Below are 68,221 nucleotides of genomic sequence, written 5' to 3' on the forward strand. Positions count from 1 at the left end.
ACCTTGAGAAAGGCTGCTGTCCATGTTCCCTCCCATGGCATTGGAATCCAACCTCTATGAAGGAACCCAACCCTATGGTCAAGTCCATTCTTGGCCCCCTGTCCAGCAGGCCTTCCTCTGAAGGCTGCAGAGAGAACAGGGACCCATGTAATTTTGCTGCCTCTTCTGCCTCAACTAGGTGTGACTGGGTTTCTTGATCTTCGCCCGTTAATTGTAGCATTATTAATACTAGTAGTAGTATCTAATTACTTCTGAAGCTATGTGAACTAGAATTGCATCTCCTCATTTGGAATAGATATATGCCTTTAACAGTGACGTGTAAAGTGAATTTTGGAGTGTCTCATTTTATTTTTCCATTGATTTGCATCATTAAATAGAAATGTGTTTCTTTGGGAAAAAATGGATTTTAATAAAATTCCATGAAGAAATATAGGAACAACACATATTACAAAAGTATTTCTATAAAATCCTAACAATGATACTGAAAATCACTTACACAATACAAACAAAAGCCTCTGAGTGTATTTTCATGTTTAACACAATTGCCTAATATTCTACGAAAGGAAAAACAATGATCATTGTAAAGAACATTCTGGAATAGAAAGTCAATTTTATAAATTCTTTTCTCAAAGCACATAGCTGCATCAAGTGCTATTTTTTCTCTCTCTTGCTCAGATCTTAGAATTCTGAGAAGGCAATTTGTGACATAATTGCCTTTGATTTTCTTAAAACATTGGGCTTGATTAAATCTGAAAGGAGAAACAAAACTATAGATGTGACCAAGAGCATCCTATCAGTCAAGATAGACTAGGTTTTGTGGTGACAACAAACAGTTCCAACAAAAGTTTCTTTCTTTCATTATTTTTTTAAATATTTTATTTATTTGTCAGAGAGAGAGAAAGAAAACACAAGTAGGGGGAATAGCAGGCAGAGGGAGAAGCAGGCTCCCCACTGAGCAAGGAGCCCAGTGCAGAACTCAATCCCAGGACCCTGGAATCATGACCTGAGCCGAAGGCAGTGGCTTAACCGACTGAGCCACCCAAGTGTCCCCAAAAGTTTATTTCTTGGTCTTACTACATGTCCATTGCAAAATGACAGGGAATTCTGTTCATTAAAGCCACTGAGGAACACAGGCTGGAAAGCTTCACTTACCTTCCATGTTTCCTGTCACTAAAGAGGGAAAATGAGATCTCTAAAGGCTCGCACTAACAATTAAATGCTCAGCCATAAGAAACATAAAATTTCTACTCATCACTCATTGCTAGAACTAGTTCCATGGCCCGATCCATCCAAACAAAGTCAGATATACAGTCCATATCCTGTGTATAGATGGAGAGAAAGTATTTGGGGAATAGTGTTAATGTACATGGAAGGCATTTGCTGATGCATATTCATCAAGGAAAGAGGCTGTGTGGAAGCAAATTGCTAGAACCCATCCTGAAGAAGGTCAGCAAACCAAGTTAAGAAAGTCTCCAGGAGATATATGTTAAACCAGTTCTCTAATTTGTGAGGGGAGTGGAAATCTTTTTCCTAACAAACAGACACTGAGAAAAATCTTGTAAGATCTTCTTTTTTTTTTTTTTTTAAATGTGTTGTATGGGGCACTTGGGCGGCTCTGTTGATTAAGCACCAACTCTTGGTTTTGGCTCAGGTCATGATTGGGTGGTGAGATTAAGGCTTCTGTAGGGTTCCCTGCTTAGCATGGGGTCTGTTTAGGTGTCTTTTCCTCTCCCTCTGCCTCTGCCCCTCCTCCAACTCATGCACGTGCACATCCTCTCTCTCTTTTTCTAAAATTAATAAAAGAAAATCTTTTGAAAAATGTGGTTTTTTTCCATTTTTGAGATTTTAGATATTTGGATTTTCATGTAAAATTGGCAATTTTAAATGTTGGGAAGTAGTTAACATAAAGTATGTTGAAGGCAAAGAAAGGGGTCTATGCACTGAGACCCAGCACCTCATTGGTAAACTCTGGCCTGCACAGAGTGATGAAGAAGAGCAGAGTAACAAGTCTCATTACACACCAGCTAAGGTTGGATAACAAAAATGTTTAGTGCAGCCAGTCAGCTTGGTCCCAATTAGCAGTATGGGACTGGAGGAAAGGAAAGAGATCATCCTAACCAACCTGGAGGTTTTGTTATGTGGGTCTGGCAGGCAGTCAAGAGATGGAAAGAAATCTGTGTAGGAAAAGAAGGACATTCATGAACCTGCTGTTGGCAAGCTGACATAGCCTGGACATGCACTCTATTCTCTCCCAAGGATAAGTTTACAGAAAGAACAAATAATCGATAAACTAACAGAGATGCCAGAATGGGACAAGGGAGGCCACTAGGGTACAAAATTTAAGGAGCCACTCGCTTGCAGGGTTATGAAGGTTCATGGCTGAGGCTTGCACAAACCTAGGCGTGAGTGTCTCCTGACATCGTGTGCTCTGGGGGCATCAATTGCCTCACCTTCGTGCTGGTTCACGAGTTTACACTACATCAGAAAAAACTGTTTATTCTTTTCCCAGATGATATGGCTATGTTTTGGGAATAGCAAATCTTAGTGAAAAATAGTAATGAGAAAGCAGTAAAAAAAAATAATCTGGACACTAATGGTCCATTTTGTGATGACAAATTGGCAACCATTTGCTCCAATGAATCAATTTTTATTTGCATTTATACATTTTCGATTACACTTCCAAACTCTGTGATACAATTTCACTTTCTTGGTTTATATATTTATTCATTCAAAGGTATTTATTGAGTTCCTACCTCATGTGTCATTGTGCTAGGCAATTGATTATATATTGGTGAATAAAACAGAAAAGGTGACTGCCCTTTTGGAGTTGATAAGTGAGACAGAAAGAGACACTTAATATGTACATAAGAAAATTAATAAGTACTTTTCACTGTGGCAAGGACAATAACAGAAACAAACACGATGCAGGAATGTCGACTATTACTGGTTCATGTTCGAGAACACAGTCAAGGATCACCTCCAAGACCTTTGGCGATGCAGCGTGGTTGAGGAGGATTCCTGCCAGAAGTCCTAAGACATTTGAGAAAGTAAATTATATAACACCCTTTCTTTAAATATTAAAAATAAAATTGAAATAATTCATGCATGCTTTAAATAATAGGAAGACATTTTTTCAAGTATGTATTATAAAAACAAAGCACATTTGGTCATACCACAGAGATACTACTAATAAAGTTCTTTCTTTCTTTCTTTCTAGTTTTGTCTCATGCCACACTTTAGTAAAATTCATATTACTCCTTGACTACGCTCTCGCTGCTCTTGGCTTTCTTCTTTCTCTTCCTTCTACTCTTTTTTAAAATTCATGCATATTTAGGATTGATCTAATTTTAATTTCTTCTCACTTAAGGCTACTGTTGGAGGGGAGCCTTGGTGGCTCAGTTGTTGAGTTTCAGCTCAGGTCTTGATCTTTTGAGTCCGGGGATCCTGCCCTGAGTTGGACTCTGTGCTCAGCAGGGGGTCTGCTTGAAGATTCTCTGCCTCTGCCCAACCACACCCCCCCACACACTCTCTTTCTAATAAGAATTATTTAAAAGGAGATGAAAGTAAGAAAAACCTGAAAAAAATAAAAGGCTACAAAATAAAAATACAAAGAATGCTACCTAGTGATTTCCCTGAGCTCTGCAGCTTTGCAGCCCTCTCTGATCAGTGAACTCGAGAGGGGTGAGCTGTTCGTGATGGCCTTCTAGGGGAGGGGCTCTTGCCCTGATCCTCAGGGGGACTTCCCCTGGTGCAACTGCAGCTGGCCCAAGCAGCAGAGATGGGCCCTGGGTTCCAGCAAGTGCCGCTGTTTTACTCCCTGAAGGCTTGCAGCACCAATGGCTGAGGTGACTGTCACCGCACCCTGCTCCCTACCCCAGAGCTGAAAATTCACACCCAGCTCTTCAGTGAGCCCGCACAGAAAAAAACATTCCACCGGTCTTATCTCCTCGGATTCTGTCAGAACTCTGCGTTCACCCTGCCAGGGACGAGGCATTTTTATCGTAGGCGCGTGACTGAGTTCCAATTCCAATTGTTTTGTTTTGTTTTATTTTTAAAGATTTTATTTATTTGAGTGAGGGAGTGCATGAGAGCGGAGAAGGTCAGAGGGAGAAGCAGACTCCCCATGGAGCTGAAGCCCTAAGTGAGATTCGATCCCAGGAATCCGGGATCATGACCTGAGCTGAAGGCAGTTGCTTAACCAGCAGAGCCACCCAGGAGGTGGGAACCACCCACTCCAGGTTCTATGGATTCCAGTGACACAGACCAACACCAGACCTGCAAGGTGTCAGAGGTCTCACCAAGCTCCTGCTTCTTCTGGACCTCTCCCAGGAAAGTGATCACCCAACTATGCTGTGATTCGGACTACAGGGCTTTACAGTGTAGAAAGCCGGGACGTAGCTTCATGGTTTTCAGCCATTTTCCCTAACTGATGTCTGGAAACTCTGAAGCATTCGGGCCCCACCTGGTCTTCTGGGGACCACCAGGATCCTGAGATCATGCTGTCACACCTGGGATATCACCCCACTTCACCCCTTGAACACTTTTAAGTCAGGAATGTCCCAGACAGGGGTAAACACCTAAATGTTTCAATCAAGCACCTGTCTGTCGATAGAAACTTTGCAGTAGGCTTCTTCAGGTAGGTGCCTCCCCTCGGATGTATCCATAGCCCTATCATCCGCATAACTTGTTCCCACCCAAGGGCCAAGGGCCAAGGGCCAAGGTCAGTCCCTTACTAAGGGATTTCATTGAAAATTCGAAGCCTACGTTCTTGAGAAGCTACTACCCAGCCCTTTGTAGGTGGGGCTGTTGTCTTCTGGGACTCCAGAATATGAGCACTGATGAACACATGTGTGTACACAGGAGCAAGTGTGCTTGTGCACACAAACACACACACCGCAGGAGGGACTGTGGGGTGGGATCCCATTAGTAGCAGATTCCAAGAAGTTGATAGGAGGGAGGAAATTGGGTGGGAGGTATTTCCTACCTGTGACAGCACTCCTCTAACATCATAGCTATTATCCAACCTATGCCTGTGGACATCTGATAGAAAGACATGCTGGAATCATCCGTATTTTGCAGAGAAGGGACCATCCCTGTCAGGCACAACGGCTTATCTAAGGTCCAAACCAGGTAAGTATAGAGACTTGTGTCTGAAACCAGGTGTGTTTGCAAGCTGGGGACCTAGCTTCTCCCAGACCTTCCCTGGGGGCCTGTTCCGAGGGGTGTGTTGGGGTCACTGTGTACAGATAAGATGTCTTGCATGCAGAAGGGAGATGAGGAGATGGCAGACCGGAGCACTGTTCATGTAGGGGTCCAACCAGGAGTGGGCCCCGGTAGGGGATCACAGGCAGTGATGTCACTGCCTGGGTCACAAAGGCCCACAACTTGTAACCCCTGCAACCAGGACCCACACTCTAGTCCGGTATCAGGGCTATTTGGACAGAAACGTCTGACACAGAAAGATGTTTTTGTCCTGTCTACGTACATCCCGGGGCTCTGGGTACCAGAACCCCCAGGAAAATGGCTTGTTTTCATGTTGCAGAAGTTGGCTGAAACCACCCCCGCGATGCCTCAGGATATTTCGAGGGAGACGCCATAAGGTACTTACTACTGAGGAGACTAGGCGATGCCCACCCCTCTGAACCGTGCTAGGGAAGCCCCATCCCTTCCTCTGGAGTTTGAGGGGAGGAGGGATATGTGGGGGTTCCCGCCCATGGGCTGGAGGAGGGTGAGTACAGTGGATACCCTGGTGATCCCTTCTTGTTCACACCAATGTCATGGTGGGCTGGGTGCACCGGGGATTCCTGAGGTGACTCTGAGCTGTGCCAGAGCACATCCAAGGTCCTGAAGCTGGACCACTTTTCTCTCCTTGGGGGAGGGCTCTGCATCCTGGGCTATGGTGTGTCTGGAATGGAGCACCCTGGGTCTGAAGACCAGCAAAGGCCTCCAAACAGGGCTCTAAGGCCTCCTGCGTGGCTGCTGGGCACTGTCTTTACAGAACGCTCCAGAGGACATGGTGGAGGAGGTGAACGAGGAGATTGCCTGCTATCCTTCCACGAAGGACAAGAAGCCACACAGGGCCAACAGAGTCTGGCGCTGGCTCAGGGTGAGAGCAGGTGCTGGGGAGACTCGACCCCCGGGACACCGATGCAGCACCAAGGGCCCCACTTCCTAGAAGCCAGCCTGGCCTCCTAGAGTCCTGTACTCCCGTGAATCTGCATCCCATCTCTTCCCCAAACTGGCCCTCACGGTCCTGCCCACGCCTTGGACAGAAGCACAGCCATTGTCCACAATCTTATAGGAGTATCATTAAAGAGACTTTAGACCAGGTCTCATCCCGTTGATCTAGACTCCATTTGCCCTGGCCTAGGCATTTTCCTAACTCGTGCTCCCAGGTGTCTCCATTGGCCCAACAGTCCTTCCTCAGGTTATACAAATCTTGCAAATGATCATTTGCAAGAGTGAGTTGGGAGATTCTGATCCAAAGGGACATGGGGCCCATGGTACTCTGTCTCTTGCTCTGTGCTTTTCTTTTGATGGAACACATCTTTGGGGCCCCTAGGGTCAGGAACAGGGGCCTCACTGCACTGCACAGCAGTCCAGGCCAGTCATTTATCACCGGCATCGAGCCCTTTACAGGGGCAGGACTGGATATAATCCCCTTCTGTGGCCAATGAACAGTGCTGCATCCTACAGCCTCCGTGCCCTCCTATCCTAAGCCCTCTCACCTAAAACGTCTGTGTTCTCATCTCAAGAATGAGATATGTTGGGTGCCAGGGTGGCTCAGGGGGTTCAGCCTCTGCCTGCAGCTCAGGTCATGGTCTCATGATCCTGGGATCAAGGCCCACGTTGGGGTCTCTGCTCAGCGGGGAACCTGCTTCCCCATCTCTATCTGGCTGCCTCTCTGCCTACTTGTGACCTCTCTCTCTCTGTCAAATAAATAAATAAATAATCTTTAAAAAAAAATAAAAAGAATGGGCTATGTCATCAGAAATCACAGGATCCATGCCACTCATGCAGGGACGTGCTACTAATACTTCGCTCACAAAAGGACCTGAGATACTAGCAAGTTCAGACATCATTTTTTTCAATTCTTTGTATGGATACCAAGAACATTTTCTGTTTTTCTTTAAGGTTTTTTTCTTTCTTTCTTTTTTTAAAATTTTATTTCTTTATTTGACAGACAGAGATCACAAGTAGGCAGAGAGGCAGGCTGAGACAGAGAGGGGAAGTAGGCTCCCCACCGAATAGAGAGCCCGATGCGGGGCTCGATCCCAGGACCGTGAGATCATGACCTAAGCCAAAGGCAGAGGCTTTAACCCACTGAGCCACCCAGATATCCCTTCCTTAAAGAGTTCTTAATTGATTGATTGATTGATGGATGGATTGAGAAGGAGGCAGGGGGAGAGTGGGGAGAAGCAGAGGGAGAGACAGAATCCTCAAGCAGACACTGCCCCTATGGACACAGCCCTACAAGGAACGCAGCCTCAGGACAGGGAGAGCATGACCTGAAGCAAAACCAAGAGTCTTAGGCTAAACCCAATGAGACACTGAGTCACCCGATTCTTTTCCGGACACTGGGCTCTCTTGTCCCACCTCTTGCTTAAGTCCCTGAGATCTGGGGGCTCATTCTGCCCTCCAAGCCCCAACCCTCCTGGTGGCCACAGCACTGACTCATGTCTCCTCTGATTCACCTCAGGGGGAAAATGGCTCAACGAGGAAGAGGAATAAGACCTCGATAGTATGGAACACTCGTGCCAGTTCATTGGAGGCCGGAATAGATTACCTGGTGACTGCCGTCATAAAACAAGATCTAAACTATGTTCACACATTTCTGGAAATCTACCGCAGCTTTGCTACCACCCAGGAGGTGCTGGGCCTCCTCTTTGCAAGGTGAGCACCCTCCCCTGCCCCTAACTGCTCCGTGGGATTAGGCCAATGCCTGGTTGTGAGACTTGGCAGGACCCCAAGCTTCCCCAAGCTTCCCTTACTCCTAACTGGGGCAAAGGTATTATAGGGACTCAGTGGGGTATGGTAGGGAAAGAACACTTGGTAGCCTGCGCCAGTGGAAAATTCTGCTGTTGGGCCAGTGGGCATGCTCTTTGAACATTCCCGTGCCCCTCATGATGAAACCTCTGCCTCATTCCAGACTCTCAATGTGATCTTGAGCTGGGCTCCTTTGCCACTGAAAGGGAGATATGAGATTCCTTCTGGGGTCTGTGTGTGGGTGAATCCAGAGCAGGCATCCCTGAGGGTGAGCAGGGGCCAGACCCCCTCAGATGTTCGTGATGGGCTGGTTGGGGCCCTTTCATTCAGCAAGCATTCAGGAAGCCCCAGTAGGTGGAGGCAATTATCTCGGAGCTGAATGGGATCCCGGCACAGAACAGACAGCACCCAAGGGCTGCAGGCTAGTCAAGGGTCAAATGGTGAGAGCCAACATCCACAGATCTCATGTGATGCCCCCTGGCCTCCTCTAGATTCGGATGTGTTTACTCCACGTATAAAGTGGTCAAGAGATCCCAGGACCGGCGCAACATGTGAGTAAGCTTTGGCTGCTCCAGGAGGGCCTTCCCTCTCCAGCAGGGCAGTGAGGGTCCTGTGAGTTCAAGGGGCTTCTGGACCTTCACGCACCCCTCTGTGATTCCTGCTTTACAGTAAATGTCTGAGAGCTTCTACTGGAAACTAGGAAGGTGCACTGGGGAGCTGCGGTAGGTGTGTGAGCACTGTGGGAGAGCAGAGGGGGTTGGAGGACAGCTTCAACCCCTGAGAGGGTCATGCTCCATCGCTGCCCCCTCCCAGCCCTCTCTCTGCCCCAATTCTGGGACCCAGAACGCAGGATTTAGGAAGCATCGCACAGCAGTCTGTTGGCACCTGCACTCAGTGCTCAGAGGGGGCTCAGGGACAGTGGTGACTCAGTAGAGCCCAGGGAGCAGCAGACATCCCACACCCTGTGGGAGGTGAGTGTCAGTGGAAACAGACCCACTCTCATGGCACCTAGTGAATGGGCAGAGGAGGTAACAGTGGAGGTACGGGGAGGGTCCTGGGAAGGCCTGGCTAGAGACAGAGTCCCTTTGTTCCCTCCTCGGTTGGATCTTCACGGAGCAGAGGCGAGTGCAGTGAGGGTAATTAAGAAACCAGACACCACCCCTCCCTGGGCACATGCAGTTGAATTGAAGTGGCTCATGGGCAAGGAGACAGACTGAGGAGTGTGTTCAGCTCCCCTAAGAAGTCCAGAAATGCTCCCCCCGTTGATCAAGGACTCCCACTCCCAGAGGCTATTGGCCAGCCCACCGTCTGGGAGCAGGCCTGTCTCAGGCAAGACTGCCAGGTCGCAGGTGGACAAGGAGTCCGACTGGTCTCGGACAGGAGCTGGAAGCCCAGGGGCCCAGGTTCCTACAGGGGTTCCCTGGGATATTCGTTTGGATGCTTACCCTGTCCTCTGACTTCTCTGCCTCCATGTCTGTCCCCAGGGCCGTCTATGCCATCCTGGATATGTGGGTGGAAAGGTATCCAGGGGATTTTGTGCAGCCTCCAGAGTATCCCAACTTGCATGCTCTACTGGCCTACCTGCAGGTCAATGCGCCTGGCTCGGACCTGCTGCGCCGTGCCCAGCTTCTGCTCCCAGAAAGGCAGCGCGCTGAGACCACAGAGCCAGAGGCTGGGGGTGAGGAGGACTGGGGGTAACTGATGTGGGCCTGAGGAGGAGGCAGGGTGGGCCACCCTGAGGAAGCCTCAGTAGATTGTAGTTGGGCCGAGAAGAGTGAGTCGTCTCAGATCCCTGTCCCCATGGGCTTCTGTTGGGGACACCTTCCAGGGGCTGGGTCTTGAACACAGGCCACGCTGAGTGGTAGGGAAAGGGAAAGGCGAGAGGGAAGTCAACCAAGCTGATGATGCTTTCTCTTCTTGGAGCTACAGCACCGGCCCCAGAGCCAGATCAGGATGTGTCTCAGGAAGTTCTTCCAGCAGCCACTCTGGCACCCGCTGCACCTCTGGGGCCTGAGCTGGTCCCCGCCATCCCTGCTATGGCTGCTCACTATGGGATAGGAAGACCAGTGACCCCCCCTGACCCGTTGGGGCCAGGGCAGATGGTCGTCAGGGGCCTCATTCACTTCTCTGCCACGGAAGAGCCACCAGGCCTTTTGACTTTCCTGGATGACCAGCAGGGTCCTGCCCCCGAGCTGCCGCCCCCTGCCTCCGTGGAGCAAGCAGGCTCCGCTCCTGAGCAGCACCTCGTGCTTGCTACAACCAGAAAGCATGTCTTTCCCATCGCCCTCGTTGCTTTATTTGTATTTCTTCTGTTTTGTGTATATGTATATAATTACATACTAGATTTAATTAAATAAAGTAGAATTTGAGTTTACATAACATTTTACTCGCATCCTTTGCAGTGGGATATGGAGGTCTCATTAGGTCCATCCAGGGTGTTGCACAACCATGTCGTTCTACGACGTTTCCGTCACAGAGACGCCTGCGCTCCTCATCGCTCACTGCTCTGTCCCTCCCCCAGTCCCTGCAACCGCTGCTCTGCTCTCTGTCTCGGCCACTTCACCTCCACTTGGATTTTACTCTGCCTGGAATCCTACAGTATGGCCTTCTGTGTGTGTCTGCAGAACATAAGCGTGATTCCCCTCTTTGCACACTTTGTTATATAAATAACATTTTATTACATAGGAATGTTCCTGAAAGAACAGAGATCACGGGAAGCCCCCAAATGAACTGTTTTCATTCTGAGCTAGGTTTCCCATTTAGAAGCATGCCTTGAAAAGCAGAAACCATGAGAGAAATGTCTGGGTCCATGAGACACCTTTACATGCTTTCATTTTTCTGGATAGTCTACGTTTCAACTATTCTAATGGGCATGTTATCAAATATTAAAATTATATCTTCAATATTCTCATTTCTTGCTAACAAGTTAGGTCATAAAAGAGTTCTTTAGGCTTTATCCAGACTATGTTTATTTAGTCAATAATGATTTAAAGATGAAAAAAGGAAGGCATGTTCCTTCTACCAATGAACAATCCCCTATAATACATGGCATCCTACTTCTCCGCCTTACCCTCAGTGTAGTGTGTGTGTGTGTGTGTGTGTGTGTGTGTGTGTGTGTGTGTGCGTGTGTGCACATGTGCGCACATGTATGTGACAGAGTGGGCTGGGGAAGGTTCCGGGGCTGTGCTCTTGTTCTTCCTTATGTCCCGTCAGTGGACAGACACTGTCGCTCTGTCTTCTTGGGCATTCTCAGTGACAGCATTCAGGAAACCCCTCTGTTGAACAACTAATTCATTTCCAGTTCTTTGACCCTCATAATGTAAGCGATAAGCACGTCTGTGCCATAAATGTCTGTTTCTTTAGGAATGATTCCTGTAAACACCAACACTGGGAAACGCTTTACCCACATTTTTAGGGGACTGGCTGCTGGCTCCTCTATGCTGTCTTCATTAGGGAGAAGCATTGCTTTGGAAAGGAGGGATCCAGGATTCTATAGATGAGACCTGAAATCATGAGGAGGACAAGCCAGCAGTGATGACGTCGGGGCCCTGGGAGTGACCATAGAGCATTGGGGAGGCTGCCCACAGCGCCCTCATAGGTCCTCTCCCAGATGCTCCCCTGGCCCGTGTCCTGGAACCCACCTCACCCATGCCCTGTCCGGTGACACGCTCCCGCCACTCCAGCCCCCCGGGCTCAATCACCCAGACTCTCCCTGGAGCAACCAGAGCCTGCTCCAGGCCAGCAGAGGGGCACAGGCCAGGCCACTCCTCTCGGCTTGCTCCCTGTCCTTCCTGGCTGAACCCCATCCTCTCAGGGACGAACCTCCAAGGACAGTGCCGGTCAGCGGGTGACAGACAAGTGTTCATGCAGATGGAGTTTTAGTGGCAACAGCAAGAGCCACATGATCTGTGTGAGCAAGGGAGGCCTTTGCAATGCACATCGGCTGCTCATGGAAGCTGCAGGATGGACAGAGCCTCAACCAGGGCCTTTGGCACTGGACAGAGCTCATCCACACCCTCAGGATCCTCTGGCTGTGACCCCCTGACCCTGCCAAGCCCAACCTTGCTGAGATCTCTCTCCTCCCACAAAGTCGGGAAGGGGAGTCCCCTTGATCTGATGCTCTAATTGAGGTCGTCGTCAGTAACTCCTGTCTGTGCAGTTACTGGGCCACTGGTGGGCTGTTATTCTGCCTGCCAGCCTCAGTCTCCTCATCTGTGAAATGGTCCTAACACCTGCCCTACCATCTCATAGGATGACTATGAAGATCATACTGACCAACTGCGAGGTGTCGGAGGTCTCGCCAAGGGTTCTGCTTCTTCTAGACCACTCCCAGGTAAGTGATCACCCAACTATGCTGTGAGTTGGAGTACAGGGCTTTACAGAGTAGAAAGCCGGGATGTAGCTTCATGGTTTTCAGCCATTTTCCCTAACTGATGTCTGGGAACTCTGAGGCATTCAGGGCCCACCTGGTCTTCTGCGGACCACCAGGATACTGAGATCATGCTGTCACACCTGGGATATCACCCCACTTCACCCCTTGAACACTTTTAAGTCAGGAATGTCCCAGACAGGGGTAAACACCTAAATGTTTCAATCAAGCACCTGTCTGTCGATGGAAACTTTGCAGTAGGCTCCTTCAGGTAGGTGCCTCCCCTCGGATGTATCCATAGCCCTATCACCCGCATAACTTGTTCCCACCCAAGGGCCAAGGGCCAAGGGACAAGGCCAGTCCCTTACTAAGGGATTTCATTGAAAATTCGAAGCCTAAGTTCTTGAGAAGCTATTACCCAGCCCTTTGTAGGTGGGGCTGTCGTCTTCTGGGACTCCAGAATATGAGCACCGATGAAGACATGTGTGCACTCAGGAGCGAGTGTGCTTGTGCACACAAACACACACACACCCCAGGAGGGACTGTGGGGTGGGATCTGATTAGTAGCAGATTCCAAGAAGTTGATAGGAGGGATGAAATTGGGAGGTATTTCCTACCTGTGACAGCACTCCTCTAACATCAGAGCTATTATTCAACCTATGCCTGTGGACATCTGATAGAAAGACATGCTGGAATCATCCATATTTTGCAGAGAAGACCATCCCTGTCAGGCACAATGGCTTATCTAAGGTCCAAACCAGGTAAGCATAGAGACTTGTGTCTGAAACCAGGTGTGTTTGCAAGCTGGGGCACTGGCTGCTCCCAGACCTTCCCTGGGGGCCTGTTCCGAGGGGTGTGTTGGGGTCACTGTGTACAGATGAGATGTGTCCTTGCATGCAGAAGGGGGAAGAGGAGATGGCAGACCGGAGCACTGTTCGTGTAGGGGTCCAACCAGGAGTGGGCCCCGGTAGGGGATCACAGGCAGTGATGTCACTGCCTGGATCACAAAGGCCCACAACTTGTAACCCCTGCAACCAGGACACACACTCTAGTCCGGTGTCAGGGCTATTTGGATAGAAACGTCTGAGACAGAAAGATGTTTTCATCCTGTCTACGTACATCCCGGGGCTCTGGGAACCAGAACCCCCAAGAAAATGGCTTGTTTCCATGTTGCAGAAGTTGGCTGAAACCACCCCCGCGATGCCTCAGGATATTTCGAGGGAGACGCCATAAGGTACTTACTACTGAGGAGACTAGGCGATGCCCACCCCTCTGAACCGTGCTAGGGAAGCCCCATCCCTTCCTCTGGAGTTTGAGGGGAGGAGGGATATGTGGGGGTTCCCGCCCATGGGCTGGAGGAGGGTGAGCACAGTGGATACCCTGGTGATCCCTTCTTGTTCACACCAATGTCAGGGTGGGCAGGGTGCACCGGGGATTCCTGAGGTGACTCTGAGCTGTGCCAGAGCACATCCAAGGCCCTGAAGCTGGGCCACGTTTCTCTTCTTGGGGGAGGGCTCTGCCACCTGGGCTGTGGTGTGTCTGGAATGGAGCGCCCTGGGTCTGAAGACCAGCAAAGGCCTCCAGACAGGGCTCTAAGGTCTCCTGCCTGGCTGCCGGGCACTGTCTTTACAGAACGCTCCAGAGGACATGGTGCAGGAGCTGAATGTTGACATCCCCTGCTCTCATTCCCCAAAGGACAAGGAGCCGCACAGGGCCAACAGAGTCTGGCGCTGGCTCAGGGTGAGTGCAGGTGCTGGGGAGACTCGACCCCTGGGAATCCGGTGCAGCACCAAGGGCCCCACTTCCTAGAAGCCAGCCTGGCCTCCTAGAGTCCTGTACTCCTGTGAATCTGCATCCCCTCTCTTCCCCAAACTGGCCCTCATGGTCCTGCCCACGCCTTGGACAGAAGTAGAGCCATTGTCCACATACTTATAGGAATATCATTAAAGAGACTTTAGACCAGATCTCATCCCGTTGATCTAGACTCCTTTTGCCCTGTGCTAGGCATTTTCCTAACTCGTGCTCCCAGGTGGCCCAACAGTACTTCCTCAAGTTATACAAATCTTGCAAATGATCATTTGCAAGAGTGAGTTGGGAGACTCTGATCCAAAGGGACATGGGGCCCATGGTACTCTGTCTCTTGCTCTGTGCTTTTGTTTTGATGGAACACATCATTGGGTCCCCGAGGGTCAGGAACAGGGGCCTCACTGCACTGCATGGTAGTCCAGAAGGCCAGTCATTTATCACCAGCAACGAGCCCTTTACAGGGGCAGGACTGGATATAATCCCCTTCTGTGGCCAATGAACAGTGCTGCATCCTACAGCCTCCGTGCCCTCCTATCCTAAGCCCTCTCACCTAAAACGTCTGTGTTCTCATCTCAAGAATGAGATATGTTGGGTGCCAGGGTGGCTCAGGGGGTTCAGCCTCTGCCTGCAGCTCAGGTCATGGTCTCACGATCCTGGGATCAAGGCCCACGTTGGGGGGTCTCTGCTCAGCGGGGAACCTGCTTCCCCATCTCTGTCTGGCTGCCTCTCTGCCTACTTGTGACCTCTCTCTGTCAAATAAATAAATAAATAATCTTTAAAAAAATAAAAAGAATGGGCGATGTCATCAGAAATCACAGGATCCATGCCACTCATGCAGGGACGTGCTACCAATACTCCGCTCACAAAAGGACCTGAGATACTAGCAAGTTCAGACATCATTTTTTTCAATTCTTTGTATGGATACCAAGAACATATTCTCTTTTGCTTTAAGGTTTCTTTCTTTCTTTCTTTCTCTCTTTCTTTCTTTGAATTTTATTTCTTTATTTGACAGACAGAGATCACAAGTAGGCAGAGAGGCAGGCTGAGACAGAGAGGGGAAGTAGGCTCCCCACCGAGTAGAGAGCCCGATGCGGGGCTCGATCCCAGGACCGTGAGATCATGACCTAAGCCAAAGGCAGAGGCTTTAACCCATTGAGCCACCCAGACACCCCTTCCTTAAAGGGTTCTTAATTGATTGGTTGATTGATGGATTGAGAGGGAGGCAGGGGGAGAGTGGGAGAAGCAGAGGGAGAGACAGAATCCTCAAGCAGACACTGCCCTATGGACACAGCCCTACGAGGAACACAGCCTCAGGACATGGAGAGCATGACCTGAAGCAAAACCAAGAGTCTTAGGCTGAACCCAATGAGACACTGAGTCACCCGATTCTTTTTCGGACTCTGGGCTCTCTTGTCCCACCTCTTGTAGAAGTTCCTGAGATCTGGGGGCTCATTCTGCCCTCCAAGCCCCAACCCTCCTGGTGGCCACAGCACTGACTCATGTCTCCTCTGATTCACCTCAGGGGGAAAATGGCTCAACGAGGAAGAGGAATAAGACCTTGATACTATGGAACACTCGTGCCAGTTCATTGGAGGCCATAATAGATTACCTGGTGACTGCCGTCATAAAAGAAGATCTAAACTATGTTCACATGTTTCTCGAAATACATCGCACCCTTGCTACCACCCAGGAGGTGCTGGGCCTCCTCTTTGCAAGGTGAGCACCCTCCCCTGCCCCTAACTGCTCCGTGGGATTTGGCCAATGCCTGGTTGTGAGACTTGGCAGGACCCCAAGCTTCCCCAAGCTTCCCTTGCTCCTAACTGGGGCAGAGGTATTATAGGGATTCAGTGGGGTCTTGTAGGGAAAGAACACTTGGTAGCCTGCGCCAGTGGAAAAGTCTGTTGTTGGGCCTGTGGGCATGCTCTTTGAACATTCCCGTGCCCCTCATGATGAAACCTCTGCCTCATTCCTGACTCTCACTGTGATCTTGAGCTGGGCTCCTTTGCCACTGAAAGGGAGATCTGAGATTCCTTCTGGGGACTGTGTGTGGGTGAATCCAGAGCAGGCAACCCTGAGGGTGAGCAGGGGCCAGGGCAACTCAGATGTCGGTGATGGGCTGGTTGGGGCCCTTTCATTCAGCAAGCATTCAGGAAGCCCCAGTAGGTGGAGGCGATTGTCTCGGAGCTGAATGGGATCCCTGCACAGAACAGAGAGCACCCCAGGGCTGCAGGCTAGTCGAGGGTCAGGCGGTGAGAGCCAACATCCACAGACATCTCATGTGATGCCCCCTGGCCTCCTCTAGATTCGGATGTGTTTACTCCACGTATGACGAGGTCGGCGGACCCCAGGACCAGCGCAACATGTGAGTAAGCTTTGGCTGCTCCAGGAGGGCCTTCCCTCTCCAGCAGGGCAGTAAGGGTACTGTGAGTTCGAGGGGCTGATGGACCTTCACGCACACCTCTGTGATTCCTGCTTTACGGTAAAGGTCTGAGAGCTTCTACTGGAAACTGGGAAGGGGCCCTGGGGAGCTGAGGTAGGTGTGTGAGCACTGTGGGAGAGCAGAGGGGGTTGGAGGACAGCTTCAACCCCTGAGAGGGTCATGCTCCATCCCTGCCCCCTCCCAGCCCTCTCTCTGCCCCAATTCTGGGACCCAGAACGCAGGATTTAGGAACCATCGCACAGCAGTCTGTTGGCACCTGCACTCGGTGCTCAGAGGGGGCTCAGGGAGAGTGGTGACCCAGTAGAGCCCAGGGAGCAGCAGGCATCCCACACCCTGTGGGAGGTGAGTGTCAGTGGAAACAGACCCACTCTCATGGCACCTAGTGACTGGGCAGAGGAGGTAACGGTGGAGGTATGGGGAGGGTCCTGGGAAGGCCTGGCTAGAGACAGAGTCCCTTTGTTCCCTCCTCGGTTGGATCTTCACGGAGCAGAGGCGAGTGCAGTGAGGGTAATTAAGAGGCCAGACACCACCCCTCCCTGGACACATGCAGTTGAATTCAAATGGCTCGTGGGCAAGGAGACAGACTGAGGAGTGTGTCCAGCTCCCCTAAAAAGTCCAGAAATGCTCCCCCCATTGACCAAGGACTCCCACTCCCAGAGGCTTTTGGCCAGCCTGCCGTGTGGGAGCAGGCCTGTCTCAGGCAGGACTGCCAGGTCGCAGGTGGACAAGGAGTCCGACTGGTCTCGGACAGGAGCTGGAAGCCCAGGGGCCCAGGTTCCCACAGGGGTTCCCTGGGATATTGGTTTGGATGCATACCCTGTCCTCTGACTTCTCTGCCTCTATGTCTGTCCCCAGGGCCGTCTATGCCATCCTGGATATGTGGGTGGAAAGGTATCCAGGGGATTTTGTGCAGCCTCCAGAGTATCCCAACTTGCATGCTCTACTGGCCTACCTGCAGGTCAATGCGCCTGGCTCGGACCTGCTGCGCCGTGCCCAGCTTCTGCTTCCAGAAAGGCAGCGCGCTGAGACCACAGAGCCAGAGGCTGGGGGTGAGGAGGACTGGGGGTGAATGATGTGGGCCTGAGGAGGAGGCAGGGTGGGCCACCCTGAGGAAGCCTCCATAGATTGTAGTTGGGCCGAGAGGAGTGAGTTATCTCAGATCCCTGTCCCCATGGGCTTCTGTTGGGGACACCTTCCAGGGGCTGGGTCTTGAACACAGGCCACGCTGAGTGGTAGGGAAAGGGAAAGGCGAGAGGGAAGTCAACCAAGCTGATGATGCTTTCTCTTCTTGGAGCTACAGCACCGGCCCCGGAGCCAGATCAGGATGTGTCTCGGGAAGTGGTTCCAGCAGCCACTCTGGCACCCGCTGCACCTCTGGGGCCTGAGCTGGTCCCCGCCATCCCTGCTGCGGCTGCTCACTATGGGATAGGAAGACCAGTGACCCCCCCTGACCCGTTGGGGCCAGGGCAGATGGTCGTCAGGGCCCTCGTTCACTTCTCTGCCACGGAAGAGCCACCAGGCCTTTTGACTTTCCTGGATGACCAGCAGGGTCCTGCCCCCGAGCTGCCGCCCCCTGCGTCCGTGGAGCAAGCAGGCTCGGCCCCCGAGCTGCCGCCCCCTGCCTCCGTGGAGCAAGCAGGCTCGGCCCCCGAGCTGCCGCCACCTTCCTCCGTGGAGCAAGCAGTCTCGGTCCCCGAGCTGCCGCCCCCTGCCTCCGTGGAGCAAGCAGGCTCGGTCCCCGAGCTGCCGCCCCCTGCCTCCGTGGAGCAAGCAGGCTCGGTCCCCGAGCTGCCGCCCCCTGCCTCCGTGGAGCAAGCAGGCTCGGTCCCCGAGCTGCCGCCCCCTGCCTCCGTGGAGCAAGCAGGCTCGGCCCCCGAGCTGCCGCCCCCTGCCTCCGTGGAGCAAGCAGGCTCGGCCCCCGAGCTGCCGCCCCCTGCCTCCGTGGAGCAAGCAGTCTCGGTCCCCGAGCTGCCCCCACCTGCCTCCCTGGAGCAAGCGGCCTGGGCCCCCAAGCTGCCACCACCTGCCTCCGTGGAGCAAGCATGCTTCGCTCCCGAGGAGCACCTCGTGCTTGCTACAACCAGAAAGCGTGTCTTTCCCATCCCCCTTATTGCATTTTTTGTATTTCTTCTCTTTTGTGTGTATGTATATAATTACATACTAGATTTAATTAAAGACAGTAGAACTTGAGTTTACATAACATTTTACTTGCATTCTTTGCAGTGGGATATGGAGGTCTCATTAGGTCCATCCAGAGTGTTGCACAACCATGTCGTTCTGCAACGTTTCTGTCACAGAGACACCCGCGCTCCTCATCGCTCACTGCTCTGTCCCTAGCCCAGTCCCTGCAACCGCTGCTCTGCTCTCTGTCTCGGCCACTTCACCTCCACTTGGATTTTCCTCTGCCTGGAATCCTACACTATGGCCTTCTGTGTGTGTCTGCAGAACATAAGTGTGATTCCCCTCTTTTCAAACTTTGTTATACAAATAACATTTTATTAGATAGGAATGTTCCTGAAAGAACAGAGATCACGGGAAGCCCCCAAATGAACTGTTTTCATTCTGAGCTAGGTTTCCCATTTAGAAGCATGCCTTGAAAAGCAGAAACCATGAGAGAAATGTCTGGGTCCATGAGACACCTTTACATGCTTTCATTTTTCTGGATAGTCTGTTTCAACTATTCTAATGGGCATGTTATCAAGTATTAAAATTATATCTAAATTTTCTCCTCTTGCTAACAAGTTACGTCATAAAAGAGTTCTTTAGGCTTTATCCAGACTATGTTTATTTAGTAAATAATGATTTAAAGATGAAAAAAGGAAGGCATGTTCCTTCTACCGATGAACAATCCCCTATAATACACGGCATCCTTCTTCTCCGCCTTACCCTCAGTGTAGTGTGTGTGTGTGTGTGTGTGTGCGTGTGTGCACATGTGCGCACATGTATGTGACAGAGTGGGCTGGGGAAGGTTCCGGGGCTGTGCTCTTGTTCTTCCTTATGTCCCGTCAGTGGACAGACACTGTCGCTCTGTCTTCTTGGGCATTCTCAGTGACAGCATTCAGGAAACCCCTCTGTTGAACAACTAATTCATTTCCAGTTCTTTGACCCTCATAATGTAAGCGATAAGCACGTCTGTGCCATAAATGTCTGTTTCTTTAGGAATGATTCCTGTAAACACCAACACTGGGAAACGCTTTACCCACATTTTTAGGGGACTGGCTGCTGGCTCCTCTATGCTGTCTTCATTAGGGAGAAGCATTGCTTTGGAAAGGAGGGATCCAGGATTCTATAGATGAGACCTGAAATCATGAGGAGGACAAGCCAGCAGTGATGACGTCGGGGCCCTGGGAGTGACCATAGAGCATTGGGGAGGCTGCCCACAGCGCCCTCATAGGTCCTCTCCCAGATGCTCCCCTGGCCCGTGTCCTGGAACCCACCTCACCCATGCCCTGTCCGGTGACACGCTCCCGCCACTCCAGCCCCCCGGGCTCAATCACCCAGACTCTCCCTGGAGCAACCAGAGCCTGCTCCAGGCCAGCAGAGGGGCACAGGCCAGGCCACTCCTCTCGGCTTGCTCCCTGTCCTTCCTGGCTGAACCCCATCCTCTCAGGGACGAACCTCCAAGGACAGTGCCGGTCAGCGGGTGACAGACAAGTGTTCATGCAGATGGAGTTTTAGTGGCAACAGCAAGAGCCACATGATCTGTGTGAGCAAGGGAGGCCTTTGCAATGCACATCGGCTGCTCATGGAAGCTGCAGGATGGACAGAGCCTCAACCAGGGCCTTTGGCACTGGACAGAGCTCATCCACACCCTCAGGATCCTCTGGCTGTGACCCCCTGACCCTGCCAAGCCCAACCTTGCTGAGATCTCTCTCCTCCCACAAAGTCGGGAAGGGGAGTCCCCTTGATCTGATGCTCTAATTGAGGTCGTCGTCAGTAACTCCTGTCTGTGCAGTTACTGGGCCACTGGTGGGCTGTTATTCTGCCTGCCAGCCTCAGTCTCCTCATCTGTGAAATGGTCCTAACACCTGCCCTACCATCTCATAGGATGACTATGAAGATCATACTGACCAACTGCGAGGTGTCGGAGGTCTCGCCAAGGGTTCTGCTTCTTCTAGACCACTCCCAGGTAAGTGATCACCCAACTATGCTGTGAGTTGGAGTACAGGGCTTTACAGAGTAGAAAGCCGGGATGTAGCTTCATGGTTTTCAGCCATTTTCCCTAACTGATGTCTGGGAACTCTGAGGCATTCAGGGCCCACCTGGTCTTCTGCGGACCACCAGGATACTGAGATCATGCTGTCACACCTGGGATATCACCCCACTTCACCCCTTGAACACTTTTAAGTCAGGAATGTCCCAGACAGGGGTAAACACCTAAATGTTTCAATCAAGCACCTGTCTGTCGATGGAAACTTTGCAGTAGGCTCCTTCAGGTAGGTGCCTCCCCTCGGATGTATCCATAGCCCTATCACCCGCATAACTTGTTCCCACCCAAGGGCCAAGGGCCAAGGGACAAGGCCAGTCCCTTACTAAGGGATTTCATTGAAAATTCGAAGCCTAAGTTCTTGAGAAGCTATTACCCAGCCCTTTGTAGGTGGGGCTGTCGTCTTCTGGGACTCCAGAATATGAGCACCGATGAAGACATGTGTGCACTCAGGAGCGAGTGTGCTTGTGCACACAAACACACACACACCCCAGGAGGGACTGTGGGGTGGGATCTGATTAGTAGCAGATTCCAAGAAGTTGATAGGAGGGATGAAATTGGGAGGTATTTCCTACCTGTGACAGCACTCCTCTAACATCAGAGCTATTATTCAACCTATGCCTGTGGACATCTGATAGAAAGACATGCTGGAATCATCCATATTTTGCAGAGAAGACCATCCCTGTCAGGCACAATGGCTTATCTAAGGTCCAAACCAGGTAAGCATAGAGACTTGTGTCTGAAACCAGGTGTGTTTGCAAGCTGGGGCACTGGCTGCTCCCAGACCTTCCCTGGGGGCCTGTTCCGAGGGGTGTGTTGGGGTCACTGTGTACAGATGAGATGTGTCCTTGCATGCAGAAGGGGGAAGAGGAGATGGCAGACCGGAGCACTGTTCGTGTAGGGGTCCAACCAGGAGTGGGCCCCGGTAGGGGATCACAGGCAGTGATGTCACTGCCTGGATCACAAAGGCCCACAACTTGTAACCCCTGCAACCAGGACACACACTCTAGTCCGGTGTCAGGGCTATTTGGATAGAAACGTCTGAGACAGAAAGATGTTTTCATCCTGTCTACGTACATCCCGGGGCTCTGGGAACCAGAACCCCCAAGAAAATGGCTTGTTTCCATGTTGCAGAAGTTGGCTGAAACCACCCCCGCGATGCCTCAGGATATTTCGAGGGAGACGCCATAAGGTACTTACTACTGAGGAGACTAGGCGATGCCCACCCCTCTGAACCGTGCTAGGGAAGCCCCATCCCTTCCTCTGGAGTTTGAGGGGAGGAGGGATATGTGGGGGTTCCCGCCCATGGGCTGGAGGAGGGTGAGCACAGTGGATACCCTGGTGATCCCTTCTTGTTCACACCAATGTCAGGGTGGGCAGGGTGCACCGGGGATTCCTGAGGTGACTCTGAGCTGTGCCAGAGCACATCCAAGGCCCTGAAGCTGGGCCACGTTTCTCTTCTTGGGGGAGGGCTCTGCCACCTGGGCTGTGGTGTGTCTGGAATGGAGCGCCCTGGGTCTGAAGACCAGCAAAGGCCTCCAGACAGGGCTCTAAGGTCTCCTGCCTGGCTGCCGGGCACTGTCTTTACAGAACGCTCCAGAGGACATGGTGCAGGAGCTGAATGTTGACATCCCCTGCTCTCATTCCCCAAAGGACAAGGAGCCGCACAGGGCCAACAGAGTCTGGCGCTGGCTCAGGGTGAGTGCAGGTGCTGGGGAGACTCGACCCCTGGGAATCCGGTGCAGCACCAAGGGCCCCACTTCCTAGAAGCCAGCCTGGCCTCCTAGAGTCCTGTACTCCTGTGAATCTGCATCCCCTCTCTTCCCCAAACTGGCCCTCATGGTCCTGCCCACGCCTTGGACAGAAGTAGAGCCATTGTCCACATACTTATAGGAATATCATTAAAGAGACTTTAGACCAGATCTCATCCCGTTGATCTAGACTCCTTTTGCCCTGTGCTAGGCATTTTCCTAACTCGTGCTCCCAGGTGGCCCAACAGTACTTCCTCAAGTTATACAAATCTTGCAAATGATCATTTGCAAGAGTGAGTTGGGAGACTCTGATCCAAAGGGACATGGGGCCCATGGTACTCTGTCTCTTGCTCTGTGCTTTTGTTTTGATGGAACACATCATTGGGTCCCCGAGGGTCAGGAACAGGGGCCTCACTGCACTGCATGGTAGTCCAGAAGGCCAGTCATTTATCACCAGCAACGAGCCCTTTACAGGGGCAGGACTGGATATAATCCCCTTCTGTGGCCAATGAACAGTGCTGCATCCTACAGCCTCCGTGCCCTCCTATCCTAAGCCCTCTCACCTAAAACGTCTGTGTTCTCATCTCAAGAATGAGATATGTTGGGTGCCAGGGTGGCTCAGGGGGTTCAGCCTCTGCCTGCAGCTCAGGTCATGGTCTCACGATCCTGGGATCAAGGCCCACGTTGGGGGGTCTCTGCTCAGCGGGGAACCTGCTTCCCCATCTCTGTCTGGCTGCCTCTCTGCCTACTTGTGACCTCTCTCTGTCAAATAAATAAATAAATAATCTTTAAAAAAATAAAAAGAATGGGCGATGTCATCAGAAATCACAGGATCCATGCCACTCATGCAGGGACGTGCTACCAATACTCCGCTCACAAAAGGACCTGAGATACTAGCAAGTTCAGACATCATTTTTTTCAATTCTTTGTATGGATACCAAGAACATATTCTCTTTTGCTTTAAGGTTTCTTTCTTTCTTTCTTTCTCTCTTTCTTTCTTTGAATTTTATTTCTTTATTTGACAGACAGAGATCACAAGTAGGCAGAGAGGCAGGCTGAGACAGAGAGGGGAAGTAGGCTCCCCACCGAGTAGAGAGCCCGATGCGGGGCTCGATCCCAGGACCGTGAGATCATGACCTAAGCCAAAGGCAGAGGCTTTAACCCATTGAGCCACCCAGACACCCCTTCCTTAAAGGGTTCTTAATTGATTGGTTGATTGATGGATTGAGAGGGAGGCAGGGGGAGAGTGGGAGAAGCAGAGGGAGAGACAGAATCCTCAAGCAGACACTGCCCTATGGACACAGCCCTACGAGGAACACAGCCTCAGGACATGGAGAGCATGACCTGAAGCAAAACCAAGAGTCTTAGGCTGAACCCAATGAGACACTGAGTCACCCGATTCTTTTTCGGACTCTGGGCTCTCTTGTCCCACCTCTTGTAGAAGTTCCTGAGATCTGGGGGCTCATTCTGCCCTCCAAGCCCCAACCCTCCTGGTGGCCACAGCACTGACTCATGTCTCCTCTGATTCACCTCAGGGGGAAAATGGCTCAACGAGGAAGAGGAATAAGACCTTGATACTATGGAACACTCGTGCCAGTTCATTGGAGGCCATAATAGATTACCTGGTGACTGCCGTCATAAAAGAAGATCTAAACTATGTTCACATGTTTCTCGAAATACATCGCACCCTTGCTACCACCCAGGAGGTGCTGGGCCTCCTCTTTGCAAGGTGAGCACCCTCCCCTGCCCCTAACTGCTCCGTGGGATTTGGCCAATGCCTGGTTGTGAGACTTGGCAGGACCCCAAGCTTCCCCAAGCTTCCCTTGCTCCTAACTGGGGCAGAGGTATTATAGGGATTCAGTGGGGTCTTGTAGGGAAAGAACACTTGGTAGCCTGCGCCAGTGGAAAAGTCTGTTGTTGGGCCTGTGGGCATGCTCTTTGAACATTCCCGTGCCCCTCATGATGAAACCTCTGCCTCATTCCTGACTCTCACTGTGATCTTGAGCTGGGCTCCTTTGCCACTGAAAGGGAGATCTGAGATTCCTTCTGGGGACTGTGTGTGGGTGAATCCAGAGCAGGCAACCCTGAGGGTGAGCAGGGGCCAGGGCAACTCAGATGTCGGTGATGGGCTGGTTGGGGCCCTTTCATTCAGCAAGCATTCAGGAAGCCCCAGTAGGTGGAGGCGATTGTCTCGGAGCTGAATGGGATCCCTGCACAGAACAGAGAGCACCCCAGGGCTGCAGGCTAGTCGAGGGTCAGGCGGTGAGAGCCAACATCCACAGACATCTCATGTGATGCCCCCTGGCCTCCTCTAGATTCGGATGTGTTTACTCCACGTATGACGAGGTCGGCGGACCCCAGGACCAGCGCAACATGTGAGTAAGCTTTGGCTGCTCCAGGAGGGCCTTCCCTCTCCAGCAGGGCAGTAAGGGTACTGTGAGTTCGAGGGGCTGATGGACCTTCACGCACACCTCTGTGATTCCTGCTTTACGGTAAAGGTCTGAGAGCTTCTACTGGAAACTGGGAAGGGGCCCTGGGGAGCTGAGGTAGGTGTGTGAGCACTGTGGGAGAGCAGAGGGGGTTGGAGGACAGCTTCAACCCCTGAGAGGGTCATGCTCCATCCCTGCCCCCTCCCAGCCCTCTCTCTGCCCCAATTCTGGGACCCAGAACGCAGGATTTAGGAACCATCGCACAGCAGTCTGTTGGCACCTGCACTCGGTGCTCAGAGGGGGCTCAGGGAGAGTGGTGACCCAGTAGAGCCCAGGGAGCAGCAGGCATCCCACACCCTGTGGGAGGTGAGTGTCAGTGGAAACAGACCCACTCTCATGGCACCTAGTGACTGGGCAGAGGAGGTAACGGTGGAGGTATGGGGAGGGTCCTGGGAAGGCCTGGCTAGAGACAGAGTCCCTTTGTTCCCTCCTCGGTTGGATCTTCACGGAGCAGAGGCGAGTGCAGTGAGGGTAATTAAGAGGCCAGACACCACCCCTCCCTGGACACATGCAGTTGAATTCAAATGGCTCGTGGGCAAGGAGACAGACTGAGGAGTGTGTCCAGCTCCCCTAAAAAGTCCAGAAATGCTCCCCCCATTGACCAAGGACTCCCACTCCCAGAGGCTTTTGGCCAGCCTGCCGTGTGGGAGCAGGCCTGTCTCAGGCAGGACTGCCAGGTCGCAGGTGGACAAGGAGTCCGACTGGTCTCGGACAGGAGCTGGAAGCCCAGGGGCCCAGGTTCCCACAGGGGTTCCCTGGGATATTGGTTTGGATGCATACCCTGTCCTCTGACTTCTCTGCCTCTATGTCTGTCCCCAGGGCCGTCTATGCCATCCTGGATATGTGGGTGGAAAGGTATCCAGGGGATTTTGTGCAGCCTCCAGAGTATCCCAACTTGCATGCTCTACTGGCCTACCTGCAGGTCAATGCGCCTGGCTCGGACCTGCTGCGCCGTGCCCAGCTTCTGCTTCCAGAAAGGCAGCGCGCTGAGACCACAGAGCCAGAGGCTGGGGGTGAGGAGGACTGGGGGTGAATGATGTGGGCCTGAGGAGGAGGCAGGGTGGGCCACCCTGAGGAAGCCTCCATAGATTGTAGTTGGGCCGAGAGGAGTGAGTTATCTCAGATCCCTGTCCCCATGGGCTTCTGTTGGGGACACCTTCCAGGGGCTGGGTCTTGAACACAGGCCACGCTGAGTGGTAGGGAAAGGGAAAGGCGAGAGGGAAGTCAACCAAGCTGATGATGCTTTCTCTTCTTGGAGCTACAGCACCGGCCCCGGAGCCAGATCAGGATGTGTCTCGGGAAGTGGTTCCAGCAGCCACTCTGGCACCCGCTGCACCTCTGGGGCCTGAGCTGGTCCCCGCCATCCCTGCTGCGGCTGCTCACTATGGGATAGGAAGACCAGTGACCCCCCCTGACCCGTTGGGGCCAGGGCAGATGGTCGTCAGGGCCCTCGTTCACTTCTCTGCCACGGAAGAGCCACCAGGCCTTTTGACTTTCCTGGATGACCAGCAGGGTCCTGCCCCCGAGCTGCCGCCCCCTGCGTCCGTGGAGCAAGCAGGCTCGGCCCCCGAGCTGCCGCCCCCTGCCTCCGTGGAGCAAGCAGGCTCGGCCCCCGAGCTGCCGCCACCTTCCTCCGTGGAGCAAGCAGTCTCGGTCCCCGAGCTGCCGCCCCCTGCCTCCGTGGAGCAAGCAGGCTCGGTCCCCGAGCTGCCGCCCCCTGCCTCCGTGGAGCAAGCAGGCTCGGTCCCCGAGCTGCCGCCCCCTGCCTCCGTGGAGCAAGCAGGCTCGGTCCCCGAGCTGCCGCCCCCTGCCTCCGTGGAGCAAGCAGGCTCGGCCCCCGAGCTGCCGCCCCCTGCCTCCGTGGAGCAAGCAGGCTCGGCCCCCGAGCTGCCGCCCCCTGCCTCCGTGGAGCAAGCAGTCTCGGTCCCCGAGCTGCCCCCACCTGCCTCCCTGGAGCAAGCGGCCTGGGCCCCCAAGCTGCCACCACCTGCCTCCGTGGAGCAAGCATGCTTCGCTCCCGAGGAGCACCTCGTGCTTGCTACAACCAGAAAGCGTGTCTTTCCCATCCCCCTTATTGCATTTTTTGTATTTCTTCTCTTTTGTGTGTATGTATATAATTACATACTAGATTTAATTAAAGACAGTAGAACTTGAGTTTACATAACATTTTACTTGCATTCTTTGCAGTGGGATATGGAGGTCTCATTAGGTCCATCCAGAGTGTTGCACAACCATGTCGTTCTGCAACGTTTCTGTCACAGAGACACCCGCGCTCCTCATCGCTCACTGCTCTGTCCCTAGCCCAGTCCCTGCAACCGCTGCTCTGCTCTCTGTCTCGGCCACTTCACCTCCACTTGGATTTTCCTCTGCCTGGAATCCTACACTATGGCCTTCTGTGTGTGTCTGCAGAACATAAGTGTGATTCCCCTCTTTTCAAACTTTGTTATACAAATAACATTTTATTAGATAGGAATGTTCCTGAAAGAACAGAGATCACGGGAAGCCCCCAAATGAACTGTTTTCATTCTGAGCTAGGTTTCCCATTTAGAAGCATGCCTTGAAAAGCAGAAACCATGAGAGAAATGTCTGGGTCCATGAGACACCTTTACATGCTTTCATTTTTCTGGATAGTCTGTTTCAACTATTCTAATGGGCATGTTATCAAGTATTAAAATTATATCTAAATTTTCTCCTCTTGCTAACAAGTTACGTCATAAAAGAGTTCTTTAGGCTTTATCCAGACTATGTTTATTTAGTAAATAATGATTTAAAGATGAAAAAAGGAAGGCATGTTCCTTCTACCGATGAACAATCCCCTATAATACACGGCATCCTTCTTCTCCGCCTTACCCTCAGTGTAGTGTGTGTGTGTGTGTGTGTGTGCGTGTGTGCACATGTGCGCACATGTATGTGACAGAGTGGGCTGGGGAAGGTTCCGGGGCTGTGCTCTTGTTCTTCCTTATGTCCCGTCAGTGGACAGACACTGTCGCTCTGTCTTCTTGGGCATTCTCAGTGACAGCATTCAGGAAACCCCTCTGTTGAACAACTAATTCATTTCCAGTTCTTTGACCCTCATAATGTAAGCGATAAGCACGTCTGTGCCATAAATGTCTGTTTCTTTAGGAATGATTCCTGTAAACACCAACACTGGGAAACGCTTTACCCACATTTTTAGGGGACTGGCTGCTGGCTCCTCTATGCTGTCTTCATTAGGGAGAAGCATTGCTTTGGAAAGGAGGGATCCAGGATTCTATAGATGAGACCTGAAATCATGAGGAGGACAAGCCAGCAGTGATGACGTCGGGGCCCTGGGAGTGACCATAGAGCATTGGGGAGGCTGCCCACAGCGCCCTCATAGGTCCTCTCCCAGATGCTCCCCTGGCCCGTGTCCTGGAACCCACCTCACCCATGCCCTGTCCGGTGACACGCTCCCGCCACTCCAGCCCCCCGGGCTCAATCACCCAGACTCTCCCTGGAGCAACCAGAGCCTGCTCCAGGCCAGCAGAGGGGCACAGGCCAGGCCACTCCTCTCGGCTTGCTCCCTGTCCTTCCTGGCTGAACCCCATCCTCTCAGGGACGAACCTCCAAGGACAGTGCCGGTCAGCGGGTGACAGACAAGTGTTCATGCAGATGGAGTTTTAGTGGCAACAGCAAGAGCCACATGATCTGTGTGAGCAAGGGAGGCCTTTGCAATGCACATCGGCTGCTCATGGAAGCTGCAGGATGGACAGAGCCTCAACCAGGGCCTTTGGCACTGGACAGAGCTCATCCACACCCTCAGGATCCTCTGGCTGTGACCCCCTGACCCTGCCAAGCCCAACCTTGCTGAGATCTCTCTCCTCCCACAAAGTCGGGAAGGGGAGTCCCCTTGATCTGATGCTCTAATTGAGGTCGTCGTCAGTAACTCCTGTCTGTGCAGTTACTGGGCCACTGGTGGGCTGTTATTCTGCCTGCCAGCCTCAGTCTCCTCATCTGTGAAATGGTCCTAACACCTGCCCTACCATCTCATAGGATGACTATGAAGATCATACTGACCAACTGCGAGGTGTCGGAGGTCTCGCCAAGGGTTCTGCTTCTTCTAGACCACTCCCAGGTAAGTGATCACCCAACTATGCTGTGAGTTGGAGTACAGGGCTTTACAGAGTAGAAAGCCGGGATGTAGCTTCATGGTTTTCAGCCATTTTCCCTAACTGATGTCTGGGAACTCTGAGGCATTCAGGGCCCACCTGGTCTTCTGCGGACCACCAGGATACTGAGATCATGCTGTCACACCTGGGATATCACCCCACTTCACCCCTTGAACACTTTTAAGTCAGGAATGTCCCAGACAGGGGTAAACACCTAAATGTTTCAATCAAGCACCTGTCTGTCGATGGAAACTTTGCAGTAGGCTCCTTCAGGTAGGTGCCTCCCCTCGGATGTATCCATAGCCCTATCACCCGCATAACTTGTTCCCACCCAAGGGCCAAGGGCCAAGGGACAAGGCCAGTCCCTTACTAAGGGATTTCATTGAAAATTCGAAGCCTAAGTTCTTGAGAAGCTATTACCCAGCCCTTTGTAGGTGGGGCTGTCGTCTTCTGGGACTCCAGAATATGAGCACCGATGAAGACATGTGTGCACTCAGGAGCGAGTGTGCTTGTGCACACAAACACACACACACCCCAGGAGGGACTGTGGGGTGGGATCTGATTAGTAGCAGATTCCAAGAAGTTGATAGGAGGGATGAAATTGGGAGGTATTTCCTACCTGTGACAGCACTCCTCTAACATCAGAGCTATTATTCAACCTATGCCTGTGGACATCTGATAGAAAGACATGCTGGAATCATCCATATTTTGCAGAGAAGACCATCCCTGTCAGGCACAATGGCTTATCTAAGGTCCAAACCAGGTAAGCATAGAGACTTGTGTCTGAAACCAGGTGTGTTTGCAAGCTGGGGCACTGGCTGCTCCCAGACCTTCCCTGGGGGCCTGTTCCGAGGGGTGTGTTGGGGTCACTGTGTACAGATGAGATGTGTCCTTGCATGCAGAAGGGGGAAGAGGAGATGGCAGACCGGAGCACTGTTCGTGTAGGGGTCCAACCAGGAGTGGGCCCCGGTAGGGGATCACAGGCAGTGATGTCACTGCCTGGATCACAAAGGCCCACAACTTGTAACCCCTGCAACCAGGACACACACTCTAGTCCGGTGTCAGGGCTATTTGGATAGAAACGTCTGAGACAGAAAGATGTTTTCATCCTGTCTACGTACATCCCGGGGCTCTGGGAACCAGAACCCCCAAGAAAATGGCTTGTTTCCATGTTGCAGAAGTTGGCTGAAACCACCCCCGCGATGCCTCAGGATATTTCGAGGGAGACGCCATAAGGTACTTACTACTGAGGAGACTAGGCGATGCCCACCCCTCTGAACCGTGCTAGGGAAGCCCCATCCCTTCCTCTGGAGTTTGAGGGGAGGAGGGATATGTGGGGGTTCCCGCCCATGGGCTGGAGGAGGGTGAGCACAGTGGATACCCTGGTGATCCCTTCTTGTTCACACCAATGTCAGGGTGGGCAGGGTGCACCGGGGATTCCTGAGGTGACTCTGAGCTGTGCCAGAGCACATCCAAGGCCCTGAAGCTGGGCCACGTTTCTCTTCTTGGGGGAGGGCTCTGCCACCTGGGCTGTGGTGTGTCTGGAATGGAGCGCCCTGGGTCTGAAGACCAGCAAAGGCCTCCAGACAGGGCTCTAAGGTCTCCTGCCTGGCTGCCGGGCACTGTCTTTACAGAACGCTCCAGAGGACATGGTGCAGGAGCTGAATGTTGACATCCCCTGCTCTCATTCCCCAAAGGACAAGGAGCCGCACAGGGCCAACAGAGTCTGGCGCTGGCTCAGGGTGAGTGCAGGTGCTGGGGAGACTCGACCCCTGGGAATCCGGTGCAGCACCAAGGGCCCCACTTCCTAGAAGCCAGCCTGGCCTCCTAGAGTCCTGTACTCCTGTGAATCTGCATCCCCTCTCTTCCCCAAACTGGCCCTCATGGTCCTGCCCACGCCTTGGACAGAAGTAGAGCCATTGTCCACATACTTATAGGAATATCATTAAAGAGACTTTAGACCAGATCTCATCCCGTTGATCTAGACTCCTTTTGCCCTGTGCTAGGCATTTTCCTAACTCGTGCTCCCAGGTGGCCCAACAGTACTTCCTCAAGTTATACAAATCTTGCAAATGATCATTTGCAAGAGTGAGTTGGGAGACTCTGATCCAAAGGGACATGGGGCCCATGGTACTCTGTCTCTTGCTCTGTGCTTTTGTTTTGATGGAACACATCATTGGGTCCCCGAGGGTCAGGAACAGGGGCCTCACTGCACTGCATGGTAGTCCAGAAGGCCAGTCATTTATCACCAGCAACGAGCCCTTTACAGGGGCAGGACTGGATATAATCCCCTTCTGTGGCCAATGAACAGTGCTGCATCCTACAGCCTCCGTGCCCTCCTATCCTAAGCCCTCTCACCTAAAACGTCTGTGTTCTCATCTCAAGAATGAGATATGTTGGGTGCCAGGGTGGCTCAGGGGGTTCAGCCTCTGCCTGCAGCTCAGGTCATGGTCTCACGATCCTGGGATCAAGGCCCACGTTGGGGGGTCTCTGCTCAGCGGGGAACCTGCTTCCCCATCTCTGTCTGGCTGCCTCTCTGCCTACTTGTGACCTCTCTCTGTCAAATAAATAAATAAATAATCTTTAAAAAAATAAAAAGAATGGGCGATGTCATCAGAAATCACAGGATCCATGCCACTCATGCAGGGACGTGCTACCAATACTCCGCTCACAAAAGGACCTGAGATACTAGCAAGTTCAGACATCATTTTTTTCAATTCTTTGTATGGATACCAAGAACATATTCTCTTTTGCTTTAAGGTTTCTTTCTTTCTTTCTTTCTCTCTTTCTTTCTTTGAATTTTATTTCTTTATTTGACAGACAGAGATCACAAGTAGGCAGAGAGGCAGGCTGAGACAGAGAGGGGAAGTAGGCTCCCCACCGAGTAGAGAGCCCGATGCGGGGCTCGATCCCAGGACCGTGAGATCATGACCTAAGCCAAAGGCAGAGGCTTTAACCCATTGAGCCACCCAGACACCCCTTCCTTAAAGGGTTCTTAATTGATTGGTTGATTGATGGATTGAGAGGGAGGCAGGGGGAGAGTGGGAGAAGCAGAGGGAGAGACAGAATCCTCAAGCAGACACTGCCCTATGGACACAGCCCTACGAGGAACACAGCCTCAGGACATGGAGAGCATGACCTGAAGCAAAACCAAGAGTCTTAGGCTGAACCCAATGAGACACTGAGTCACCCGATTCTTTTTCGGACTCTGGGCTCTCTTGTCCCACCTCTTGTAGAAGTTCCTGAGATCTGGGGGCTCATTCTGCCCTCCAAGCCCCAACCCTCCTGGTGGCCACAGCACTGACTCATGTCTCCTCTGATTCACCTCAGGGGGAAAATGGCTCAACGAGGAAGAGGAATAAGACCTTGATACTATGGAACACTCGTGCCAGTTCATTGGAGGCCATAATAGATTACCTGGTGACTGCCGTCATAAAAGAAGATCTAAACTATGTTCACATGTTTCTCGAAATACATCGCACCCTTGCTACCACCCAGGAGGTGCTGGGCCTCCTCTTTGCAAGGTGAGCACCCTCCCCTGCCCCTAACTGCTCCGTGGGATTTGGCCAATGCCTGGTTGTGAGACTTGGCAGGACCCCAAGCTTCCCCAAGCTTCCCTTGCTCCTAACTGGGGCAGAGGTATTATAGGGATTCAGTGGGGTCTTGTAGGGAAAGAACACTTGGTAGCCTGCGCCAGTGGAAAAGTCTGTTGTTGGGCCTGTGGGCATGCTCTTTGAACATTCCCGTGCCCCTCATGATGAAACCTCTGCCTCATTCCTGACTCTCACTGTGATCTTGAGCTGGGCTCCTTTGCCACTGAAAGGGAGATCTGAGATTCCTTCTGGGGACTGTGTGTGGGTGAATCCAGAGCAGGCAACCCTGAGGGTGAGCAGGGGCCAGGGCAACTCAGATGTCGGTGATGGGCTGGTTGGGGCCCTTTCATTCAGCAAGCATTCAGGAAGCCCCAGTAGGTGGAGGCGATTGTCTCGGAGCTGAATGGGATCCCTGCACAGAACAGAGAGCACCCCAGGGCTGCAGGCTAGTCGAGGGTCAGGCGGTGAGAGCCAACATCCACAGACATCTCATGTGATGCCCCCTGGCCTCCTCTAGATTCGGATGTGTTTACTCCACGTATGACGAGGTCGGCGGACCCCAGGACCAGCGCAACATGTGAGTAAGCTTTGGCTGCTCCAGGAGGGCCTTCCCTCTCCAGCAGGGCAGTAAGGGTACTGTGAGTTCGAGGGGCTGATGGACCTTCACGCACACCTCTGTGATTCCTGCTTTACGGTAAAGGTCTGAGAGCTTCTACTGGAAACTGGGAAGGGGCCCTGGGGAGCTGAGGTAGGTGTGTGAGCACTGTGGGAGAGCAGAGGGGGTTGGAGGACAGCTTCAACCCCTGAGAGGGTCATGCTCCATCCCTGCCCCCTCCCAGCCCTCTCTCTGCCCCAATTCTGGGACCCAGAACGCAGGATTTAGGAACCATCGCACAGCAGTCTGTTGGCACCTGCACTCGGTGCTCAGAGGGGGCTCAGGGAGAGTGGTGACCCAGTAGAGCCCAGGGAGCAGCAGGCATCCCACACCCTGTGGGAGGTGAGTGTCAGTGGAAACAGACCCACTCTCATGGCACCTAGTGACTGGGCAGAGGAGGTAACGGTGGAGGTATGGGGAGGGTCCTGGGAAGGCCTGGCTAGAGACAGAGTCCCTTTGTTCCCTCCTCGGTTGGATCTTCACGGAGCAGAGGCGAGTGCAGTGAGGGTAATTAAGAGGCCAGACACCACCCCTCCCTGGACACATGCAGTTGAATTCAAATGGCTCGTGGGCAAGGAGACAGACTGAGGAGTGTGTCCAGCTCCCCTAAAAAGTCCAGAAATGCTCCCCCCATTGACCAAGGACTCCCACTCCCAGAGGCTTTTGGCCAGCCTGCCGTGTGGGAGCAGGCCTGTCTCAGGCAGGACTGCCAGGTCGCAGGTGGACAAGGAGTCCGACTGGTCTCGGACAGGAGCTGGAAGCCCAGGGGCCCAGGTTCCCACAGGGGTTCCCTGGGATATTGGTTTGGATGCATACCCTGTCCTCTGACTTCTCTGCCTCTATGTCTGTCCCCAGGGCCGTCTATGCCATCCTGGATATGTGGGTGGAAAGGTATCCAGGGGATTTTGTGCAGCCTCCAGAGTATCCCAACTTGCATGCTCTACTGGCCTACCTGCAGGTCAATGCGCCTGGCTCGGACCTGCTGCGCCGTGCCCAGCTTCTGCTTCCAGAAAGGCAGCGCGCTGAGACCACAGAGCCAGAGGCTGGGGGTGAGGAGGACTGGGGGTGAATGATGTGGGCCTGAGGAGGAGGCAGGGTGGGCCACCCTGAGGAAGCCTCCATAGATTGTAGTTGGGCCGAGAGGAGTGAGTTATCTCAGATCCCTGTCCCCATGGGCTTCTGTTGGGGACACCTTCCAGGGGCTGGGTCTTGAACACAGGCCACGCTGAGTGGTAGGGAAAGGGAAAGGCGAGAGGGAAGTCAACCAAGCTGATGATGCTTTCTCTTCTTGGAGCTACAGCACCGGCCCCGGAGCCAGATCAGGATGTGTCTCGGGAAGTGGTTCCAGCAGCCACTCTGGCACCCGCTGCACCTCTGGGGCCTGAGCTGGTCCCCGCCATCCCTGCTGCGGCTGCTCACTATGGGATAGGAAGACCAGTGACCCCCCCTGACCCGTTGGGGCCAGGGCAGATGGTCGTCAGGGCCCTCGTTCACTTCTCTGCCACGGAAGAGCCACCAGGCCTTTTGACTTTCCTGGATGACCAGCAGGGTCCTGCCCCCGAGCTGCCGCCCCCTGCGTCCGTGGAGCAAGCAGGCTCGGCCCCCGAGCTGCCGCCCCCTGCCTCCGTGGAGCAAGCAGGCTCGGCCCCCGAGCTGCCGCCACCTTCCTCCGTGGAGCAAGCAGTCTCGGTCCCCGAGCTGCCGCCCCCTGCCTCCGTGGAGCAAGCAGGCTCGGTCCCCGAGCTGCCGCCCCCTGCCTCCGTGGAGCAAGCAGGCTCGGTCCCCGAGCTGCCGCCCCCTGCCTCCGTGGAGCAAGCAGGCTCGGTCCCCGAGCTGCCGCCCCCTGCCTCCGTGGAGCAAGCAGGCTCGGCCCCCGAGCTGCCGCCCCCTGCCTCCGTGGAGCAAGCAGGCTCGGCCCCCGAGCTGCCGCCCCCTGCCTCCGTGGAGCAAGCAGTCTCGGTCCCCGAGCTGCCCCCACCTGCCTCCCTGGAGCAAGCGGCCTGGGCCCCCAAGCTGCCACCACCTGCCTCCGTGGAGCAAGCATGCTTCGCTCCCGAGGAGCACCTCGTGCTTGCTACAACCAGAAAGCGTGTCTTTCCCATCCCCCTTATTGCATTTTTTGTATTTCTTCTCTTTTGTGTGTATGTATATAATTACATACTAGATTTAATTAAAGACAGTAGAACTTGAGTTTACATAACATTTTACTTGCATTCTTTGCAGTGGGATATGGAGGTCTCATTAGGTCCATCCAGAGTGTTGCACAACCATGTCGTTCTGCAACGTTTCTGTCACAGAGACACCCGCGCTCCTCATCGCTCACTGCTCTGTCCCTAGCCCAGTCCCTGCAACCGCTGCTCTGCTCTCTGTCTCGGCCACTTCACCTCCACTTGGATTTTCCTCTGCCTGGAATCCTACACTATGGCCTTCTGTGTGTGTCTGCAGAACATAAGTGTGATTCCCCTCTTTTCAAACTTTGTTATACAAATAACATTTTATTAGATAGGAATGTTCCTGAAAGAACAGAGATCACGGGAAGCCCCCAAATGAACTGTTTTCATTCTGAGCTAGGTTTCCCATTTAGAAGCATGCCTTGAAAAGCAGAAACCATGAGAGAAATGTCTGGGTCCATGAGACACCTTTACATGCTTTCATTTTTCTGGATAGTCTGTTTCAACTATTCTAATGGGCATGTTATCAAGTATTAAAATTATATCTAAATTTTCTCCTCTTGCTAACAAGTTACGTCATAAAAGAGTTCTTTAGGCTTTATCCAGACTATGTTTATTTAGTAAATAATGATTTAAAGATGAAAAAAGGAAGGCATGTTCCTTCTACCGATGAACAATCCCCTATAATACACGGCATCCTTCTTCTCCGCCTTACCCTCAGTGTAGTGTGTGTGTGTGTGTGTGTGTGTGTGCGTGTGTGCACATGTGCGCACATGTATGTGACAGAGTGGGCTGGGGAAGGTTCCGGGGCTGTGCTCTTGTTCTTCCTTATGTCCCGTCAGTGGACAGACACTGTCGCTCTGTCTTCTTGGGCATTCTCAGTGACAGCATTCAGGAAACCCCTCTGTTGAACAACTAATTCATTTCCAGTTCTTTGACCCTCATAATGTAAGCGATAAGCACGTCTGTGCCATAAATGTCTGTTTCTTTAGGAATGATTCCTGTAAACACCAACACTGGGAAACGCTTTACCCACATTTTTAGGGGACTGGCTGCTGGCTCCTCTATGCTGTCTTCATTAGGGAGAAGCATTGCTTTGGAAAGGAGGGATCCAGGATTCTATAGATGAGACCTGAAATCATGAGGAGGACAAGCCAGCAGTGATGACGTCGGGGCCCTGGGAGTGACCATAGAGCATTGGGGAGGCTGCCCACAGCGCCCTCATAGGTCCTCTCCCAGATGCTCCCCTGCCCCGTGTCCTGGAACCCACCTCACCCATGCCCTGTCCGGTGACACGCTCCCGCCACTCCAGCCCCCCGGGCTCAATCACCCAGACTCTCCCTGGAGCAACCAGAGCCTGCTCCAGGCCAGCAGAGGGGCACAGGCCAGGCCACTCCTCTCGGCTTGCTCCCTGTCCTTCCTGGCTGAACCCCATCCTCTCAGGGACGAACCTCCAAGGACAGTGCCGGTCAGCGGGTGACAGACAAGTGTTCATGCAGATGGAGTTTTAGTGGCAACAGCAAGAGCCACATGATCTGTGTGAGCAAGGGAGGCCTTTGCAATGCACATCGGCTGCTCATGGAAGCTGCAGGATGGACAGAGCCTCAACCAGGGCCTTTGGCACTGGACAGAGCTCATCCACACCCTCAGGATCCTCTGGCTGTGACCCCCTGACCCTGCCAACCCCAACCTTGGTATCCCTCAAGTTGAGCTTGTGTGAGAGACGGGGCCGGGCTTCCTGCTGACACCCCTCCTCTCCCACAGAGTCGGGTAAGGGGGAGTCCCCTTGATCTGACGCTCTAATAGAGGTCGTCGTCAGTAACTCCGGTCTTGCCCGCCAGAAGATGGAGCTAACCAGGCACACAAGATAGGTCCTCAGAGAGAGGGCATTTGGGGCTCTCCCTGCAGGAAGAGAGAGAAACACCAGCGAGTGGGACTCCGTGAGAAAGGGGAGCTCTGAGCACTAGGGGAGGGCGGCCGTGGGCTGTGCGCTGCCTTACTCGTCAGGGGCTCAGGCTTCGTGTTGGCTTGCAGAGAGTGCCCAGGCTTCATCCCACCAACAGGTCCATCAAAAACCAAATTGACCTCCATCAAACATTTTCAACCCCAGCCACGAAAAGGCTCTGGGGCCCTGGCAGTCAAGGAGTCCTAAGACGCTATGTACCAATGGTTCCAGAGTGGGGGAAAAGTGGGACAGGCGTGATGGAACTGGGGGCAGCTCATTTCCCTGCTTTGGGGAGAAAGAGCCCCATCACAAGGCACCCCAATATTTGTTCTAAAAACAGGTGGCAGCACAGCGGGCTCCAGCTTGCCAGTCTCCACACGGAGGACTGTCCATGTCCAGGACACTAGCTCTGGGGGACGTCCTGCCCCAGGGCTGGCCTGGGTCTGATGGGTGAGCACCAGTGTAGTGGGATCCCATACTGGCGGGCAGGAAGGCTTTCTGGAAGGACGACTGGGTCAGGGGAGTCTGGATTGGCAGGCTGAAGGGACACAGTAGGGCAGAGGCCCAGAGCCCACGATGGCAACGTGCTCCCAGGGGGCTACTCTGAGCAGGTCAAGCTGAGGATTACTGAGTATCTTTTGAGAGCATGAATCATGACAGTCAATCCCCCTATCAAGCCCATGAGGAAGGGCAAAATGCTGTCTCTGTTGGACTCCGAAGGAAACCAAGGCTTTAAGAACCTGCCCCTCTCCATGCTCCCCATTGAGTCATAGGCAGGATTTGAACCCAGGGCTTGCCAGGCTTGTGGGCCCGACCTCACAAGAAGGTTGCGTCCAGATGCTTCAGAAGGGACTTCTCAACTCTGAGGTTCCATGAGCCTTTGTACCCAGGGAGAAACCTCCTCCTGCCCAGACACAGGCTGGCTGGGACTGGGAGAGTCCTCAGTGCCAAGGCACAGCATCGTCAGAAAACAGACCCAGGCCAAGCCCCAGTCAGAGGTGGCACCACTGCCCCTTGAGTTCAGGGAGGTCTCCAGGCCAGGGGTTGGATGTGGAATTTTGTTTCCAGCGAAACAGACTGCCCGACAACAGGAACGTTTTTTCCCAGCTGAAAACATCTCCCTGTTGAGAGAACATTCCTGGAGAGGTGACTGGCTGTAAACACATCCCTCAGTCAGTCTGCGTCACGGCTGACTTTTAAGAGAATGGATTCTGCTGCGGGGTAGGGCAGCAAAGACCACAGACTGAGGGCTACGGAGTAGATGCCGGACAGCTGGGGAGTCCTCGGGCTGCCTAGTTTGAAGATGTCACTCACGTAGCTGCTGGCATCTCTCCTTGCTGATAAGTGCTTTTCCGTGTTTTGAAGATTCTCTCTGTGCGTGTGATGTTCTGTCATCGGGCTCCACTATGTCCATATGTGGACCGATCTGTATCTATACTGCTTAAGACCTTGTGTGTCCCTTCAGTCTAAATGCTCACCTTTGCTTTCTCTTTGCTTTGCTTTTCATCATTGTAACTATATCTTACATTCAAAAGAGTGCTTAGACCGTATGAGTAAGGAGACCACTTCCTGTGTATCCACCACCAAATTAAGAGCCAAACCTTCTCCGGTATCTTAGAAGCCCTTGTGTCTTTTCTCTGATCACACCCCTTTCCTCCCTACGAGAGGTGCACATCGCGTGAATTTTAAGTCAGTAATTCCCTTCTTTTGCTCAAAAGGTGCAAGGGTCTACCACAATTTTACGTGTTTCTACACATTTTTAAATTTTATGTATTATTCTACTTGGTATTATTGGAATCCTATATTCTCTATTCTTCTATGACTTGCTTTTTTCGTTCACCATTTAGCTTTTGAGCTGCCTCCTTATTAATGCATGCAGTTCTAGTGCATTTATTTTAAGCAAGTATATGGACTTCCATTATATAAACCTCCCAGCAAATAAATGCTTGTAGAGTGAGTGGACAAGTGAATAAACTTACCTTCACACATTGCCCCACTTTTGACAACCGAATTTTGCTCTCTCGTGTGATCTTTTCCCAACCGTGGCCTCCAGCACAACTCCTCCGTCTTGCCCAGCCCCGTTCCTCAACTGGCATCTGACCCAGCTTCTCTCCACTATAATAAATCCCTGAGCTTTATTTCATTTTAAATCAAAGTTACACTTCTTTGGGCAATCTTTGTGATTAATCAATGAGCTAGTCAATTACTTTTAAAAGAAGACTGTAAGGAGCATGTGACTAGGTGCCTATCTAGCTAGATATCCCCAGCGGATGGACTCATCTACTAGAATACATCAAATATTAAGGACACCCACTCCACTGGTAGCTTTCACCTTGAAAGCTCTTCCTTCTATTGAGCTGAAACTCCCTCCCAGCACATGCACCTTGGATGGTTATTCTGCATCCTAAGGACGCAGTCCCCAAGGAACCTATCCCCACTTCAACTCATCTACTCAAATGCCTGTGAAGTATAAGGAGTCGCTTTTGTCCCACTTCCCTCTGTACACACTCAACCCAACTCAAGATCTTCCCTTTTCTGCGTTCACAATTTTTTCTTCCTTTTTCGTCATTTCTTATTTAATATGATTTCTAAGTTCTCTCAGTCGGCTGATCACTGTCCTCTGAACTCCCATCTATCAATATGACATATGATATGATCTTAGGAAATGATTCCCCTCTCCCCTGTTCCCAAGTCTCATGACTTGCAGCATTTATAGTCTGTATCAGTGCCTTGTGACACATGGTAGACTATTTTAGATGTAAACATACACAAGAAACAGTGGAACACCAAGTAATTCCTCTATAGCCACACCTTGGACATCCTGTGCAGTATATAGATCTGGGGAAGAAACAAGCATTAGAAAATCCTAAAAGTTCTATGCTGAACAGCCACGATGAAGTTCAGGCTCCCTGTTCTAGGTGAATTTGTTGTCTAATAAAAATTATTTAAAAGGAGATGAAAAGTAAGAAAAACCTGAAAAAATAAACAAAAGCCTACAAAATAAAAATACAAAGAATGCTACCTAGTGATTTCCCTGAGCTCTGCAGCTTTGCAGCCCTCTCTGATCAGTGAACTCGAGAGGGGTGAGCTGTTCGTGATGGCCTTCTAGGGGAGGGGCTCTTGCCCTGATCCTCAGGGGGACTTCCCCTGGTGCAACTGCAGCTGGCCCAAGCAGCAGAGACGGGCCCTGGGTTCCAGCAAGTGCCGCTGTTTTACTCCCTGAAGGCTTGCAGCACCAATGGCTGAGGTGACTGTCACCGCACCCTGCTCCCTACCCCAGAGCTGAAAATTCACACCCAGCTCTTCAGTGAGCCCGCACAGAAAAAAACGTTCCACCGGTCTTATGTCCTCGGATTCTGTCAGAACTCTGCGTTCACCCTGCCAGGGACGAGGCATTTTTATCGTAGGCGCGTGACTGAGTTCCAATTCCATTTTTTTGGTTTTGTTTTGTTTTTTAAAGATTTTATTTATTTATGAGAGAGAGAGAGAGAGAGAGAGAGCATGAAAGCGGAGAAGGTCAGATGGAGAAGCAGACTCCCCATGGAGTTGGGAGCCCGACGTGGGACTCGATCACGGGAATCCGGGATCATGACCTGAGCTGAAGGCAGTTGCTTAACCAGCAGAGCCACCCAGGAGGCCCAAACTCCAGTTTCTATGGATTTCACTGACACAGACCAACAATGAAGATCAAGGAACTTAAGGGTTGTCCAAGTGCTCTCTGATGTTTCTTTATCTGGTCCCCAAAGAGATGGACAAATTTATACAATGGGACAAACAAGTAAATAAACAAATGAGATCATTGGAGTCATGGGAAAAAAATGGGCAGGAAAATGTGATAAAATGTTCGATTGCCCAAGATCCTGTACCGAAGATGGACGGGGTGAAATTGGGTGTTTGGGGTGGGCATGGGTGAAGGGGAGAGAATTCAGGGGTGGTGGGGAGGCAGGACGGCAGGGCTGGTGCTGAGTGGCTGCTGGGGAAGGCAGAGGCTGTTGGGGCTAGGAGGACGCTCAGGTTTCCAGCTTGGGCAACTGAGAACAGTGGCGCAGGAGCCCCGGGCTCAGGGGCAAACCATGAGTTCATTTGGGACATGTAGTATTTGAGGTGACCCTAATATTCCTATGGAGCTTCATAGATGGGTCTGGACGGCGCATGCAAATTTTAACGCGAATGATAATTGCAGTGCTGTGGCGATGTGTGGGATCCGAGGGAGGCGACAGGAAGACCAGAGAAGAGCGCCCAGGGCAGCACCCAGCATCTCCTCCTAGAACGCATTCCTGTCAGCCGCCGTCTCCCCATGCAGGGCTTACCACGAACCGCTAACTCCCATGGCAACTTCTGCGAAAATGGCCTCGCTTCCATTTCTGCCATTCTGTGTTATAATTGCTCTTCACATCTGCCTCTCTCACACTCTGTCCTCTGTCGTTAAAAAAAAAAAAATGCTAAATGCGGCGGCAGCCGTGGTTGGACGTGGACCTGAAACCTACGGCTCTTGGAGAATGAATGAGCAAGTCGAGCGGATGATTGGTATCTGTGGATGCTGGGGGATCAGCAGGCAGGCCACCTGGCTGCCTCCGAAAGGCTCCATAGATGTCATTAATGTAATTTCTGAGAAAGCCAGGAATCCATAAGGATGCTTTCGTTTGCAAGAATTTGGGAGGTAAGGGTCATAAAATTTCATAAAAATTTTCAACAAAATGAAAAGAACAAACAAAAATCACTAGATGTATCTCCCCGGAGAGTACAGAGTGTATGTCTGTTCCTCTAGTAATATTTGTGAGTTTCTTGATGGCAGGTAGTGTATTTAAGACAACTGTGTGTTCAACACGTAACAGCAATGACAATGTGAGGGAGCCTTTACCCAGCACTTACTGTGTAGCGAGTGTTGTTCTAAGCTCACTCCAGTCTACCAATCTGCGAGACATATGTTGCTGTGTACTCCCGTCTTATACCTGAGGAGCCTGGGGCATGGTCGGGTTACGTGGATCTCAGCTCATTATTTAGTAGGTGGCTGAGCAGGGATTCGAGCCCCATACCTGGGACATGGTAGACACTGGATAAATGTTTGTTGAACAAATGAATGAATGAGTAAACATCTTGCACTTCCAAAACTTGGAGCCTATATCTCTGTTGGTCCATAAGGCCCTGGGGAGCTCTCCCAGTCAACTCTGAAGCTGGCTCTGTACTGGTAGAGGGCAGGGAGGGATCAAGGAAAGGCCGCAGTAAGATCACTCCGGACTGGCAGGCGGCAGTTGTAATAAACAAAGGGAATTTACATACAATGCTTGCCTCAAGCAGCAGCAACCGGACCACCTGTTAAATGTTTCTACGGACCACCTGTTAAATGTTTCTACGTGCAGGTGTTCTCAGCAGCCTGTCACCATCTCAAGGTTCTGTCCTCAGAGCATCCCCAGGAGCAGGAAAGGTGAGAAGAGCACACATTCCAAGGACAGGGTTGGAGTGGGGAGCCTGAGGTCGCCTGCCTCCAGCTCAGCAGTCAACTTGTTTTCAGGTCTTCTGGATGACCTTCCCCAGCAGTCTCTCATTACTGAAATCTCACCACTTAAGTCTTGGCTCAAAGTTCCCTTTCTCTGGGAGGCCACCTGATGTTCTGCCGCATGCCTTTTTGCTCACAGCACTTTGGGAGTCCACCCGGAGTTTCAACCTGTGATCACTCAGTGAGCAGCTCACATGTGTCGACGAACAACGACGGTGCTTAGTAGGGCTAGTGGGTGCTTAGTAAATGTTTATTGACTTGAACGAAATTGAAGTTGTCATAGGAGCCAAGGTATGTATTGGGAGGAATTTAGAGCAGCCAGAACACGAAGATCATTAGAAATGGGGCCCAAGAGGCTAGTGACCTTGGCGGGTGATGAGTGGCTGAGATCTGAGAAGTAACAGGGTGGCAGGAGGACCATAGACAGCTCCTGTCCTTGTGAGGGAAAGAAAGGTGAGCGAAAGAACGCCTTCTCTCTATTAGTGAAGTGCGTTGGGCTCAATATTCAATATTCAGCCTGTGCTCTGAAATGTGTATTTCCATTAACAGTTGCTCTCCAGGGAGCCACGGTTCCTGAGCTCAGAGCAGAAGTTGAGAGGTTTGTATGGTGTTCCTTTAATAAGGTTTGATGTTGGTTGAAAATTCATGAGCGCGTGGTGGCTTCCACTGTTCTGAGCTCCTTACAAATATCAGCTTCTTCTTTAGTCCTTTTGAGAACCATCAGAGGAGGGTGCTTTCATCACGGTCACCGTCATTTGCATTTTGCAGTTGAGAAAGCTGAGGCACACAGAGAGGTTGGGTGATTAGCACAAGGCCACACAGTTTCAAGGGGCAGACTCAAGAAGGCATCCCAGACATTCCGCCTCTGGAGTCCCTGCTCTTAGCTATAATACTTTGCAGGGGCGCCTGGGTGGCTCAGTGGGTGAAGCGACTGCCTTCGGCTTAGGTCATGATCTCAGGGTCCTGGGATCAAGCCCCATATCGGGCTCTCTGCTCAGTGGGGAACCTGCCTTCCCCCCACACCTCAGCCTGCCTCTCTGCCTACTTGTGATCTCTCTCTCTGTCAAATAAATACATTTAAAAAAATGCTTTGCAACTTCTCTAGATTCACCACACGAAAAGATAGCCTATCCCTTGAGTCTACATTTTCCTTGTCACAGTGACTGCTAATGAAATGTACACTGGCTGCTTCAGAGGTCTCAGTGGCCCCCCAGAGAGCTAGTTTTATTAAGCTGATTCAAGGAGCAGTTGGAGCACACAGGCGAGGCTGTCTAAGGCAGTGTGCCCATGCTGTCCTCCAGGCTTGCAGACCCTGTGGCAGCACGAGCGTGGAACAAGCTGCTGTGTGAAGCTGCTGGTTCCCGGGCTTCTGTTTCATGCCCCTGGCATCGGGCATCATGAATTCTCAGAAAGCAGATGGTGAGCTCTGTGTCACTGTTGCTGTCGGCGACATCCAGGGGTTTGCTAAGGACATTTGGTCTGAAGAGGTGAAGGAAGAGAAAACAAAGATTGAGAGTAAGAAAGAGCAGAGCCCAGTTACATGAGATTTACATGAGGAAAAATATGAGAGAATGTCCAGATTTCAAAGGATCTTCTTTACAAATATTTTAGCACTGAGCTGAGACCTTAGGTGACACACGTTGGATCTGAATATTTACATTTTTCAGACTTTGGTTGAATAGTATTTTTCTTAAGCATCCCTGGGAATCCTTAAGGTTGTACCCGTGAGCAATCAAATTCGGGAGTAGATGCTCTGATTCTCACCGCCATGGCAACCGTGAGCATCGCAGGAGGGGCTTTCTCCCGGAGTCCACACATTGGCTCTGAGGCAAGAATTATTCTTCCCAGGCATGCCCTTGCACGGTGCATTCTGTTCCGTACAGCTGGCTGCACCTGCCAAACAAGGAAGGGATGTTCATCTAAAACTCAGGTGACAGGCGAGGGGATGAATTCATCGGCCACCACTGACCCTGTATGCTAGGCGCTCCCTCTGCCATGGTCTTATTCAAAAGACAAACTCAATGGGTTCCTCACTGTGGGAAAATTGAACTTCTTCAAGCCTCAGTTTTTTAGTCTGTAAAATGGGGAGAGTTCTAACAATGGCCTCATGGGGAAGGGGAATGCACCTTGTCCTATCATGGGGCCAGGAATGAGGACATGCTCGGGAAGGGGTACCAACACCGTGGGCTCCTGGTTCTCAGGCACAAGGAGCCTGAGAAAACAGAACAAGAAAATATAAAATGCTTCGGTGTCTGAACTGCACACTTTTGCAGTGAATCCTGTAATCTTGGATTCGAGGCAGTATCCCCTCCTTGCCAGCTGATCTCACGCTTGCGAGATGACAGAATTAATACATATTTGTCGATCACAGTCCTTGGTGCAAGAGATGCAATCACGAGTTTCCTTGGCCCGGACACTGAAGGAAATGACAGATGAGTGAGGAATTCATAGCTAGAAGGCAGAGACTTCTAGGGGGACCTTTATGCTTTCTATACTCTGGCACTGAGCACAGCTCCCAGGACACAGAAGGACCTCAGTGAATGTTTCCTGATGATGCGGGGAAGGGAATAACGCAGTGGGTTTGGGATCTCTCGTTGAAAGATAGTCTTCCACAATTTACTTTTCTTAGCTTTTTTGTTTTGTTTGGAAGTCTCAAATCACCACATCTCAAACTATTCTGTTTTTCGAACAGGTTATCTTTCCCGATTGCCAGCATCTATTTAAATGTAGTTGGGGTTAAGAGAGGAAAAGTAAAAAGCTGGGAAAAAGGCCTGTGATCCCTGTAGGGCCTTTGCTCCTGTGGATGTAGGGGTACTGACAGATTTGCTTCAGGGCCCAGGGGGCCACACCCCTGAGGCGCTGTGCAGGTTTGGGCTCAGGGAGGACATCAATCACCTGGTTGGTTTGCATTAGAGAATAGCTTGGCCTAGCCTGCCACCTACCGGTCAAACTTGTACTTATAGGTTTGTTACGTATGTTTTTTCGGTCCTCGCTTGCACACAGGTACATAGACAGTACTCATGATTGTTTTTAATTAAAAAAAAAATCAAGTTTCTCCCCATTACCATCCAGCTCTCATGTCTGGTCACTCCCATCGCCTATGTGCTGAGAACTGGCAAGCCTTGTCCGTCCTTCCTTCCTTCCTTCCTTCCTTCCTTCCTTCCCCTGACTTATCATTCACCTTTCTGGGCAGGCTGCCCCGGGAGAGTCACCGCCCCCCCTCCCGTTCCTTTCTTTTGCACTCTGTTTCCTCCTGTTCACTTTCCAACATCAAGCTGCAGCATCTCTCCCAGCTGACGACCACGTTCAAGAACAGAGACTAGTATTCTGATGATCTAAGATCTAAGTAAAACATTGCCTCCAGACCCTCTGACCAACTTGGTTCCTCTCCAACTGTTAAACCGCCTTCAGGGAAGGCATTTCCAAAGGCCTTCCAGGAACCTATTGCCATGGCTTACATTCCTGGAGCTGTGGCAAAGCCCTCGTTTAAAAATGATCCTCACCAGAGCCTTTGAAGACAGGGTGGGTGGGGAGTTGGGGGAGGTACAAGTCTCTGGAGGGGGGGGCGTAGTCACATTTATTTTCTCTATAGCAACATGGATGCATGCGACAAACACCCTCACCTACCACTCGGGAAGGACGTGTTCACACACAGATTTGAGTAAAGGAGGCGGAGGGAGCGCAGTACAAGGATCAACTCTCATACGTTTCAAAGAAAATCAGTCTCCCATGAAAAGAACCAGTCACACTACACACATCAATATGGGTGACTATCACAGACCTAAGACTGAAAGTCGACACACAGAGTACCCGGTGTGTGATTCCACTGACACCAGGTTCAAAACCAGAAACATAAACCTAGGGATCTGGGTATTGCTTCCTTCTGGTCAGGGGGCACGGGTGGGGTGGCCTGGGCATGGGGAGGTGTGCAAAACCCCCCCTGCAGTCAGGATTATCACTGAGAAGCATCCTTAGGGGCCATTTGTTGTGTAGCTCTAAGGTCAGTTTCACTCCCCAGAAACCTGCGCTCTGGGGAGAGGTCACTTGGGCAGACCCTGTGCGCGGAAGTCCTGGGGCCCGAGTTGGGGTGTGTGAGCCATGAGGGCAAAGGGCGGAGAGGAGAAGGAAGGAGTTATGAAGAGATCTCATTCGGGTCCTTTAATTTTTACATTATTTTAAGAGATCTCCCCCCCTTGCCCCAGGCATCACTATTTTATTTTTGCATGTCAGAAAGAAACTTTATTTATAGTGGCCTCATAATATTCTCTGAGTAGACAGCACTTTCTTTTCCTTATTTTTTAAAATTAACATATATTATTATCCCCAGGGGTACAGGTCTATGAATCACCAGGTTTACACACTTCCCAGCACTCACCATAGCACATACCCTCTCCAATGTCTATGATTTCACCACCCTCTCCTGAACCCCCCCACCCCAACCCCAGCCTGGCAACCCTCAGTTTGTTTTGTGAGATTAAGAGTCTCTTATGGCTTGTCTCCCTCCGGATCCCATCTTGTTTCATTTATTCTTTTCCTGCCCCCCACACCCCCCCATGTTGCTTCTCAACTTCCTCATATCAGGGAGATCATATGATAGTTGGCAGACATCAGTTTTTAAAATGACAATAGTGTCCTGCTTCAGGGAGGCAGCTGTGTGGCTGCATTCCTGGAAGTGCTCACACGGGAACGGGTTGAGAGGGCCCCACTCAGAACCCGAGATCCTCTGAGATGCCAACAGCTTAGCATCTGATTTAGTGTCTCTGGAGCTCAGCTTGGAGAAAACTGGCTCTAGGAATCGTCAGCTCATTTTCCAGGACGTGAAAGGCCTTGCAGCTTGTCTGGATTGCTCTCCAGCTGGCCCATCCCCCAGGCTGGGCAGCCCAAGTTAGGCAGTCCTGTAAACTTCCCTTCATCAGCATGCTGGCTACATAACTAAGGCCAGGGCAGAAGCTACGAGCTTTCTATTGATGCTTCAGGGTGACATTCTGAACGGCCATAGCGCTTACTCACTTCTGATTATCACGGAGCGGTAATGCTTCAAACTGCCAGGGGACAGTCAGAGATAAACGCAGGCCAGTCGCAGACTGAGTGGCTTCCAGGACACGTTTCATGTGTTGCGGATTTCCTTTCCTTTCCTTTCTTTTCTTTAAAAAAAAAAAAAAAAAGTACAATAATGTATTATTTTTTGACCTGGAAATAAGTATGCAAGGATAAAAAGAAAAAAAAAATCCCCTAAATCTCAGGGCACGAGGATCTTACTAATGTGCTGCTCTTTGCTTTTTTCCCCTTCTCTGTAGGAGCAGAAAACAGAAGACAGACAGTCCAGGTTTGGGGGGTTACTGTGTCCTGGGAGAACAGATTAAGGAGGGCCTTCACACTCCTCGATTTCCCAAGGACGTTCAGCGGGGTGGGGGTGAGGGTGGATTTGGGGGGGCATCTGCATGTAGGTTAATTTCTGATGCCAGTGTAAAAGGTAAAGGTTGCGTCCAACCACAATTACCTTTGAAATTCCCTCCAGTCTCTCGTCAAGCTCACCGAGCTGCTTTTGGGTAAAGAATTCTGCAGAATAATTCTAATACACACAGAAATGTGAGAACAACGGAACTCCACAGGATGAAATAACTCGGGAAAACAAGCAGATTAAAAAATGGAAACAGTGCGCCCCAAGCGGTGAGCACGAGGCAGAGCAGCAGCGTCCTTCCAGCCCCGGGACAACAGCAGCCCGCGACGTGGCCGCCACCTGCTGGCCCAGAGTCCCCTTGCCAGCCCCAGAGGGCTGCGCCTCCCAGAAGCGCAGGTAACGCAGCCATGCGACTCCCGACTCCCGGGTCGGTGTGGGGACAGATGGCCCCGCTGCGTTTTACCTCCTCTGCGCTAGCTAAATTAGAGAGGCTGAGCTATGCAGAGAAACATCTTCGGGAAGTACACGCAGAGAGGGGCCATAAAACACTTCTGGGCTATGTGTGCTGTTTATTTAGCAGTTTGGAAGGTGAAAAACACATCAGACTAAATCACGTTTCCTCCACATTTTTATCTTGCTCCATTTTATTACTATCTTTGGGCTTTAGAACACCTGGTTCTTTTTCCTTAGATACAATGTAAATTCGAAGTCGGGTGGGAGACGATCTCTGCGGAAAACAACTGACCCATTGTCGACCACCTCCCGGCAGGGCTGCGGGTCCTCATTCTGGAGGCAGCCTATATGGACCCGTTCCTGGCCAGAGCTCCGCTGTCACAACTTACCATGCCCCCGAGATGCTGGGAATGGCCAGCGATAGGGCTGGGGCAGGCCAGGGAAGCTGAGTGCAGGGAAGGGGGTGGTGCCGAGCACTTACAGGGTGGCTGGGCCTGGGCCGGTTCTGGGGCTTCCCCAGCACAGCCCACCTGATCATCCCTTCTGAGTTCACCAGCTGCTCCCTTCTCATTTCTCCACAGAAAGACTAGCTGGCGATGAGGGAGAAAGTAAGAGACCTGTTCTTGTTTTTGCTTTCCTTCCCCATGGGCCCTGGGGTGAGGCATGGAAGCGGGAGAGAGCGGGAGCTGAGTTGGAAAGTTCTAGAAAGCTGATTTCCTAACTGAGACAGGGCGGCTGATAGCAAAACCTGACAAACCAAGGAAGTTTGGGCAACGGATTATGAATCCCCAAATGGAGTGCACTCAGGAAGTGGCTCCCGGCCAGTGAGCAGGGCTGCAGGGGACAGCCTGGAGGAGGGCCCTCCTGGAGCCTGGAGCCCACCCTTCCTTCCCTCCAGGGCCCTGTGTCTGGGCTGACTCTGCTCACCCTGCATGAGCCTGTAGTCAAGACAGGCTTTGCCCCTAGTTTTGTAGAGCTCTGTTTCCGTAGTCTAAGCCATCAGTTGTCATTATGTCCTGAGAGGGGTACTCTGACCGGTGTGGTTCAGGGAGTCCCCTGGGTCCCCTCTGGGCCAGAGTGGTGGTGAGCATGGCCCCATGAAGGAGCCAGGGCCATGTGTGTGCTTGCGCCATCGGTCACCTCACTCCACGACAACGCCAAATGTCAGCGTGGACATGGACCTGGCCTTACCGAGTAGCCTTGGAGAAGCTTCTGATGGCCGGTGAGCCTCTGCACCATGGCCTCGCCGGCTGGTCCGTCACACTATGAGCAAGCAAGAGCTGTTAGCTTCCTGTTCGGGGACTGGGGCAGCACAGCGTGGGCTTGAAGCCAGAATCGGCCCTCCACCTTTCAACCAGTCCCTGCTCCATGCAGAGAGCCCTCGAACGATAGTGCACAGAAGCTAGAGTTTCTTAAGATTTGCTGAGGAAGAAACGTAATACCCTCCCACAGAGCCAAGTCCCTCATCAACCCTACAGTCCCCAGGACCCAAACCCAGCCCTTGGATGGCAGCGGGGGACCCACCAACAGTCCCTTTATTTTAAAATCTGTATTGTTTGAGAACTTAAACATGCAACATGTGTTCAAACCAGTTTCTGTTCCTGCAAAACGTGTCCTCAGCTGAGGGCAGAGTTCCTGCCGGGGCCGATCTGCAGGGCCCCGTGAACCCTGAAAGTACCCAATCACGATGAGTGACTGTTGACCTCCCGGGATGACTGTGAACATCCCATTACCTCCTGTTCCACGAAGACCCTTCTAGGGGATTCTCCTGCTGCTTCCTTCCTTCACTGCAAGCTAGAGGTTATCAAGACGCTGGCTTTTATGGAGTTAGGCAAGTGCCGAACACTGTTCTAGCAGAAGCAGATACGTCACCTGTCACCTGTCAGCTCAGCCTCCAGAGATGACCCCCGGTTTATATTTTGGGTGCCTGTTCTCCATCGCCCTCCCAGGCCCCCGTGCTCCTATGTTTGACAGGCAGCCGACATCCAGGAAAAAGTGGTGTCGCAGGCCGATGGTAAAGGCCATTTAAACAACACGGCATGGCTCACCAAGTTCAGCGCTCGGAACAATCACCTGGCGAGCTTGTAAAACAGATTCCCAGAGCCACGCCAGGAATTCTGCATTCCACGGGTGCTGAGGGGGGCGGCCTGCCTCGCCCAGCCCAGCTGCTTCCCAGTCCTCCCTGCCTCTTTGACCTCTGCTTCCCAAAGAGGCCAGGTTTGACCTCCTCTGGGCCTTCCCTGAGCAGGAGGGAAAGAGCGTTCTAGCTACCTACCCGAGCAGGAGTCCTGCCCCGAGTGGGGAGTGGGGGTCTGTCCTGCACTGCCTCTTCCTGGCCCCGTGACCTTGGGCCAGTCACTTCCCCAAGCCCTGCTTCCTCCCTGACGTAAGAGCCGTCACTGTGCCTTCCCCACAGAATGCTGGCTAGATGAGGATAGAGTGGGGTCAGCGGTCATGGGTCTTGGGTTGGCCCCTCGTGTGAGAGCCTCAGGGGCTGACAGAAGAACCATGGCTCAGGGCATGGTGGATTCTGTGTGAGCTCCAGGCACTTAGGATTCCCCATCTACGAAGTATGGAATGGTGGGCACGAACCTCATGGGTCCAAGGTACCAGTTCCATGAAACAATGTGCGTAGAGAGCTGAGGAGAAGCCTAGCCCATCTTATGTGAATCATTGTTTGCACTGCTTCTTAGCTCAGTGCTGTGCTCCGTAACCAGTCTTTTTATTTTAAAATCTGTGTCGCTACAAGGTTCAAGCATGCGCAAACAGACTAGTCCAAGGTCCCCTTTTATACCCTTCACCCCAATTCAACAATTTGTCAAGTTTTGCCTCCCGACCACCTTTTCCTTTTCCTGGCTGGCGTCGGGCTCAGGTCTGCTCTGGGGTTTCAGAAGCTGGGTCAGAGGTGGGAGCCCCGGGGCAGGTGTCTGGGGCGTGGGGTGGGGGAATAGACCAGAGCAGCAGTTGCTGGGAGAAGGATCTCGAATCAGCAGGAAGGGAGGGCAGAGTGAGCAGCCTGTGGGGTTTCTGTGGTTCGTAGTGACTAAAGCATGAATGTGAGTTCAAAACAAGCAAACCCAGATATGCTTCTCCATATACATGGGACTCCGCAGTCATCCCGAACAGCTTGGTGCTGCCAATTCCAAGTACTCCCAATCAGTGTTGCTTCTGGCTCTCAATGAAATGATAGCTTTCATAGATCCTCAGCCCTGTGGTTTTCCCTGTATCATAGCCCAGGGCTCTCACCACATGGTCCTTGGGCCTCGGCAGAAGGGGGGCGATTCTGCATCTCCAGGCATGGGATCTTGGCTGGATCAAGACGCCCCTACCCGCCCCCCACCGGGGTCTTTTCTGTTTCCTTGGAGTGGAGATCAGTGAGGACAGCCTTCACTACCCAGATTTGCCAGTTTGGGGCTCAAGGGATTGATTACGAAAATTTCCAGCTACCAAAATGTTGTCGCGTCTATTCATTGGGAGCACAAGGGGTGACGTGAGAGGTGCAGAGGGCTTGGGCCGATTCATGGGTTCCAAGAAGGGCAGATGCTACACGTGGCAGGCACCTTCCTGACAAACTGGGGGCAGCGAGGCTGCTGATGGGGCGGGTGTGGTGATGGCCCAGAGCCCAGGATGTGGGGCCTCAGCGGGTTGTTGGGCTGTGATTATGGGCAAACAACCTTAACTCTCTTTCCATAAAACAGCCATACTACTCCTGCCTCGCTGGTCAAAGAAGCCAAATCCATACTTTTATCCAAAGAGCTGAGAAGCAGACGCCTACCTCGTTTGGGACTACATCCCTCTCACCACTGCACCACTGCCCCCGCCCCCACCTCGCAAGAGGGAAATTTCCAGATGATTCATAAACTTTTATGCTTTCTACTGAGAATGTTCTCCCGAGACACTTAGTAAAAATGACATTAGCATTAAGCAGCTTTTAGGACCTTACTGATGTTAGGAAGAACATATATGGGGAGATATTATTCATCTAGTCTAGTGTCATTAGAAAAAGAGAGAGGAGGGTAGGACAGTGGGGCCCATGGCAGGGACATCCTTTCCCGGGAGAGCAGGCCTGTTGAGGAGGGCTGACTGAGCCCACCCAGCGACCTCTGCCTCACACAGGGCAACAGGATTCCACCTGGACTTCTGTTCATGCTTCCCTCCCTCTCAGAGCCTCCAGACCGAAGAATGAGTTTGAATTTTGTGGCACATATCACACATTATCAGTAATCAACTCCCCGTTCCTCCAGATGCCTCTGGCAGGAAGGAGAGCTTGAGAACTACCTATAAATAAATATTAAGAATTTTATGTCACCCAGATGGCCCTATGCTTTCTACAAACTCATATAATTCTTAGGCTAACCCTATGAGATAGGAACGATAGTTCCCCCTGATGATGCAACTGAGGCCCAGGGAGGTTCAAGGCCAGCCTGGGGTCACACATCTAGTGACCACCTTGCTACCACATCCACCTTCCTTTCCTCTTACCCTCCTCGGCCACTGCCCTGGGCTCTGTGTGCCTAGAAACTGTAATGTAAGATTTCTCATTCTCCCCACTGCCGTGATGGTGAGTCAAGATGTTTCAGGACCATCCCTTCTGTCCCTTCTGTCTCCCAGGACATCCCATCTCTTGGCCCTCACGATACTGGATACCTGCCCGACACCAGGCTCTGGAGGCCTCCAAGAGGTAGCACGTCCCATGTGGGCCCTCCAGGCCACCAGTGAGGACTCTGGGGCCAAAGGCAAGGAACCACCGGGAGTAGAAATCTGGGATTGCAAACAAGGGCAAGGGAGGCAGCCTTGCCTCCTGAACTTCAACAAGTGTTCCTGGAGGGATGATAAGACAGGAGATAGTGGAGAAATGATGGGGAGCAGGGTGTCAGAAGGGGGCGGGGGCCTGGGGAGATTTGAACAGCTTGTTCCCTGGCATCCCCAGCAAAAGCAAACAGCCATTCCTGCTGCCCCCACTGAATGATTAGCCAGGTACGAAACCTGGAGATCTCTCTGGAAGCCCAGGACGCTGGCTTCCCCCTGCTAGGCTTGGCTCGGGGCACAGGAGGCCTAAGGCAACGCACACGTGCAGGCATTGTGCCGTCTGGAGTGGAGGAAGAATGAGGACACCGTGGGAAAGGGGCCTGGGTGGGCCGGGACAGAGAGAGTGCGTTCGTTTCTGTTATTCTGGTTCCTGGATCGGCTCCTGAGGACAGGTAACATGAGTGCCCTGTGGGCTTGGAGCCTGTGGTGCCCACCAACAAGTGAGGCCAGGCTCAGAAGTAAAGAGGCGCCTTGATTGTTAGCGCTAATATTTTAGCAAATATTCCCTGAGTGTCCACTGTTGCAAAACACAGAGCTGGGCTCTCTGGGGTGTGAGCCCGCCCTGTTTTGCATCCGTTCCCCAGGGAGGAGGCCTGCCTGCAGAGTGTTAAGTGAGGACCGGAGTCAGAGGCGGGACTTGGAGGCACTAAGGGAGCTGGACCTCAGGGTCTGCTTGGGGATCCAGTGGGCTGCCACCTGCACCAGGAACAAGGGGGGATCCCTCAGGAACCGGCTTCCACCTCTGCCACAGCTGTCCGTCCCGCCTCCCCTGTTCTCACAGCCCAGGGGCTCCCGGAAGAGAGTTGGGGAGTGAAACTGACCAGGGCAGTGACAAGGCTCCCCAGCAATGGGGCTTTCCCTGGGTCCACTTCTGTGCCAGGAGCCCACTTACCCACTGGGCTCAGGAGCACCTTTCTGCTTCTGGAACTTTGTGAAGGTGAAGGGCAAAGGCAAAGGGCAGAATAGCCCTCTCCCTGCCCCTGAAATTCTTCACATTTCACATCGGGTCTCCTCCTGTTTGGATGCATTAGTTACTCTAAAGAAAGAGGACTGGGGCACCTGGGTGGCTCAGTGGGTTAAAGACTCTGCCTTCAGCTCAGGTCATGATCCCTGGGTCCTGGGATCGAGCCCCGCATTGGGCTTCCCCCTCTCTCTCTGCCTGCCTCTCTGACGACTTGTGATCTCTGTCTGTCAAATAAATAAATCTTTAAAAAAAAGAAAAAGAACTTTTTTTTTAAATTAAAAAAGTTAGGAAACCACCTTTGCTAACAAATCTGGGGTTTGGGTAATTGGGTGAAGATCACACACCGAGGTGTGACACGGGCCAGAACAGAGCCCAGGAGCCTTGGGTGAGTACGGGATCCCAGGGACCCGGCAGTGTCACCTTCAGCCAAGAGAGCCTGATCTGCCGCTATCTTTGTTCTTACCTTGTTTTGCTGGTGTGCATTTTGATTTTATAATGTCCTTTTCTGTAGAGAAGATAGAAAGATAAGGCAGCGCTCCAGACTGCCAGGTTCTGGGCTCCCAACACTCCCTCAGGGACGGAGGCCTCGGCTGTGGGGGCCCGGTGACCCCCGGCAGTCTGAGCCACCCAGCAAGCAGCATCAGCCCCCGATCTCTGGGTTCTGGTGAACTTGTTTCCAGAGTGAACCAGGACAAGATGCAAAAAGATCTTTCTGAAATGGGAGGAAACAGGAGGAATTCCCTGCGCCATTTCTCAGTTTCACGCCAAACTGTGTCTGCATTTGATGGTTGATGTATTCCTTTTTCCAGTCATACTTTCTCTCATACATGGTTTGTTTTCTCCAGCCCCAGGCCTCAGGATTCACTACTATGTGTGGTGTGTGTGATGTGTATGTGTGGTGTGTGTGTGTGTGTGTGATGTGTATGTGGGTGGTGTGCGCATGTGTGTATGGTGTGTGGTGTGTGTGGTTTGTGTGTGCATGGTGTGTGCGTGTGTGTGTGGTATGTGGTGTGCGGGTTGTGGGTGTGGTATGTGTGGTGTGTGTGGTGGTGTGTGTGGAGTGTGTGTGGTGTATGTGTGGTGTGGAGTGTGTGGTGTGTGTGTGTGTGTGTGTGCGTGGTGTGCATGTATGTGGGGTGTGCGCGTGTGGCGTGTGTGTGTGTGTGTTATGTGGTGTGTGATGTATGATGTGTGATGTGTGTGTGGTGTGTGTGTGGGGTGTGATGTATGGTGTGTGTGTGTGTGCACGCACGCGCACGCGTACACGCACACACTCTCCCTGGGAGAAGAAAGCCCCGCCGTCCTTGCGGCATGTTCTGTACTTTTACCCTCAGAGGTGGCTCGTAGACCGGCTGAGCTAGGCCTCCTCTCTCCTGCTGTAAATAGGATCCAATCTTTCTCCTTAATCCATCCGCTCTGTACAATCTTTAAAAACCATCCTGATCAAAGCATCTCTCTCCTCAAGAGTCCAGGGGGCTCCCTATTGCCTTCCACAGAAGTTTCCACCACAGTGGGCCGGCATTCAGGGCCTCCACAGCCTGCCCTGCCCTGGCTTCCCAGACAGGCACCATAGATCACTTCCTTTGGATCCCTCCGGCTCGGACTCCCTCTGCTGGCTCGCCCTCCTCTTCCTGGACCCTGCTGAAATCCTACCTGTCAGGCTTCAGCTCAAATGCCACCTGCTCCAGGGAGCCCTCCCTGAGACTGAGAGAGAAGAGATTCCCTTGGGTTCAGAATCCCTTGGTGCCCTTAGCTCTCGAATGGGCCCTCTCCCACCCAACCTTATGTAATGGATTCCTTGGGCGCACTTCTTGCTCTTTGAGTGCGGGGACAGTTGTCTACCTTGTTTCCACACCCACCTCAAGTGTTTGCTGAATGAGTGGTTCTTTTGGTAGAGAAAAAAATGGGTGCTCAGAGAGAGGGTAAGTGATTTGCCCAAAGTTCCTCAAGCTGGTGGAGAGCAGAATCAGATGGAGAACCCAGGTCTGAGAACGCCCGATGGCATCACCCTCTGCATCTGTCCACATCCAGTGTTTCATCTCAGTTAGACCCAAGGATGGCCAGTTCATGGAGGACACAGCCTTCGGCGTGACTCCCTGCCCATGCCTGAGAACTGTGCTAGTTGATGGTCGGCAGGGAAAGGAGGGCTTGTGTGTATGAGCCAAACACTTGTAGGTATTTTTAAGCCTTTACTAGACAGTTTTCACACATTCCCAAAGGCAGAGCAAATAGTGCAACGACCTCCCTTGTGCACGTCACCAGCTATGACAGGCATCACCTGATGTCCGGCTTCCCACATCCCGGATTCTGCTACTACAACCCTGGGTGTCAGTTGACATTTTTTCCTCCGGAGTCCCGTGTTTCCTCTACACTAGTAGTTAGATCTAGAAGCTTGGCTGGGCTTGATTTTCTCTTTCCCTTCCCTTCTGTTCCCTTCCCTTTTCTTTCCTTCCCCCCTTCCTTCTTTCCTCCCTTTTTCTTCCTTCCTTCCTTCCCTCATGTCTCGCTCTTTCTCTCTTTCCTCTCTCGCGCTTTCTCTCCTCCCTCCCTCCCTCCCTCCCTCCCTCCCTCTCTGCTTCTCTTCTGTCCTTGCTCTCTCTCTCTCTTTCAGGAATACTTACTTCACAGGTGGTGCCCTTGTTTCCACCAGGAACATGTGATGTTGTGGCCATTTTTAAGTATAACGTACTTAAAAGTAGCTCAATATTATCACACACATCTGAAAAATGTAAAAACGGACTTACCCAACAGACCCTGACTGGAACTGGAAATGGTTTACTCTGGGTGGCGTCTTAACAGAAGTTATTGGTAAATCAGATAACGAAGGAAAGAATATAAGAACACTGCTCAGTGATTGGCCTCCTGAAGTAAGAAGATTCCAGAACTGAGTACTGCTCTTACTTCACTACGGCTACCTCCTCACCCAGCGCAGGATGTCAATATTTGGTAACATCGTGGGGCAGCTTTGAGTAATATGTGATGGGTGTGTCAGTAGGAATCAGTACCAGTTGTTTCAAGGAAATATACCCGGCTCCGCTTCTCTCTTTCTTTCTTCTCTCTCTCTTTCTTTCTTTTTTTAAAGATTTTTTATTTATTTGAGAGAGAGAATGTGTACAAGCTGGGTAGGGGAGACAGAGGCACCGAGGTGCCCCTTCCATGGCTCCTTTTCTACAAGAACAATTTGGTAGTGTGGAAAAGAGTCTTCCTGGCTTCGGTATGAGGTAGAAATGATGACTCTAATCTTTAGTTCAGGGAGGTAGGTGGAGCCGAAGATAAAGGAGAGACAGGCTGTGTGAAAAGGTTGGGACCCTGGCAGTGGATGAGAATACTTGCATAGTTCAAAGGAAGGTGCAGAAGCCGGAGCTGGGCTGCCAGTTCATGGCGCCATCTTGACCCTTGACAACCACACACGTCTTCTTTGTGCCTTCACTTCTATCTGAAAATTGGGTTAGTCCCCAGCAGACACTGCAATTTTTTAGAACATGGAGGCTTCCTACAGCCTTCATCTTAGAGTCCTTATTATTATTACTTTCCCTCTGTGTTGGCCCTGCTTTCTCAGTCCAAGAACTCTCTTGAAGTCCTTGCTACGCATCATAATGCATACAGAGCTGGGGCTTTGAAATCCCCTCTAGTTTCAAGGAGGCCTAAGTCCTGCACTTGAAGAAAGTTGCTGGAGACCTTCCTTGCAGGATACCAAAGTACCAAAAAAAAAAAAAAAAAAAAAAATCTCGCTGGAATGAGTTTCACTCAAGTGGTGCGGGGCCTCCACGTCTTAGGATGTGCGGGGCCATAAAGATAAGCACTAAGCCTCCTCTTCTTGGAAGGAAGGGCTTATCATCAAGTCTTGGGTTTGGGGAAAGCCACCTCCCAGAAGGACGCTCTCGTTGGCGTCTCCACCACGGGCTTCACTGGGGCCGCGACCCCGGGGCTGTGATGTCAGTTCCCCTGTTCCCTGGGGAGGCGCGGTGTTTGGTCACTGAAAGGAGTGCGCCCTGGAAGGGGGTGGGGAGCGTTTGTCCAGGAGTCGGGCCTCCAGCCAGGGCCCCTCCCCAGGTCCTCCGCACTTGAGATAGCTCGGGGAAACTTTCTCATTATCACTGTGACCTCCAGGGCCCCGGGGTGCTAGCTAATCATTACCAGGGCTGGGTTGTATTCCTCGGGCGCTGTGACCTGTTTTCGCCGCCCGGCTGGGTTTATTACCGGCCAAGGGGCCTTGGCTGGTGTTTGGACTGTGCGCTGATAGGCAGCCCAGTTGGCCCCAGTTCAGCCCTGGCTGGATACTGGAGTTAGGCCCCTCTTGGGAAACTGCAGCATCTGAGTGGTTAGCCGCCCCCTTCCTGGGCTCCTGGGGAGAGCACCTACATCTCCTTTTGGAGAAAGTCCCAAAGTGATATTGGGGCGCCAGAAGCTGAGGTCTAGAGTAGGATACCTAAAAGGCAGAAGGGCAAAGAGACCAGGCTGAGTCATGGTTGTGCTACTCCTCGGGGGGCTTTTGCTCAGGGTCCAAACAAAGCGGGGTCTATGAAATCCTTTCTCCTTCATGGTACGCCCTTCTCTTTCTCCCTCTGTCCAGGTAGGAGCTGAGACAAGCCAGGGGGTGTCCCATGCATATGTTATAAAAGCACGTTGACTTCCTCCAGAAGCACCTCCTAGCTTTCTTGATGATTGTAAGAAAGTTCTTAGGAATTAAAGAAAGTAGAGGAAGATTTCAGAGTCATTTGCCCAAATGACTCCCCCAGAACCATCCCGGTTTTCCAGGAAGATCACGCTGAACATGTGCAGAGTGCATTTGCTTCTCCCACCTTTTGGGCCATCTCTCCGTCCCATAGCCACAGGGATGCCACCAATGCCCCCTCCCCCACCACGTCTGCTTTCCTGCCGCCTCCCCTAACTGACCACGTCCTAGGGGACAAGGCCACCTGGGAGGCAGTGTCCCAGCAGGTCTTCTTCTCTAGACCGTCCGTATTCCCAGTCTAATCCGTCCTCCCCCTCTTGCGAAGCTGCACTGAGTGGTGCACCCCCCACGCCTTCCCCCCACCCCCTCCACAGTGCTCAGAGCTGGGTCTGCACGAGCCCACGTTTTCTCTCATCTGAGGTGACCGGGTTATCCTTGAGGTTCATTCCCCCAGACTGGGGCTGGGTTTCACCTCCTTTTCTATGGCTGTGGGAGGCACAGGCCCTTTCTCCAATATAGGGACATCCCAGTGGGTCATGTGAGCTCAAAGCACACCTCAGTACCACATCTATGTCACTGGGAGACCAGTCAGGGTTAGGGTCAGTAGCCACGCTTGCTGCATGAGGGAAGGACAGGGGTTGGGGCTGGGTTGGACGAGGTTGTCCCGGGCCTACCCTCCTATCCCCGCTGCTCATGCCCCATGTCACCCACTGCTGCCGTTCTTCTGGGGACCCACTGTGTAGATCTGGTGGAAAGTGGGGTGAAAAGGAGCTATCTGGAGAAGTTACGGAGCACCTCCACGGTAGGCTTCAGGGCATTGGAGGATGCTGGGACACTGCCTCCCAGGTGGCCTTGTCCCCTTGGAGGGGTGGGCGCCGTGCCGGCTGCTATGGGCAGAGAGGAGAAAGGGTGACTAGGGCTGAGCGTGGGGAGGCCAACTGCAGGACTCCGGGTCCTAGCCCCCCGCAGGGCTGGAGCACCACGTGGACCAGGCAATCCCAATGCCTGGCCGGGTGCCGCGAACCCAGCGAGGGTGGGAGTGGGAGGCTCAGAAGTGTCTTCCTCCAGGTGGAGAGGGTGAAGGGCTTAAGTAAGCACGGACGAGACCAGAAAATCCCTGCTTCCACCCCAGGTTCTCCTGGAGGGGAGCCCTCTAGCTCTCCCAGGCCAGAGCATACCACTGAGAGGTGGTTACCTGGAAGCAAGGTGTGGGCTTTTCTTCTAGAGCTGCCTAGTGGCCCCTTCCTCCAAGCCTTCTTTCTGCGCTTTGGGACACAAAGAGAATTTGTCATTATAAATGAAGCCTGCTTCCTCCCTTTTATTGCATAGTTGATAGCATTAGTTGCCTCTGTGATTTCTTTTATTACCCTCAATTTTTATTAATACTGTGGTTACCGGTGATAACGATCTCATAAAATAATAACGGGGTGAGCTCTTGCTGAGAGGCCCCCTTTGATGAGTCGGATAACACCTCTCTGCTCCCCTGTGGAAGGAGGGTGTCGGGTCCCAGGGCCGGGGCTCGTCCACACATCAGCATCCCCTCGGCTGTTTACAGGGATGCTCTGTGTCTGGAGACGGGCGGGCCTCATGCTTTACAGCGGTGTGAGTCCGGGGAAGGCCCCGCTGTCACCCAGAAACGTCACAGTTCCAGGCACAGCTAATGGGGAAGAAACTGGGGGAAGGGCATCCCCTAGGAACACTGTGAGTCCTGTGTTCCCACAGAGTATCTGGGCCTGCTCAGCCGTGGGACCAATGGAACCCATGTGACTAACCCATCAGGACAGCCCCCAGAAGGGGAAACAGCATCCCCCTGTAAGACTCGGTGTTCTACTGGGGAAGCCCCAGTTTCCCACAGAGCTCACCCTGTCCTGTCACGTTGCTTCTGGGGATCCAGACTCGCCCTTCCTCTGGCATCCCTCCCTCCCTGCACGGGCCTCACTTCCCCCATCCCCCAACCATGCCCTGGGGCCTTCAGAAGGAGAGCAAGGAGCCCGTGCAGAGACTGAGTGGTGCTCCCCAGCGGTGGGAGCACAAACTGACTCAGTGGTGGTCCCGGGTAGCTGCTGAGCACAGAGGGAGCAGCACCCCTGGCCAGGCGCCCAGCTGGGCCTTAGCTTTCCCTGTATTTACGCCCACTGTCCCCTGAATGGACTGGCTTGAACCGGACGTGGGGCTCACACCTATGAAACATCAAAGTGGGCTTAGCTGCTTTGCCCACCTGCAGCGGTCCCCGGGCGTCAAGATGACATCTCCGAGAATGCCCCACAACCGGGCCGCTGTTCTTCACACTGCTCGGGAAAGAGACCAGGCGGGGCTGCGTCTGCCATGTGCCCTCTTTTCTTTCTTCTGCCACCCCTTCCTCAGATCTTCAGCAAACTCCAGATAGCCACAGGGATGTGTTTAAAAGGAGGCACCCTTCCTACTGGAGACTTGCTCCTTTCTGATTTACAAAGAATAGGGAGGACGGGTAAGGAAATTCACATGGGGTGCCGGAGCTTTAACAGAGCACACTTCCCATCAGAACCCACTGAGCTCACATTCACTGGCCATGAAAGCCCAGCGTGTATGCTGAGGAAGAAGAGCCAGCCGGCCAGGGTGCGGTACGAAATCGCTAGTTGCCGGTGATGGGGCAGGAGGCTGGAGGGAGAGGTGCAGACTAATGCCCACAACTTCCAAGGCCCAGGAGGTGAGGGCCGGGGGAGGTGACGTCATTCTCGCAGCCTCTTGCCCTCCCTGCTCTGTGGTAGTGGGTCCTAGGGAGCAAGTGAGCCAAGACCAGCCCAGGGACAGCAGTGTCTCCCTCCGTCCCTGGCTGCCCAGCTCTGCAAACTCCCCGGCAGCTCTGCATCCAGATGCTCCCACATTCACACAGCTCCTGCCCGCAAGCCACATGGCAGTCTGCGTTTCAGCAGCAGGTTCTCTCGTTCCCAGATTTTGCACCCACTTTCTCTAAGTCAGTATAAACATTCCCTTTTCATACTCACAGCTTGCCTCCCCCAGAGAGAAGAAGAGACTTACAGATATCTCCGAGTCCAGCTCGTTCCTCATCCCCCTGCGTACCCACCAGATGGACATACATGTCCTGGAGGAGTCTAGATGCATGTGTTTTACTCATAATGGCCCAAACCGCCAATAGCCCTTACGTCCATTAACAGCAGAACAGGTGATGAGACTGTGTTGCTGTTCCCCAGTGGCTGACAACGCAACAGCAGAGACACCTGAACGACAACTACATACAACCACACGGATGAACCACACATGCCTTGTGTTGAACGGGAAAGGCAGACACACAAAAGAACGCACAGCACAACTCTCTTTACGTAAAAGGCTACAGCAGGCAAAGCTCGACCATGGTATTTGGAGTCAGGATGGTGGTTCCCCTTGGGAGGGGATGACCCGAAAAGGCAGGGGGTCTTCTCGGGTGCTGGCCATGCTCTGTCTGTCGTCTGGGTACAGTGTCCACAGACGGCTTCCCTTGGTGGCAATTAATCTATCTGCACACGTGCGATGTGTGCGCTTTTCTGTATGGATGTGATTTTTAAGGAGAGAGTTTCCTGGAAACCACCCTCCCTTCCCCCAACACCAAGTTCACTCTAGATTTGAGGCCATTTAGGAACTTGTCATTTCAACCATGTATGTGTTATTTAAGTGACTTATTGCTTCGACTGTGCCCAGGGACTGCTCTGTGATAGACACACAACACCCGATGGCTTCCGTACCTGCTCGTTATGTTCAATACCTTCTTGCTTTTTCATCCTATTCCAAAGCACTCGTAGCACCCACTGGCATGATTAATGAGAAAGGCTTTAATTTTCTCTTCTTCCTTGATCGTTTGGAGCCAAAGGGCAGGCGGTAGCAAGAGGCTCAACCCGACGGCATGTCAGGCTCTTTCACGCCAACGTGCCATCACAGCCAGCCCTTTGCCTGACCATCACTCTGAGGTGAGAATCCTGAGCGCTAGGAGGGTCGTGGCCCCATCCGAGGCTCTCAGAAAGCCTCTCAGTGACCCCAAGCCCCTGCTTGTCAAACCACATTTGTAAAGTAGGGGCTTCTCCACAGAGACAGTTTTCCAAGATGTGATGAGGAGGTGCATGGTTTTGGGGGGTCTGGCTTTGACAGCGCAACCTCCCAGGAAGGCCGGAAGAAAAGGGAATGAGGAAGAGGGGGAAAAGGATGGACCATTGGAGGAAAGATAGGCAGGGACGACCCAAAGGAGCCCACAGCATCCTCCTACCCTAGCTTCCTGCCGCCCTCGGGCTCTCTGCTGCCCCCTGCTGGTCTCACTCTCTGCACGGTTGGTGGCTGCTCCCAGAGCAGCCCAGGGCGCCTGACCTCCTGCATCTGTCCTTGCCTGCACCCCAACTTGAGCACGCCATACTTGGCTTCCAGACGTCAGTCTGGCTTTCCTTTTCCTGGCCCCTTTGCACATTTCTTCTAAGAAAACAGACTATAAAAGGTTGATTCCCAGCTGTGTGACTCGTTTGCACTGGTATCCAGCGGCTTGCCTTTCCTCCAGGGAGTGTGTATGGGGCTGTGGGTGGAGGTGGTGACAAGGTGATGGTGTTCATCCCTCGGCTGTTGTCCCTTAGTCTTCGAGGTGCCCTTTCTTCTCTGCCCACGAAACCACCACGCCTGGTCCTGATGCCTGTCCTGTGGAGTTCAGAGGTCAGGCGCTGAGCCACACCTGTGCCTGGTGACTGCTCCCACCCGCAGCTGGAGACCCAAGGCCTGGGAGAGCAGGCCCTTGTGGGGCAGGCCAAGGGCTGCGGCGGCCGAACTGGGTGCTCTCCAATGCCTCGCTTTTGACCCATGTGGAGGAGTGGGAAGGAAAGATGGAGGGTGAAACTTGTGCACCTGTCTCGAGAGTAGTTGTCACTGGTTACGCATTAACAGAGGACCGGGGCAGCAGGGCAGGCCCAGGGCTGCAACCGAAAAGTGTATGGGCGTGTTTATAGCCGGCAGCCTATTACCTCTTCTGCCAAAAATGCACCCTCCCCCCCACATTTCATGTCCGCCTTGTCACAAAGCTGACATGACAGGTGGGCAAACAGCAGGGTGACGAGCTAGGAAAATCCCTGAGCTTCGGCAGGTCCACAAATCTCCCCTCTGCCTGACTTGAGCTGCTTTATCGCCTGGGAACCATCTCTGCAGATAATGGGGCCCACCAAGGGTGGGCTGTGGAGATGGGAGCTGCGGGAGGCCCAGGAGGGGAGAGGGGAGGAGGTATGGGGATGAGAGGTGGTGGGGAAGGAGAAACACATCACCTCCACGGGGACGGGGCCCTTTTGAGTTTCTTGCCCTAGATGTTGAGAAGCAGTGGGGGAGCAGCTGGGAGCAGAAGGGCCCCAGTGGGAGCAGGGTGACAAGGGTTTTGGAGGCACTGGGACATTTGCTGTGATCATGACCATGGGGCCAGTCAGGGCATAGTAAGGGCTCTGAAACGCCCAGGGCCAGTGAGGACTTGGGTTACCCTCTAGCCCACTGCCGGTCTCAGAATTCAGGGTAGAGAGATGAGGGAAGGACACATGAAACTCTAAAATAAAACCCCTGTAATTCATGGGAAGTTCAGAGACCCCAGAAGAACCCCCTTGGTTCTCAGGCCATTAGGACACACACAAACTAGAGATTGAGACACATCTACCTGTATCCCCCCCCCCCCCAAAGGCTTCTGTATCTTCCCTCCGTGCATCCATTCTGCCTGTTCCTCCATCTCTCTCTCTCTCTCTGCCTTTCTTTGCCTTCCTTCTCTTCTGCTTTCCACAAGTATTTATTAAGCTCTAACTGTGTGCAGGGCCCTGAGTGAGCAGCTGGAAATATGTAGAAAAGTAAACATGATCCCTGCTCTGGGAAGTTCCCAGACAAGCTGGGAGAGAAACAGGCATCAGGGCACCCCTGAGCCCACACAGAGCCTGTGGGATACGGGCACGGTACCCCTCTGGGCAGACACAGCCCGTGGGCACAGGGTTGGTGGAACTAGTGGCAGCTTTGTACAAATTAGGAAAGGGAGCCCTTCCTCTGAGCACAAGCAGCTCTGCACCAGGCCACCAAGCTGAGCACCCCCTTAGGGCATGGGGTGGGGGACAGCATACTGAGCTTCCTCCCCAGACGAGGATGGTGGCAGTCCACTGTGTCTAAGGGTGCCAGATCTAAGGCCCAAACTTTTAAAAAATTGTGATAAAACACATATAACATAACGTTTACCATCTTACTCATTTTTAAAAAGATTTTTATTTATTTATTTGAGAGAGAGAGAGTGTGTATGTGTGTGTGTGAGCAGGGTGAGCGGCAGAGGCAGATGGAGAAGCAGACTCCCTGCTGAGCAGGAAGCCCAACTCGGGGTTCTATCCCAGGACCCCGAGATCATGACCTGAGCTGAAGGCAGATGCTTAACTAACTGAGCCACCCAGGTGCCCCTTAATCATTTTTAAGTGTACGATTCAGTAGTGTCATGCAAGCAATTTCCAGAATTTTTCACTTTGCAAAACTGAGACTTTGTGTCCATTGAACAGTAACTTTTCCTCCAGTTCCCCCTCCCACACTGGTATGAAAGGAAGGTGGGGGGTGCCAAGATCCATGGGTGACACACTGGGGCTGCATGGCGAGCCCTGGAGGGGGATGCCTGGGTGAAGACGGGAAACCACAGGGTGTGAACGGTGGCGGGCCCTTCCCTGTCCCCAGCGAATCTGCATAAAGGAACGTGTCACCTCCTCAGTGTGTCTCATTTGGTCACATACAAGCAGGGACAAGCTTCACCGCCGGGTTCTGTGACCTGACCAGCCATGCTCTAAACCCCAGATTTGCCCACGACTCTGGTCTCACCTGTAAAATGGAGAAAATGGCCCCGACGTGATATGTTTCCTGTGATCATTAAGTGGACAATACTGAAAGGAAGAAAGCTGCAATTGTTCAGGGATGTAGGTGGGAGATGCGAGGGTGGACAGAAGCGGCAGCAGAAGCGGGACAAGCCAAACTTGAGGGCAAAACCCAGCTGCATACCGCGTCTTCTTGGACATGAAAAGTGCGTACAAGCTATTTATTCTGAGCTCCAAGAAGCAAACGTGCTGGTGACATTCCCGGAACAATCGTGGGGATGGCAAGCTTTCTAAATGCCTTACCACCCCGTCTCATCGCTCCCTCCCAGCGATGTGGCCCAAACTGGTTTGATCGTCCTAATGTTATAGATGAGAAAATGGAGGCCCGTTGTTTGATTCTCAAGTTCACAAGGGTAGTGAGTGTGAGAGCCGGGTTGGGAGCCTGGGCAGATGACAGACTGCGCTCTGGACCACTATACTTCCCTGTTTCTTGACTTGTGGAGAATGCTGGGGCAGCCCCCTGTCCTAGGGGCACCTGTGCACCTGTTCTGCAGGGTGGCCTCCTCCTCACCTCCCTCCCCGACACAGCCCTCCCTGAGAGGCCAGCCCTCTTCTCCTCCCGGAAGTGGTGGTTTCCGGCACTGGCTTTCTGGGGTCTGGAGACAGCAGCAGACAGGGAAGGACACATCTGATGGGACTTCATGAATGACCACTGCTTACTTGAGGGAAATGCTTTGTGAAAATCCATCTCTGGTCCCTTGTCCCACAAGCATTTGCAGACACTTCAGATATGAACCTAAAGACCATGGCCTACTAACGAAAAGGGTCTTATGTCTTGTAGAATGATTACTTCATTTCTGCCTACCTTATTTGGCCAAACCACTATTGACCAATGGTGATGACCAGCACTTTGGGACATCTCAGACACTGCCAACTGTGTTACCCTTGGTCCCCAATTACATCTGGCCCCCTTCTCTACTTCTTCCACTAGCCTAGGCACACTCATCCCCAGTGACTGGAAGAGTGAAGCCCACCAGAGCCCACATGCTCGTGGAGCCCACCTGCCAGGCATCATTCCAGGCCGCTGAAATAGGGACAGATCTTGAAGGCAAGAGCGCCTCCAGCTCCCAATCCTTTAGCACTGCTCCCTGAACCACCATTATCATTAGCGTCAGGTGCCTGGGGATGGGGCAGGTACATGATGATGTTGGTCAAGGTGGCCTCTTACTGTCCTGACCTCAGAAAAATTGAATGGAAAACACATAGAAGATGCACAGAACACACACCACTCGAGGGCTCATGTGTAAGGAGGTATAGGAGTCTCCTTTATGTCAAGCTACAAGACAAGTGTGAGAATGAAGACAGACATGAGCGGAGCTTCCCAACAGATGGCTGCCTAGGAGGTAGACATGGGGGACGTCTCCCCAGCCTGGGGATCGATGCTTGCATGTGGGGAGTTGCTCAGCCTGGAGGGGTCAGTTCCGGAGGCTTTCCTGAAGGTCCTCCTCCTCCTTTCTCTTTCTTTTGTCATGGTTCATGGGGGAGAACAATGAAAGTCCTAGACATTTTTTCCCCAACCACTTCAATTATCCTTTGCCTGTCACCTGTATCATCTTGAATCCAAGGCACTGTATAGACAAGGGTGTTCCAGTGGCGTGTGAGTTCTCTGCCGTCTGTCTGTCTCTCTCTCTCTGCTCAAGTGTGCTGTTCACCTCTCCTGGAAAGTTGGTCCTGTGGCTCAGTCTTTCTTTCCTTTACCTAGTCATCATTCAACAAATACTTCCAGTGCTTTTCCTCTTCCTGTCCTAGGCAAACCAACAACGTTCCCTGCCCTGAAGAGTTTCCAGCCTCACTTCGTGTATTTCCCTCTCTTACTCCTGGCTCTCCTTTCTTGATTCTTTGAAGACCTCTGGTGTAAGCGACTCAACTGGTCTGATACTTGCCCAAGAAAGTCAGCTAAGAAAATTCTTGGAGTGGGGGAATAATTCGTCTGTCTACGTCTGCTAAACACAGAAAATAAAACAGAAATTAAAGTAATATCCCAAAATTATAGTTTATGACGTGTTACTAA

At 52.3% G+C, this 68,221-nt stretch overlaps 5 protein-coding genes and 1 long non-coding RNA gene across 8 annotated transcripts; 5 read left to right on the forward strand and 1 right to left on the reverse strand.

Moving 5' to 3' along the window:
- Positions 1-2,392: 2,392 nt before the first annotated feature.
- On the forward strand, positions 2,393-10,365 carry LOC131813496 (ral guanine nucleotide dissociation stimulator-like). Of its 2 annotated transcripts, XM_059143800.1 has the most exons (9): positions 2,393-3,047; positions 4,058-4,218; positions 5,013-5,130; positions 5,543-5,600; positions 5,999-6,106; positions 7,700-7,893; positions 8,478-8,537; positions 9,471-9,664; positions 9,916-10,365. In XM_059143800.1, exons 3-9 carry the CDS (start codon positions 5,054-5,056, stop codon positions 10,341-10,343), a joined length of 1,119 nt encoding a protein of 372 aa, XP_058999783.1. In that variant the 5' UTR covers positions 2,393-3,047; positions 4,058-4,218; positions 5,013-5,053; the 3' UTR covers positions 10,344-10,365. The 2 variants fall into 2 exon arrangements, with proteins under 2 accessions (XP_058999783.1, XP_058999784.1); XM_059143801.1 differs by lacking the exon at positions 4,058-4,218 and having other exon boundaries at positions 2,395-3,047.
- Positions 10,366-11,945: 1,580 nt separating this feature from the next.
- LOC131813689 (uncharacterized) lies at positions 11,946-34,492 on the forward strand. 2 transcript variants are annotated; one of them, XM_059144076.1, is made up of 19 exons: positions 11,946-12,319; positions 13,001-13,116; positions 13,532-13,589; positions 13,988-14,095; positions 15,684-15,877; positions 16,464-16,523; positions 20,649-20,730; positions 21,412-21,527; positions 21,943-22,000; positions 22,399-22,506; positions 24,095-24,288; positions 24,875-24,934; positions 29,060-29,141; positions 29,823-29,938; positions 30,354-30,411; positions 30,810-30,917; positions 32,506-32,699; positions 33,286-33,345; positions 34,279-34,492. In XM_059144076.1, exons 1-19 carry the CDS (start codon positions 12,206-12,208, stop codon positions 34,490-34,492), a joined length of 2,100 nt encoding a protein of 699 aa, XP_059000059.1. In that variant the 5' UTR covers positions 11,946-12,205. The 2 variants fall into 2 exon arrangements, with proteins under 2 accessions (XP_059000059.1, XP_059000061.1); XM_059144078.1 differs by lacking the exon at positions 13,001-13,116 and having other exon boundaries at positions 11,948-12,319.
- Positions 17,670-18,801, forward strand: LOC131813693 (uncharacterized). The gene is made up of 2 exons (XM_059144083.1): positions 17,670-18,579; positions 18,625-18,801. Exons 1-2 carry the CDS (start codon positions 17,874-17,876, stop codon positions 18,789-18,791), a joined length of 873 nt encoding a protein of 290 aa, XP_059000066.1. The 5' UTR covers positions 17,670-17,873; the 3' UTR covers positions 18,792-18,801.
- Positions 26,071-27,212, forward strand: LOC131813692 (uncharacterized). Its single transcript, XM_059144082.1, has 2 exons — positions 26,071-26,990; positions 27,036-27,212. The coding sequence occupies exons 1-2, from the start codon at positions 26,285-26,287 to the stop codon at positions 27,200-27,202; spliced, it is 873 nt and encodes a 290-aa protein (XP_059000065.1). The 5' UTR covers positions 26,071-26,284; the 3' UTR covers positions 27,203-27,212.
- Positions 34,493-34,695: 203 nt separating the features above from the next.
- LOC131813691 (uncharacterized) lies at positions 34,696-35,623 on the forward strand. The gene is made up of 2 exons (XM_059144081.1): positions 34,696-35,401; positions 35,447-35,623. The coding sequence occupies exons 1-2, from the start codon at positions 34,696-34,698 to the stop codon at positions 35,611-35,613; spliced, it is 873 nt and encodes a 290-aa protein (XP_059000064.1). The 3' UTR covers positions 35,614-35,623.
- A 13,802-nt stretch (positions 35,624-49,425) lies between these two features.
- On the reverse strand, positions 49,426-57,700 carry LOC131813694 (uncharacterized). The gene is made up of 3 exons (XR_009346895.1): positions 57,408-57,700; positions 55,127-55,375; positions 49,426-50,153 (listed from the first exon to the last, which is right to left on the reverse strand). It is a non-coding gene; the product is annotated as an uncharacterized LOC131813694 (long non-coding RNA).
- Between the last annotated feature and the right edge of the window lie 10,521 nt (positions 57,701-68,221).

This window comes from Mustela lutreola, chromosome 13 (genome assembly GCF_030435805.1).
Source record: "Mustela lutreola isolate mMusLut2 chromosome 13, mMusLut2.pri, whole genome shotgun sequence".
In the NCBI taxonomy this organism is placed as follows: domain Eukaryota; kingdom Metazoa; phylum Chordata; class Mammalia; order Carnivora; family Mustelidae; genus Mustela; species Mustela lutreola.

Bases quoted from the DNA above. Each gene is read 5' to 3' on its own strand.
- LOC131813692 (XM_059144082.1), top strand. From the start codon at position 26,285: ATGATGCTTTCTCTTCTTGGAGCTACAGCACCGGCCCCGGAGCCAGAT. The intron at 26,991-27,035 runs CTGCCTCCCTGG...AGCTGCCACCAC, and splicing joins GGTCCCCGAGCTGCCCCCAC to CTGCCTCCGTGGAGCAAGCA.
- LOC131813689 (XM_059144076.1), top strand. From the start codon at position 12,206: ATGGTCCTAACACCTGCCCTACCATCTCATAGGATGACTATGAAGATC. The intron at 16,524-20,648 runs GTGAGTAAGCTT...ACCATCTCATAG, and splicing joins CCCCAGGACCAGCGCAACAT to GATGACTATGAAGATCATAC. The intron at 30,412-30,809 runs GTACTTACTACT...CTGTCTTTACAG, and splicing joins TTCGAGGGAGACGCCATAAG to AACGCTCCAGAGGACATGGT.
- LOC131813496 (XM_059143800.1), top strand. From the start codon at position 5,054: ATGCTGGAATCATCCGTATTTTGCAGAGAAGGGACCATCCCTGTCAGG. The intron at 5,601-5,998 runs GTACTTACTACT...CTGTCTTTACAG, and splicing joins TTCGAGGGAGACGCCATAAG to AACGCTCCAGAGGACATGGT. The intron at 6,107-7,699 runs GTGAGAGCAGGT...GATTCACCTCAG, and splicing joins GAGTCTGGCGCTGGCTCAGG to GGGGAAAATGGCTCAACGAG.
- LOC131813691 (XM_059144081.1), top strand. From the start codon at position 34,696: ATGATGCTTTCTCTTCTTGGAGCTACAGCACCGGCCCCGGAGCCAGAT. The intron at 35,402-35,446 runs CTGCCTCCCTGG...AGCTGCCACCAC, and splicing joins GGTCCCCGAGCTGCCCCCAC to CTGCCTCCGTGGAGCAAGCA.
- LOC131813693 (XM_059144083.1), top strand. From the start codon at position 17,874: ATGATGCTTTCTCTTCTTGGAGCTACAGCACCGGCCCCGGAGCCAGAT. The intron at 18,580-18,624 runs CTGCCTCCCTGG...AGCTGCCACCAC, and splicing joins GGTCCCCGAGCTGCCCCCAC to CTGCCTCCGTGGAGCAAGCA.